A 72,089-nucleotide genomic window follows, 5' to 3' on the forward strand; every position below is an offset into this window, starting at 1 on the left:
TTTTTTATCCAATCAGCCACCCTGTGCCTTTCAATTGGAGCATTTAATCCATTGACATTTAAAGTAGCTATTAATAAGTATGTACTTACTGCCATTTTTTAACTTTTTTTTTCTCAGTGTTTTAGTAGCCCTTCTTTGTTCCTTTCCTCTTCTCTTGCTCTCTTCCCTCGTGGTTTGATGGCTTTCTTTCATATTATGTTTGCCTTCCTTTCTCTTAGTTTTTTGTGTGTTTATTATAGGTTTCTGGTTTGTTATTAACATGGGGTCCGTATACAGAATTGATGGTCTCTTTGGTTTGAACTCTGTCTGAAAGCTCTACTCTTTAACTCCCCTCCTCCCACATTTTATGTTTTTGATATCATATCTAACCTCTTTTTTGTGCGTTTGTATCCATTACCCTCTTATCATGGTAATAGATAATTTTTCCTATTTGTGGTCTTCTCTTTTCCCCTTAAATAAGTAGCATTTCTTGTAGTACTGGTTTCTTGGTGACAAACTCCTTTAAATTTTGCTTGTCTGGGAAACTTTTTATCTCTCCTTCCATTTTGAATGATAACCTTGCCAGGTAGAGTACTCTTGGTTGTAAGTTTTTTCCTTTTAGCACTTTAAATATATCATGCCACTCTCTTCTAGCCTGTAAGGTTTCTGCTGAGAAGTCAGCTGATAGCCTTATGGGCTTTCCTTTGTATGTAACTTGTCTTTCTCTTGTGGCTTTTAGGATTCTCTCTTTATCTTTAATTCTGGACATTTTAATTATGATGTGTCTTGGTGTGGACCTCTTTGGGTTCATCTTGTTTGGTGCTCTCTGTGCTTCCTGTACCTGGATGTCTGTTTCTTTTCTTAGGTTAAGGAAGTTTTCAGCAATTACTTCTTCAAATATATTCTCTGCCCCTTTGTCTTGCTCTTCTCCTTCTGGGACACCTGTAACACGGATATTAGTGCACTTGATGTTGTCCCAGAGGTCCCTTAGACTGTCCTCACTCTTTCTAATTCTTTTTTCTTTTATCTGTTCAGCTTGGGTGATTTCTTCTAGTCTTTCATCCAGCTCGCAGATCCGTTCTTCTGTATCCTCTACTCTGCTTTTGAGTCCCTCTAGTGAATTTTTCATTTCCAGTGTTGTAGTCTTCATTTCTGATTGGTTCTTTTTTATATCTTCCATTTCTTTGTTGACATTCTCACTGAGCTCATCCATTCTTCTTCCAAGATCAGTGAGCATCCTTAACATTCTTTGTTTGAACTCTCTGTCAGGTAGGTTGTTCATTTCTGTTTCACTTAGTTCCTTTTCTGGGGTTTTGTCCTGTTCCCTTATTTGGAATGTATTCCTTTGCCTCCTCATTTTGCCTCTTTCCCTGTGCTTGTGTCTATGTATTAGGTAGGTCAGCTACGTCTCCTGCTCTTGGATAGGTGACCTTATGTAAGTGCTGCCTTAGGAGGCCTGCTGTGTGCTTCCCTCAGTTCTGAATATTCCAGGAGTGACCCCTATGTGGGCTACGTATGTCCTTCTGTTGTGGCCTGTTTGCTCTCCCTGTAGGCGCCCAGGGAGGCTGAGTTATGCTCCTGGCCAGCTGTTGTAATGCTCAGCTGCTTGTAGTTGTTGTGGGCCCTTCAGTCTTTTTATCAGGTGTGGGGAGCCCCAGCACAGTTGGCTGCAAGTTCTAATACCACATTTGTGTTGCAGTATTTCTTTTAAGTGAGTAGGCCCCCAGCGTGGCAGGTTGTTAGTCTCAGGGGCTTACAATTGCTATAAGCCTCCAGTCTTTAGGTCTCTTGTCAGCTCTCTGAGGATTGGAGCTGGGTAGGGCTGGCCTCAGGCACGGTGCACCCAATTGTTTCAAGCTTTGTAAGGTGGGGCAAACCCCCTATGTGGGTCTTAGAGAAGCACAAGTCTTCTGTAGCTGACAAGACCCACTGCCCACAGGTCCACATACACAGTCAACACAGTCCTGCCCCGTGCACATGCCCCCACCTCCTGAAGTAGACCCAGTCTCTCCAAGGCGGGAGCCCCACACACTCCACCATCACACTCTCCACCCGCTCCTTGTGCATGCCCTGCCCCACTGAAGAGGGTGGCCCCACAACCTCCACCTGCTCCTTGTGCATGCCCTGCCCCACTGAAGTGGGCCCAGTCGCCAGGCTGCAGAGAATCCAGTCACCAATCTATGCAGGCACACAAGTTGCCTGAGGGCTTGTTGTTGGGTGAGGCCAGTCCCTAGGGTGGGCTGCCTTTCCTGGCTGAGCTGGATTAAATTGGTGCTCTAGTGGGTGGGGCAGACCCTGGGCTAGCAGGCCTCAGGGAGAACTCCAATGGCATCTGTGTCAGCATGCCCACACCAGGCCACAACAATGGCAGCCTGGAGAGGTCCCACCTCTCACCGAGATGCGCTCACAGCCTATCAGGTGAGTCTCTTTTCACCAAAGCACTGTGTACCTTTCTTTCTGTGATTTTTGGTCTCTTTCTGAAATGGGTGAATTTGTGCATGGGCCCTTTAAGAGCCGCTTTTAATTTCTTTGTGAACCAGCTTTTCTGGGGGTACTCCCCAATGTTTTAGTAGCAGGAGAGGTCAGGCATTATGCCACTCGTCTCAATTGTTCTGGGTCCACAAAATGCCCACAGAGGAGGCGCTCCCGGCTCAGGGCCCCACTCCTCTAGGGAGGGCTGCATACCTTTGGGCTGCTCCCGGGTAGCCATGCAGCTGGCGGCTTGTGAAGGCAGCATTTTTTCTCTCCAGAAGGGAATTTCTGCCTCTTCCACCTCAATTAGGATTGTCATTTGTTGCAGGAGTTCCTCTTACCCAGTTTTCAGTTCTCTCTTGGGGTAATTTTTCCACGAGTAGTTCTAAATTGGCTGTGTCCGTAGGAGGAGGTGAGTTCAGAGTCCGCCTACGCTGCCATCTTGACTTCTCTCCCAAAACTTTTTATTTTGAGGAGAGAAAATATGTTCTATAAATTTTTGTTTTTCCTGAGTTACCACTTATTTTTTCAAAAGTTGCTCAACATCTAGCACCCAGTTCTTGGCTTCTAAGTACCATTCTCCAATAAAAGGAACCAGAGCTACTTGGAGAAGTGGCAGATTCCATGGCTGGACAGGGAAAAATACAAGATGAACCTGGGCCATCTTCTGGTGTCAGAAGTAAGAAAGTGTTCAAAAAGTATAGAGGAGCCAGAAGGAGCTCCCAATGGCCAAGGAAGTAAGAATTTGAGCAACAAATAAAACATAGTATCGGATTATTACTTGTAGAATAAAATACATATTCATGAGTCCATACCTATGTAAAAACATATTTGAGCAAATAAATAGGGAAAGGGACAACTCTTTCTCATAGAAAAGAAAGTCCACTAATAAATGTAGAAGGAATGAGGGAAGTACAGAATCACCATAAGGCGAACATGACAGTAACAATTGTTGGAGGCAAAATCCACTAATATATGCTAAAAATTTTCGGGTAAAAATTTCAAGAGAAACAAGATATTACTATAGTTTCAAAGAATCTTCCCCCAAATATGGATCACGTATGAAGGGAAAATAGCAACTTTATAGTGGAGAAACCAGAAGACGCTATGCTATTCATGTGACCATAGTTAATATCACCAGCAATAAGATATCTCAAGACCACGCACCTCTGAGAAGGGCCCAGAATCACTTTGGTGTTATTTTTAGGAAAAATACATAACAAAAATCTGGTCATGAGAAAACGTCAGACAAACCTAAATTGAGAGACATTCCACGAAAGAACTGACTAGTTCTTATCCAAAGCGCCAAAGTTATGAAAGACAAGAAAAGAATGAAGAACTGTCACAGATTAGAGGAGACAAAGGAGATTACACAACTAAATGTAAGGTAAGATCCTGGGTTAAACTCTGGAATAGAAAAAGAATGTTAGGGGAGAAACTGGTAAAATTCTAATAAATATGTAGTTTAATAATGTTGTATCCTTGTTTATGTCTTGGGTTTTGATCACTGTACTATGATTATGTAAAAGTTGCCAACATCAGGGGAAGCTGAGCGAGAGGTATGTGAGAACTCTGCACAATTTGCAACTTTTGTATAAGTATAAAATTATTTCAAGACAAAAAGTTTAAAAGCACCTTTTAAAAAAAGGGAGCTCATCACGAACATTTATAGCTGATCTATATGAAGAGAATCTATAGTGATGAAAATCAATTTTATTAAGTACTATGGAGAGAATAGATAAATAATGAGCGTTTCAAAAAATGATTGAGCAATGCATTGAATAATGCACATTGTAGGTAGAAGTTGACAGCTGAGGTGCTTCTAGAATGATCTCAACAGAAGAATAAATTTTGACCATTTTACTGAAACAGTAGACATGAAACCATCGATGTGTATACAAAAATGAAATAATTACTAGAGATAATGTTTTATTGAATCTTATTTGCCAGGCACATTAAATCTCCTGGCAAGCTGATGAGTTAAATATCTGATCTGACCTCTTCAAGCAGTCAAACTGCATCTACAAGGTTACACAGCTAAGAGGCTGTGTTTTTAATGCAGGCTGATGAAGCTCCAAGTCAGTGCTACCATTGACCATTAGGCTACATGATATACCTTTAATCTCTGAGCTTTAAGTTTATTCTGTGGCGGAAATGCTAGGTTTGCATTTTACCACTTTCTACAACTACTAATGAAGAGTAGCAGGCACCCACGGCTGGAGAAAGGCCTCCAGTTTATGGTGGCAGAGTTTTTCTCTTTGAGAAGCAGGGAATGATCACAACCTTGAGTTCTTGGTCATTAGATGCTAATCCACTCAGCTAATCTGGTCAGAGGACTCAGATGTCACACTTGTGCTGTGACAGCAACTCAACCCGCCTGAGCAATGCGGCCTTCTCCAGAAGTCACCAACGCAATCTGATACTGGAGGGCGCCATGTTGAACTGCATTAGTACAAGCAGAGGCTTTAGTGGCCATTCAGCCAACTGTGTTTTGCCTTTCATAATTGGGTTATTTGGAGATTTGTTCTATGTATATAAAAACCTCGACAGCCCTAATTTCCAGGCCCTGGAATTTCTAAAATAGTATGTGAAGGTTTCCACAAATGCAGCCTTCGTGTTGTGCTTCAACACAAACACATTATTAATTAACAAGGAATTGAAGGAAAAGAAATATCTGGTTCTCATCACTATAGGAAACAGCATATAAAAATAGAAAAAAAAAAAGAGCAAAGTTTAATATGAAATAACTCTATCTTGTTCTGCTGCTATTAGCAATATTAGCTTTCTTTACATGTAAACTTTACTGAATAGACTATAGTTGTGTTGAATAATAGTATCTTTTTAAGTCTGAAATTCTGACATTTGTTTCAAATTCATAAAATGAAAAGTGAGAGGGAGTTTCCAGCCCGTTAAATCAGGGGGAAGGAAGAAATTAACATGAGTACTTAGCCAAAAGCCATCTGAACATTCCTAATCCACTGGACTAGAAAATCTTAAAAGAGCTAACTTCTAAGATAGGCAGTACCTAGTGGTGACGGCCAGCCTGGAGAAGTCATGAGAATATTAAGCCAAATGTTAATTCCCCAATATTCCCACTATTTAAATCTCTGATTGAAGGAGTGAAAGGGGTCATTTCTGACTATTGAGGGACTTTTTTTGTAGCAGTTTCTGCCAAGGTTTGAAATAACAGTCGCATGATTTCTGGTCAACATAATGAACTTGTGTGAACCTTAAGAAATGTTGCAAGTTCACTTCAGTTTGGTGATCTAACTAAAAGTGATTTTTAAATAAGAAAATATTTTAAATTAGTCTGTGGAAATACACTGTACATGTCATTTTTTTCCTTTGTTTATATAAAACGTATCATATACGAAGAACGGAGAGTCTGAGTTAATTGGACAATAGTATATTTTCTTCAGCTTTATCTGATCAGTTCTAAAGATCACCACCCCCGTGACTCCAGAATCTGGGATTCAATGCTAATTAGCTTAATGCCTATGGGCAAGTCATTTAACAACTTTGGCATCTGGTTTGTTACCTGCAAAATGAGACTTTGTGAGTAGATAAATTCCAATGCACAGTTCAGTTTTGAAAAAAGAAATGATTCTAAGTTTAAATTTCATATTTACAGAAAACAGATACTGTCATTATAGGGTTTATGGGAATGTATTCTCTTACAATGGTTTATAAATTTTGAACTAAAGCTTTTTCTTTTATTAGAAGTGGTTAAAAAAGAATTCTACAGGTAACTTGAGAGTGATGTCAATCAGTTTACCTACATCAATGATTGCTGAAAGAAAAATAAGTTTGAATATTGAGCTGAAAATTGGAAGCTCTAGGTCATATTGACTGCTTTATTTGTCTCTGGCTGCTCAGTTTGGTACCATTCTGCATGCATAAAAAGACCTTTTCCTAAAGGTCTTTGTTGGGTACGAAACACATGATTAATGAAGCTTTGTCATAAGACTAACAAGAAAACAACAGTGGAGGAAGTATTTTATCTATAATTAAATCACAATGGGCTATTCCTTAGATATGCCATCTAAAATTCTGTTTAGCTAATAACATGCCATCGAACTAGTCCACATATAAAACTCTTTGCCCTTCCTCCCAATCCAGCTCCATTTTTTTTACAACCCCCTATTCTAATTGACTGTGAAAACACAAACATGTGACTGGACATAAATCTCAAAATAAAAAGCAAAGCCATTAAAAGGAGAATGGAAGTTGATGGAGAGTGTGTTGGGTTTCCTCTTTGTAGTGGCTCCAGTGAGCTTTCCTTTTCCTCCTTTTTTTAGGGTTGGGGCTTGGGCCAGGATTCTGAAGTGATTTGCTAAATGTTGTTTCCCACATACTTTAGAGCAGGTTTAGATTTCGAGTTTGGTAAGGCATGCCCATGACCTGATTTATGTGTCTGAGGTTTCCTTGGCCCTGAGCAGTTTTCACAGTCAGACTCCTAAACAATGGAATCACAGAGAACCTCTTAGGCTCAATCAACACTCTTCATGTTCCTTCATACGAAACATGTAAGAAACTTCTTGATTTTTTTTAGCATCATATAGTTTGACAGAGAGCAGAACTTTACTTTCGCTGATCATAATTCTCTTACTTTTAAGTGGGAATGAAGGACTGATTCTACCATCTATGAACAGCAACATAGACCCCGCCAGGATGGGAGCCATATCAAGGTTCACTGTAGTCATTTTTGGTTCTGGAAATTCATTCTATCCGTGTGATGGCCTGTCCCGTTTAGATAGCTAAATGGACTCTCAAACTTGATCAATGTAAAACTAAATTTATGCTTTCCCTAAAAAACAACTCACGTCTTTTGACTCTCCTAACGACATTGATTCCATTAGTACTTTTTACTCAATCAGGTGGTTAAGCATGGAGTCATCTTTGTCATCCACCTTCCTCAACAGTTCATACCACTGTTCATCAGGCCCTGACGACTTTCCTCATGATGCCTTCAGTTCTTTTCCAGCAACCATGTGAATTCAAAACTGAATCACCACTGTGATCCTGGCACATCAACTTATTCAACTATCCATAAAATATGTCTAGTAAAATTTAGCAGAGCTAAGCAGAGGAAAGGTAAAGAATATGTTGTCTGGAGAGATATAAAGAGAAAGAGGGGAAAGATGGAGACAGAGATCAAAATAGAGATAGGGATAGGGATAGATTAGGGACGCAGGTATAGTCCAGATACACATCCAGGTAGAGGGTTTTTCAAGAACTTGGTACCTACAAAGTTGCAGCAGTATACCGGATAGAAGAGATCTTAATCTTCTTTAGAAGAAAGCATTAATAATTAAGGCTTGAAGGTTACTGAGCAAGGGATGATTTGAATAGGACCCCAAAGCCTTCTGGAAGGGAAGAGATGGGAACTCAACACCTCGTCCCAAGGAGAGTTTTTACGCAAGTTGTGATGGACAGAGAAGGCCCTCTTCGAGACTTAGTGGTAAAGAAGCAAGGACAATGAAGGGGAGCGTGTTCCTAAGATAAAATCCCTGTGAGAATCAAAAAGAGTCAGGGCAAGAGTGACGGCCCCTGAGCCTAGAATGGGGTAGTGACAGAAACTGTCTTTCTGGGTTTGTGGTGCAGCTCACTCTGGTCCCAACTTCGACTTCTGAGCTGCAGATTTTGAACCACAGAACGTGATTGTGCTCGCGAGCAACTCAAATCGCAGTGTGATAAAATGTGAACATTAGGAACCCCACTCTATTTAGCATGGAGGGACAAAACCAGCAAATTAACAACGGGAAAGAGGCATCCTCCTTCCCCCGCTGAGAACCCCCAGCCTCCACCCCCTGCTGAGAACCCCCAGCCTTCAGTAGCAGGGAGCTCCAAGGTCTGCCAGCACATTCAGTTCAGCGGCTGCATGAGCCTCCTTTGCCACAGTGTCCACATCAGACCTGTGAGGCCTGCCAGCAGTACCAGGAGCGACAGAATTGAGAGTAAACCCACTCAGCGGATAGATTCTTTCTTTCTTAATTTCATATGACAGTAGCAGTCAGAACTGATTGCTTGGGGACAGAGGAAGCCTTAGGATAGGAAGTTGACAGATTGCCTGTTAACAGAGTAGGAGATCAGAGAGAACCTCAACTTTGTATTTTAGGACCCTACCTGAGCAACTTTCACCCCCGAACTGTTAAAATGGGCCATTTTACTTGCAAAGAAAATACTAAAACTCAGCTGAGAAAACTGTCTCCTGAAACAATGGGCACATTGCAAACACCCTGATTTTTTAAAGCCGTAGGAGAGAAAATGTTTATCTGGTTGGAGGACCTGATTCTCTTCTTACATATGACAAACTCTAACAATGGATGATCTGAAAGTTTTTGTCTGAAAGGGAAGGACTTTAATTTGTGGCTCTGATTTTTTTTTAAAAATCACTACCTATAATAAAGACAACTTTCTTTTTTTACATCTGCCTGATAAGAAGAGTTAGCTGTTTTCATTGTCTTTCAAAGCTCTGAAGAGACAAGATATTCCCAGCAGTTTACCTGAACAAATGGCTTCTGTTTAGCATAAGGATTTCTTAAATATCACTTTTAAATCCTGCGTTAAAGAGAGCAAGTCAGCTTCATTCAAATTTTTCCTGAGCTGTATGGGGCTCAGTGGCTGCTGTTTAACCAAATTCAGAGGCTAGTGTAATTAGTCTGCGGGGACTGTGTGGTCATGCAGAGCAATGAACTTGGCTGGCAAAGTTGGCAGGCCAAGAATATTTTTCTTCTTTTTGTACTTTAAAAAATCTGTGTAAAAACTGTTTTGCTCATAATTCTCTCTTGTCCATTTATGGTAAACATTTATATGTTTTTAACTCTTTTAAAAAAAATTATAACTAATTTATTCTATAGATTAATCAAATATGAAATTGAAGCCAACGTAATATGTAGGAGGAACAGCAAGTCAAGCTTTGCAAAAGTCACGACAAAAGTGAATTAGAGATTAAAAAAATTATGATTTTTGGAAGGAGTGGAGTAGGAAACAAGAACATACACTTCTATGAAAGGCATTTCTTTTTCATTATTGTATATTTGATGTACGGTTCTTTCTTGATGTGAATACTGGCAATACCTATTATATCATGAAATTGAAGTTATCTCTTTTATAAAATAAAGTCACGAATTGTGACCCCAAAGTTTGATGTGTAGCAGGATATGTGACCAAATGCATTCAGAAATAACCAGTAAAGAGCTGGAAACCCCAAAGCACATGAGATGTGTTACATGGCACTCAGTCTGGGATTTGAAAGTTATTTTGTAATTATTTGTTGTTGGTCTCCTGAGTGTATGTTTCATGTATTTCTTCCTTTTTACCCAGAATGTAATTTTGCTTGGGTGGTGACCGTGTGAGAATAATGGCACTGTGGGAAGAGTGCTTTGCAGTTTTCATTGTAATTTGATCAATGTCAGTAAACAGTTTGTCTGAAAGCTATTCATATAAAAATAAACGACTATTTAGTAACTGTTCTTCCAATGCTCAGAGAAGTGAACAATTTACACACAAGGGAAAAAGTGTATTGAATACAAAAAAAGTGCATAGACTAATAGAAAATTTTCTCCTAAGAAATTGTCTTTCCGGGATCCCCCACCACCACCACCATTACATTAAAGCATCAGATAATTGACAGTGAATCAATTATCATCAATGATTTAAATAAAAATAAACGCCTGGGTTCATCATGTGGAAAAATGAGGTAAAAATTAAAGCAGGATTATGCTGGACTTTAAATGGGCAGGATGATCCAGGATGTGGTTACGCGTATCAGTCATTGATAAATAATCCTGGGGTGCTCACTCTGTGGTTGTACCCTAGATCGTGTTTGTTCCTGGATTCACGTTTATTGTTCTCAGTTCTTGATATTAGAAACTGGGGAATCATATTTGACTCTTGGTTTTTTGTCTCTCCACCTCATTCAATCATCAATTCTAAATTTGGTCCCAACTACTTCTCACTTGTGTTTCTTTTGTCCTGTATCTCCTAGTGCTATACTGGTTCAGGCCTCCTCATCCTTTACCTGAACTACTTCAATGGTCTTTTTACTTCTATTTCTATCTGGAATCTTGTCTCCCTCCAATTCATCTTCCAAACAGGCACCAAATAACAAATAGAATGCAATGCCACAATGGCCAAGTACCCTTGCTGAAGACAGAGTATTGACACATGGTCTACAAAACGCCTATGATCTGGCTCACATCTTTGTCTGTTGCTACTTTGTGACTCAACCATTGATCAATTTAAAAATATTCAGCACCTACATGCCAGGCATTGTGCCGTTCATTACGGTAGCGTAGTGCCCTCAACATAAGAGGAACTTAATAAATATTTTACCTCCTAAATATTTCTTAACAGACCGACTTCATTCCGTGTCCACTGACACCACTGAGCCCAAGTCAGGCTCTTGTCTGGATGCTGTAACAGCTTCCTAACTCTGCTTCCAATCCCCAACTCTGATCTAATCTCCACCTCCTGCGGCCAGAAGGATCTTTCAAAAATACAAATCTGACCACGTTATTTCCAAGTTTAAAATTTTGCAAAGGTTCCCTAATGAATCTAAGATCAAGGTAAAGCTCCTAACCTGCCACCTAAGGCCTTGCAGCCGGCCCCTTGCTCCCTCTCTACATTCCTGCCATAGAGGCTATTCCACTGCTCCGCTCCTCCCATCCTCCTTTCCTTTGTCAAATGATACTTATCCCTCAGGTCTCAATTTAAACCTCACTTTCTTAGTGTAGCAGTTCCTTACCCTCTCGACTAGGTTAAATTATTTTTCCCTGCATTACCGTGGCGTTGCTCCACGGCACTCATCACACTTGTAATTGCTTGTTTAATGCCCGTAACTTCCTCAGAGAAGCTCTCCCTCACGCCCCTGACAAGGAGAAGTATCAGAGTTAAACGTTCTCATAGGTCATCTTACTTAGCATGCATCATGGTTCAATAATTATTTGTTGAGTTGAATTGAAAATAGATCTCTAGTCCTCCAGGAACTTTGAGGTTTGGCTCTAGATGTACCTACATACTCCTAGATAACTCGTGCTCATTTTTTAAGTCTCAGCTCACCTGTCAGCAACTCCAGAAGCCCTTGCCAATCAAACTTTATAGCAGTCCCAGGCTAGACTAGATCCCTACTCTCAGTCCTCACATAATACCGTGCACATTTCTGTTATTGCACTTACCAGAATGCATTACAGTTATCTATTTATGGGTCTGTCTCATTAGATAGTAGTTTCTTTCAGATTAGGGATGATGCCTTATTCATGTTTTATATTCCAAGGGTACAGGGACCAACACACATAAGCACTTAATGAATATTTATTGAATGAATGGATGGGTAAACACTTGTAAAATAGATGACCTCTTGCTTCCAAGTAATATACCCTTTCAAATAGGAATGAGGGACATCTCAGTGTCAAACCTGCATGGACTGAAGAACTAGGGCCCTCTTGGGCACCCCCACACACTTACACCCTAGGCTTTGACATTGTATGAACACAACCCTGACTTGAACTGAAATTGTTTTCAAGACACTTATAAAAGCAGTGATCAAAAGGTAAATTAAACTGAGTTATAAAAAAAAGATAAAATTATACTTATTTTAATCCTAAATTTGTACACTGAGAATTATATCCTTTAGATATATACATAGGTGTATATATATATATATATATATATATACACACATATATATGTTTTTTGTTTTTTTTTTGTAGGGCAGCAGAATTTGCCAACTCAAGATGTGTCTCTTTGGCATGAGGATTATTTTGGGTTGGTTACTTTTAAGAAACTGTAGACGGGGAGAAGCTCTGAAGACCAAGTAGAAGTTACCTCTGTAAGAGACATTTATATTTGTAAGGGAAATCTCCATTTGTAAACGTGTCTCCCTCTCTGTACCAGGAAGGGGGGGATGACCTTATCTCTAGAAACTTATCAATGCAGAAGACAAGGACTTAAATCTGCATAATAACTTTACTTTTGTTTGCTGTACTTTTTCTGGTAATCTCTCATAACTGACTCCCCCCACCCCCAACATCCTCCTTTGTCTTTAGCTGAAGATGGTATTTAAGGTAGTGAACTCAGACATTCTGGTGAGTTACTCAGCTTTCCTGGGTTTCTCCCACATATACATGTTATAAAGCTCTGTTTGATTTTCTCCTTTTATTCTGTCTCATGTCAATTTAATTCATAGACCAGCCAGAAGGACCTAGAGGGTAGAGGAATTGTCTTCCTCGCCTAACGCTGTGGCAGGTAGAATAACGGTCCCCCAAAAATGTCCACATCCTAATTTCCTGTGAATATGTTACTTTATACAACAAAGGGGACTTTGGAAATATGATTAAGGTAAGAGTCTTGAGATGGGAAGATGATCCTGGGTTATCTGGGTGGGCCCAATGTAATCACAAGGATCCTTATGAAAGGGAGGCAAGAGTGTCAGAGTCGAAGAAAGCTTTGAAGTCAGAGAAAGGGACCAGGAGCCAAGGAAGGCAAGTGGCCTCTATAAGCTTGAAAAGACAAGGAAATAAATTCTCCCTGAGAGCCTCCAGAAAGAACACAGCCTTGCTGACACCTTGATTTTAGCCCAGTAGGACTTCTACACCTATAGAAGTGTAAATCTGCATTGTTAAAGCAGATAAATGTGGTAATTTTGTGGTAAGCAGGTAAATTTGTGGTAATTTGTTACAGCAGCAAAAAGAAATATATATGTATGCTATACGTATATTCTGTGTATTTGTATCTATATTGTGAGTATTTGCAAGCACTCCAGTACTATTGCCTTTATGTTGCTTAAGAGCCTAAAGGAAGAGACAGGCGATAACAAACAATACACAAATCATCACATATTTAGAACTGGGGTAGGTGCTAAGAAGAAGTACACCAACCTAGGCTCTAACACTCATGCTTCCCTTGTCAAGAGGATCAGGGACTATATTTACACACACACACACACACACACACACACACTGTTTTCCCAATGGCCCAAAGTTAAAGACACAGAGTTGGTCATCTGTTTGTATTTCAAGAGGATTTGATTTTGTATCATGTATATAAATTCAAAAAATAATTGTCTAGAAGAGAAGTGCATGAGAATTTTTGAAGATGCCACCTCATTTGTAACTACACTTACTTATGTCTGTCTTGTCAATGTAAAACTGGAGAGGACTCAAGCACATTTTCTAAAAAAAATTATTAATAGAGATTTCAAAAATAAATTTTCTGGATCTAGTAGAATATTACAAGATTTTAGCAATTTGGAGTATTTCAATATCTAATATGAAACATCCACCAAATCCCCATATATTGCCCTCCTGTGTCAGAATACTATTCTAATGAACACAATTAATCTCCTTTCCATTTACAATATTTTATTTTAAAAGAGTCAAAATATTTGCGATTATATCTTTTATGAGACTGGAAAATAGACTTCTTCATCACCTTCACTCATTGGTAACATAGTTTCAAAAACAGCAATAATTACATTTGTAAGTATTTCCCCATCATATCTACACTATCATGATTGTTTTTTATTGTCAGAAATAAGATCATCCCCCTCACTGACAACCAGTCATGTTCTTCCAGGAAAAGATTACCTCCAATTCTGCATAATTACATAGTGCATATTAAAGATAACAGATAATTAACTCAGGATATTTACATAATAGTTAGTTGGCATGCTCAAATAAAAATGGAAATATACTTAAAATCGCAACCAATCTGCACAACTTAATCATGGGTTGTGGGTTATTGTTGTTTTTACTGGCATAATTGATTCCTTCTTGTGTAACAAGAAATGTGCAGAAAATTTATGTGAACCATTTTTCATAACTTGCATCACACGTTATTTTTTAATGTGCTCTTTCAAGAGGAAAGTGGCGAAGGCCACAGAAGACAAATACTAGAAGTGGGTTTTTTTCATAGTTTGCTCAAATATAAAATTAGTATTTGAACTGTTAGTCTTTTAAAATATGTTAGTATTTTAGTTCAGAAAGTCTGAAGTTTACCTTATTTTTTCACCAAGGGTTTGTAATAAAAAGAGAGATAACTATCTCAATAATTTTTGTGGTTTTACAAGAATTGGATTTACATTCCCAAATTATTTTAAGGAAAAAACAGACTTTAAAGGATTTAATCCACAGAAATGAATGAAAGAACTGAAATTCAGCTTAAATAGTTGATTTAATTTGAGATATTTAGGTCTAATCTTCCATCTAGTGTAGACTTCTTATGGATAGGACCACATAAATAATTCTCAGATATTATACAATATTCATTTGTAATGATTATATTCAGTAGGACTATTAAGATTTAAGATATTCCCGTAGTATTCAAAATAAATTATAAAAAGCATGACATTCCATAGATGAAGAACATATCAGCATTCCCTAAAAGAGTTATATCCTATTAAACAGTTTCATTAAATGTTAATAGGTGATATGGAAAATATGTTCTATCGAATATGCCTGAGAAATTCTTGATATAACATATTGATTCGAATTTTTACTACAGGACTTATCAGAGCCTTAAAATGTTAATGAGTATAGTGAATTTCCAAAAAAAAGAAAAGATATAATTTGCAATGCTTTATCAGCTAGGAAAATCGGTCCTAGTTCTCTTCACTCTATAATTCTGACCTTCTGCATCAGGTGACGGGTTCTAGGTTGAAAGGTTGTTACTCCCAAGCCTGCCCAAATTCTCTAGGAAGATGTGTTAGCTTTGTCCTCTCTTCCTACCAGAAGCTCTAGGTGCAGAGACTATTCACTAGGTTGAATTGTGAATCTAAACTGAAATTAACTCTAGTGATTTATGGACCTACTCAGCATTCATTCATCCTCCTGTGGAATTAACCCCTGATATTTAGAGGTATCCTCCTGTTTTAATTGCCTATTATTCATCCCACTGGTGAGGGAGGATCCCCAGCCTCGAGTTACGAGGATGGCCAAACACAAGACACTGAAACTGACAGAGGAGCTGGACAACAGTTTCTTAGTCACATATACTCACAGCCAATGGGAGGAGGACACTGCAGGCCCTACAGGGGCCCGTGGAGGTGGCACTGGAAACAGAGTGAACAACCAGGGTCTGTGGGAGGCAGGCTTTGTAGCAGTAAGAGGGTAGAGAGCCCCCTCATTCTCGCAGGAGGATGTGATCAGCTTGTTTGAATAACTCCGCAGGCTGGTAGAGAACTGAAATCCACTACTCACGGATAAGCAGGAACTTCACCTGTGCCGTTGACAAGGAGGGTTATTTCGGGGACCTTATCTGCAGGGCAGAGTGGAGATGGGACCTTGTGGTTCAGCTATTCAAGGCTCGCCTGGTTTCCGATGTCAAGGCAGCACTTAACAGTGGGTATAATTTAGGGCTTGCGCCACATCCTCTTCCATCCACACTCAGCCCCTATGGTTTAGGGAAGGCTTCTCCGACTCCTAGCGCCAGATAAGAGTGTGCGACCCAGGTTTAAGTTGATCACAGCCCCCATCCACAGAGATTAATTCAAGAATGAGTTTATCACCAAATTCGGGCCAATGAAAGTCAACCTAAGGATTTTTTTGGGGGGTGGCGGTGAGGAAAACTGGCTCTGAGCTAACATCCATTGCCAATCCCCTTTTTTTGCTGAAGAAGTTTAGCTCTGAGCTAATATCTGTGCCCATCTTCCTCTATTTTGTATATGGGCTGACACCACAGCATGGCTTCATGAGTAGTGTGTAGGTCTGCGCCCGGGATCCGAACCTGGGAACTCCAGGCTGGGCCACTGAAGCGGAGCGTGCGAGCTTAATCACTACACCACCGGGTTGGCCCCAGCTAAGGATTTTTTAATAGGACCTTAGGGAAAGATATGTGCTATTTTTTAATGCAAATGTTAGCAGTAAGGGTGATGGAGCCTGGCGTTCCCAGGGACCATGACGCAAAGGCTGAGAATGAAGCCAACACAGACAGAGCAGGGTCTAGAAATGGAAATAGAATCATCTGCTGACCTCACCTGCTCTGTATCCAGTCATGCCTGACGCCTCTCCACCTCTGGACTTTCTAGGCATGTGCAACATTCCTTTTCCATTTTTGATTAAGCTGATTTGAGCTGAATTTTAATAGTTCTGATTGATATATGAACTAAATTGAATTAATGCCTGTCCAGCTATACTGAATGGTTTTGATAAGGACCACTTCACTGTTACCTCTGGCAATATTTTCGAACTCTGCAATCTCCTCATTAGTAACCTCAACTAAATTATGGCTCCCTTTCAAAGTCACCCTCATTGGATAGCTCTTCACCCAATGTTATTGTTACACAAGATTAATCAGCATTTCCACTACCGCACAACAAATGATCTTGATGGCCACGTGCACAAAAGTAAGAACACAATGAAAAAGAGGATAATTATTATCATGGCGCGAGTCTATTTTAGAAGACAGAAATTGACTTGATCAATTCAGAGTCAAGTAACATATCTCAATCTATTTATAATTTGAATAAATATTACAAAACCTTTTAAAGAACCCTCAACTCAATAATATGAAATTAGCAATTAATTTTTAAACTCTGAGCAAACAGTTGACACTTTTTGTTAATAAAGAAGTACACGTTGTAAAAGTGAAGAGCAAACAAATGTAATGACTACGGCTCAGCGAATAACTTTGAAAGATAAGTAAATCGAATGTTAGAACTTGTGCCTCTAACTTTTAATATTTTCTTAAAGAAAACATTAGGGGAAATATCAACAACATTTACACACTCTTTGATATTTTCATCCAGATGAATCCTGCAACTCCGAGCCACTCAGCAGTGATGTGAAGCAGTAGAGCTGCTCTTAACATTTACACTGGCTTGAGGAGAAATGCTGAAATACTCACAAGTACACTCATTAAGTGAAAGAAATGACAGGGCACACTGGCTGTCTCCAAATGTTGACAATGGACGCAGAGGTAAAGGAGGCAAATACTTTCAAAATGCTAAGTCGTGCAGGAAAAGACAATGAAGGCAGGTTTTAGCATTTCTTGATACATCCTAATTTACATTTGTTTGTCTATCACAAAGATATTTTATAAATATAAAAGGAAAAATCTGCTATCAGAAAGCGATGGAGATTAATTTGAATTTAGAGTCACATTATCCATTATCCGGGCGATGAGAAGCCTCAGGGCATGAATTAGTCTTTCCCGACCATTTGCCTCTGATGACTACAGGTGCAGAGGCAGTAAGGTAGGTAACATATTTATCCGCTAATTTAGCCGTTTACTTGATGGATGTGAGAGAATTTTGAAGGAAGGTTATAAAGGTACTCGCATATACTTTTTCAATGTACTGGAAGATTTGCAATAAATACAGCATATAAAACTTTTTAAATACATTCCAAGTATCACAAGCCTAATTCATGAATAGCACTATAAAAGTGTATCAAGCAGGAGAGAAGTGTAATTTCTGGAAAGTGCTATGTATAGGTGCAAGCAGTGTACTTAATGTAATCCCGAGAGCTATTGCGAAGGAGAGATGACCGTGAAATATTCAGAACGTGCTTCTGTTGGGCTTACATCTTCATTTCTTTCACTTCATGCATTTGAGCCCTAGAAGGTGCAGGTTAAACAGGCTGAGAGCGAAAAGCTGGGATGGTTGGAATTCCTTGCTGATACCCTGGAAAGTCCATTTACAATCAACCAATCTCTCAACAGTTTTTTCTTCCTCTACAGAATGAGAGTTTCATAAAACTCACAAGCCATTTTCTTCTTTTTCTTTGAGTAAACATGTTAGTCTATGATACAATATTCACTAGGCATGTTTTTAAAAATCTTCTGATTTCATGAACTTTTAAATCAGGATTTATAAGATAATACATAAGTAAAAATGCACCTCCAATAGGAAGGTTAACTGGAATGTTTCAAGGATAGAGCTGATGGGAAGGTACTGTTTACTGGTTGGATCACTATCTTTTATTAAAACATATATACTGTATAAAAGAGTTAGCATTTTAATAGTAACACTGCATTCCTTCAGTTGCTCTGAAAACCATTTAACTTAATATTTTTGTTATGGATAAGATTTGCACATTTAATTTTTTACGTCAGTATTTCTTTTGGTTTAACTATTGTATTTTTCTCAAGTAAGACTATTATCAACCTGAAATCAGAGCCAAGAGTCTTTCTGTACTTACATGTAGAACAGTACGACTATAGTACAAATGATGGCTTCCATTCAGCTTAATTATGTTCTAGCTGCAAATAAATGCATATGCTGTGTCTATGGATTTGCAAATACAAAGCAGGGGCTCCCTCTGCATAACCATCAGTGTATTGCTTTTGTCCTCTAGATTTTACAATACAGATAATAAAGCCAAATTCTTTTTAGAATGAAAAGTAGATAATTGGAACATGACGCTAATTACATGTAATACCATGATATTTCCTAACCACTCAATACATTTGAATAGCGGTATTGGCAGTGGTAAATGTATTTTTAATAAAACAATCCAGTTAGGCCACAATAAAAAAGTTATATGACAATATTAAATATTGGAATGGCAAATGAAAAAATACAGCAAAGTTACTAAGCTGAAGACACATTGAAAATATCGCCAGCTATGCAAACTTCCTGTTACAGTTTGGGTCATCAAAGAGAGAAAATGCAAAAAGATTCTGAATGTGTTCTAAGAATAACAAAGGTACATTAGTTATATCACGTACCTCGTGTCACCACCAAATGGGTGACTGTGGATAATCCCAATAGTGTAGCTCCCCACGTGCTCACTGTCAACTCCAGAGGCAGAGGTTTCATTTTCACTTCTCCAATCCATCTCTAGATTCTGTCTCAAGACTGCAGCACCTAATCCTTCTTGAGATTCTAGCCTGCCTCCTTGCCCTATGGATTTCAAACTCGAAACTGTGACCTCAACTCTCGCCTTAGTTTCCAGTCTGCTGGCCTTCCCTACAGTGTTCAGATTTGTGAGACCCCACAATCAAATAAGCCAATTCCTTAATCTCTCCTTCACTCTGCTACGGCCACCATAACAAAATACTATAGACTGGGAGGCTTAAATAACAAAAATTAATTTCTCACAGTTCTGGAGCCTGGGAAGTCCAAGATCAAAGGTCTAGTGAGGTTCATTTCCGGGTAAAGACTCTCTTCCTGGTTTACTCACTGTGCCCTCACATGTGGAGAGGAAGACAAAGCAAGCTGTCTGTGTCTCCTCTTATAAGGGCACCAATCCCATCGTGAGGGCCCTACCATCATGACCTCATCTAAACCTAATTACCTCCCAAAGGCCCATGTCCTAATGCCATCACAGTGGGGGTCAGGGCTACAACATATGAATTTGGGGGGGGCACAATTCAGTCCATAGTGTTCTCTCTCTTTCTCTCTCTCTCTCTGTCTCTCTATCTACAGATATATACCCTATTGGTTCTGTTTCTCTGGAGAACACTAATACATCTTATCATCCCTGAAATCTGAACTCCAAAATGGCTCTCTCTGACCAAATGATATTTCCAGATCACTCATTTTCTAACTGATTGCTGTTCTTCATCTACGTGAAACTTCCAGTCCCTGGGCCACTTTACTCTGGCAAACCATCAACTGCCTTCTAGCTTCAGTTTTAATTCTCAGCTGAGCACTCCATGCTGCCATGGTAATTGCCTCAGAAGTTATTTCATTTAACCTCATTCTTCGAATCACTAAGGTTATCAGTGGCTTTCATTTTGCCCAGCCAATCAATATTTTTCTGTCCTCAGGTTACTTAAGATCTTTGTGTTTTTGATCCTATTGCTTCCATTGATTACTCTGTGTCCCTAGATAATGTTTGCTGCCATGTAATGTAAGGACTACTTTTACTATAAGATGCATTCTACATGAAGGTCATGGATCTCTCCCTTTTATTTTACATGGCATTCCAGTGCTTAGCACAGTGTCTGGTCAGTAGAAGATGCCTAATAAAATCTCATTGTATGAATAAGCCCTGTGTTGAAGAAAAATGCTACAACAGTTGATGATGACATTCGAATGAGAGAGAAAAATGGGTTATTATCATTAAAGTAGAAAGTGGGGGAAATGTTGAGGCCAAGGCATTTAGTTAATGATAATACTTCCTTCTTTTATCCTTGATAACTGGCAGCAAATAGTTCATTTAGCCCACAGAAATGATGATGCAGAGATGCCCTACCTCCATTCTATCCTACAAAATAAGTGAAAGATACATGAACATTCCTGTAGATGGAATCTTTCAGTAAAAGTACCATCTCATGTTCTTTAAAATACATTCTGAACAAACATGATGTCTGGAGACACAGCCTGGGTTAGTGGAAAGCATACTCCACAGGGAACAGCAGACCTCAATGGTAGCTCTGATTCTGGCTAATTTGCTGTGTTTTCTAAGAGAAGTTAGTTAACTTCCTCAAAATTCAGTGTCATTACTTGTGAAGGGATTGGATTTGATTATTTCTAAGGTCTCTCTGAGCTGTAAATTTCTATTCTAGTCTAATGGGATTTAAATTTTTAATGCCCTTACTTCCTACACACTTTTTATATAGTATAAAAATTACCATGCAACACTTTTTCTTCCCTCAAAAAAGTTTCTTTGTCAGCATTTCAGGATGCTTAGACATAAACCTTTGTACACTTTAACATAAAAAAATGCTAATCTTTCAGTCCTTTTAATGTTTTTAGTCTTCATAAAGTCTATGTCATGTTATTCATTATTTTAGTGGGACTAGTAATGAATAATATAAACTAAATCTTTAGAGTGGGAATGTATTTTTCCTGTATTTTCCCTCTTAAATTGGATGTTATAGTACTTTGTGTCAGTTTATCATATCAAACTAAGACAATGCAAATGCAGGTGTATAATATTTACTAACACCTTGTATTTATAAGAGCACTTTAAACTTAGTTTGGGAATGATATCCATCCATTCTACTTTAATATTCTTAAACGAGGATTAGCATATTACTACCATTAATATATGGTACATTTCAGCTCTTCCTTTGAGATTTACCGAGTAGTATACTATAAAAAAATTCTCAATACAAAAAAGAATATTTCTAATCTTTAAACAACAGTTATTACAAGCAATATTTAATGTGACTATATTATACAAGGATGTTGAAATTAACTTTTTCAAAGTCAGCAACCAGGACAGAATATGAAATGTCACATAAAACTAATTAAATTTAATAATCCTGAGTTAACTCTCTTAGTCTCTTTTTCCCCATCTGTCAAATAAAGGGCTTAGATTAGATGATTTGAGATAGAATATTTTGTGACTCCATGAGGAAAGGAGGGTAATTAATGAATGGTAATGGGATTTAAGGTAAATCCTGAAACAGGTAGCATTGTCATAGGAGAAGAGAGAGATGGGACTCCCAGACAGAAAATACAGCTTAGATATTTCCTGACTCACCTCTTGTTTAAATGATAGAGAGAAAATGAAAATTAAAACTCTACCTGCACAGTCCTATATTTTAGCTACTAACCAAAGGTGGGTATTAAAATTTAATTTTGAATTAATTTAAATTAAATAAAATTAAAAATTCATTGTCTCAGTTGCACTAAACACACTTGAACTGCTTGGTAACCATGTGTGGCTACCACATTGGATACAGTATATTTCTATCATAACAGAAAGTTCTATTGGGCAGCAATGAGTCTAGATAATAATAACAAAATGAGGACAAGGAAACTAAATGCCTATTTGACTCTAATATGGTCTGTATCTCACTTAAGAGAAGATACAAATAACTTTAGACTTTATTTTAAAATATATAATTAAGTATGTTTGCTGAAAAAATAAGATCTATATTCTTCTCCATGCATGCAGAGAAAAATAAGGGAGTATAGAAAATTATCAACTCAATAGAAGTTACAGAAGAAGAATTATGGGGGAAAATGTGTATTTCTTAAGACTAGACTCAGCTACAAGAAACACATACACATGTTGATTTAAATAAGGAAGGGGTTTATTTTGTACTCACATTAATCACATAGTGTTGAGATAAGAAGTCCAGAGTGGTATGGTCACTCAGTTCAATACTATCCTGAGATACTATCCAATTCACCATTCAGCCATCCCTGGGGTAGGGTCCTTATCCTCATATTATAAGGAAGCATCCATATTCCAGGCACAATAATGCTGGAAGAGACAAAGAAGAAGAAAGGAATGGCATCTCCCATTGTCTCATAATGAAGACTCTGGAAGGCTGGTATTAAATTCTATTGGCTAAAATTTAGTCACATACTCACACTTAACTCCAGGATGGCTGGGACATGTAATATTTATTGCAGTAAGCCCTGTGCCCAGTTAAGAAGTCTGTTCATTCAGAAGAAAGGGAAAACATATATTGAGGAATACTGCTGTAGATAATAAACACAAGATAAAACATTTTTTAAAAAGCTAAGATATATCAGTAATTATAATAAATATTAAAGGATTAAACTTTTATACGAAAAGATAAAAATTGTGACTGTATTTTCTATTCCATCTAGAAACTGATAACTCCACCATCATAGTGGGAAATTTTAATACAACTGTAACAGAAACTGATTAAACCAAATAATTGAAGATTTAATGTTCAAAAATAAGTGTTCTAGTACATATGTAGATATCCTGCACATGAGACACATGAACTACGTGTTCTTTTTGTTATTATCTGCAAAAATAATTTTAAACTTACAGAAATAGCACAAAGAGTTCCATATACCCTTCACCCAGCTTCCTTTTATGTTAACACCTTACATAAATACAGTATAATTATTAAAACTAAGAAAGTAGCATTAGTACAATGCAATTAAAGACTTTATTTGGATTTCACCAGTTTTCACACTAACGTCTTTTTTCTGCCGCAGGATCCAATCCCGGATTCCACACTGCATTCAGTCATCGTGTCTCCTTAGTCTTCTCCAATCTGTGACAGTTTCTTGGAAAGTATTGGTCAGTTATTTTGCAGACTGTCTCTCAATTTGGGTTTGTCTGATGTTTTCTCATGATTAAATAGAGTTTATGCATTGTTGGCAAGCATACTAATTATGCTGTGTCCTTTTCAGTACATCCAGTCAGGGAGTACCTAATACCCATATGTCTTATTACTGGGGATGTTAACTCGATCACTTGCTTAAGCTGATGTCTGCCAGGTTTTTTCACTATAAAATTTTAATTTTCCCCTTTTTAACCAAATATCTTAAGGGAGATATTTTGAAACTAGGAAAATGTCCTGTTTCTCCTCAAATTTTTTGCCTAGTAATTTGAGCCTGCTCTTGCCTGCAATAATCTTGCCTGCAGTAATTATTACTGTGGAATTCTAATGGTGATCCACTATTTCCTTCTCTTATATATTTATTAATTGGAATTTTTCTGTAAGAGAGAGTCATTCCTTCTCCCCACCTATTTATTTATTTGTTTATATTAGTATGGACTCATGTATATTTCTTTATTCATAGGTTAAATACTATCATTATTTATTTTGTTTCTGAAATTGCTATACCTTTCGTCATTGGGACTTTCATGTTGTCTCCTTTGTCTTTTCAACAAGTCCTATCTTTTTTTTTGAGAACTTTCTTACTTTTTGACTCCAAACTATGCTCCAGGCTCATCTTTTATTACCCCTGCCCCAGCTGTGGAATCAATCACTTCTCCAAGAAACCCTGAGAATAGTTTTAAAAAAATTCTTTCTAAGGATACATGTAATATTTGATCTCATAATGTCACAAAAAAGCCTCAACAATTTTCAAAGAATCAATGTCAAAGAGAACATGTTCTCTGGTAACAATCAATAAAGCCAATATCAGGATTTTTGAAAAATAAAATAATATTGTTTCCAGCCATACTTATTACAGAAGAAGAGAGCAACTAAATTGTTATTAGGAATAAAAGGGAATATAACTACAGATACATTAGGAGTTTTTTTTAATTGTAACAGAATACTAGGAGCAACTTTATGGGAATAGATTTGAAAACATAAATAATAACAATAATTTTCTAGAAAATATATAAATGACCATTTTTTTCTATATGAAATTGAAAAAGTGAATGAACGATAATCATTAACAACACTGAAGGTAACCAAAATTTTGCCTTGTCCCCTATAAAAAACACAACCCCCCAAAAAAAAGATCTAGACAGTTCTACAGGAAACTTTTCCCAGGAAACTTTTGAACTTCTTCTTTCAAAAGACAAATAAGTTGTAATTATGCCTACTATTTCAGGGAATCCAAAAAAAATGAAAGATCCTCTATAAATACAATTAGGCAATATTAACTTGATGTTCAATGTAGACAAAGCCAATACAAAAATAGGGAGCATTTTGGACAAAGTCCATTCATGGACACAGATGGAGAAATTCTAAATAAAATATTATTAAATTTAATTCAGTACAGTATATTTTTTTAAATACATGATAACTAATAGACTATTTCCAAAAATTTCAAGGGTGTTTAAACATAAAAAAATAAGTTAATTGAATAAACCATATCAATTGATTAAAGGAGAGATCTATTTACCTCAACAAATAGTAAAAAGCATCCACTAAAATCAACACTCATTCATGTAAAAACAAACAAAAATTCAGCAAACTGGGAACAGAAGAGTAGTCTACCTAAGCTGATAAGGCATTATCTCAGGGCTGGCCCTATGGCGTAGTGGTTGAGTTTGGAGTGCTCTGCTTCAGCAGCCCTGGTTCGCAGGTTTGGATCCCGGGCATGGACCTGCACCACTCATCAGCCATGCTGTGGCAGCAACCCACATACAAAGTATAGGAAGATTGGCTTGGATGTTAGCTCAGGGAGAATCTTCCTCATGGGGAAAAAAAAAAAAGGCATTTTCTCAAAAATCCACAGTAAACGTCCTATTTTGTGGGCAAAAAAAATTTTAAATTCCAAGGGGGATAGGAACAAAGTGAAGATGTCCTCTACTGCCATTTCTACAATTAGATATGGAAAATAAACCATGTATATAAGACTTAAAAAGAAAGACAGAAATCAATCTTTAATTGCAGGCAATATTGTTTTTCACACAGAGAAATCAGGGGAACCTATATACTATTTGAATTAATAAGTTCATCAAACTTTATAGATAAAATATCAAATAACTCAATAATATCCTAATAATAAGCTATTAGAAATGAAATTGAAAGAAATAAGATTATATTAACTATTACAGTACATACATCTAGTATATAGCAGACACTATTAGACACTATTTCTAGGATCTTGTAGACGTGCACCAAATGCATATTTTGGTTAAAGACCAAGTGCCCTAATGTTAATATCAATATATGACCACAGTTGAGACAAAGCCAGATATGACTACCACAGATAAACTTCTAGAATACAAGAATAAATCTGAAACTTCATTAAAAAATATAAATTTTATTACAATTTTATTATTTTATAGGTTTGTTGTCAAAATTATTTTTTAAATTTCACAATGCAGAAAATATTATTTCTTCATAATTTCAGCTGCTAGGTTGTTTGTGCAGCCCCTGCACAGAACATCCGTGCCATTAAATGGACACTCATTTTCAATTATGGTTGCTTAAGGGCAAAAACTCCTTAAGGGAAGATAACTGTTTAAAAGTCAGAGTTCTTAGTTTCCTTCATTTAAGTCTTTGGTTACTGTACACTGAACAATTGCACAAAGATTAGAACTATCATATAATCTCTAATATTCTGCCTTGTATTATTTAAATTGTATAAACATTTGTTGGTTCAAAGAGTATTGAATATTTTTTCTTAAGTAGCTAACACATTTTCTGTTAATATTCTAATTTCATTCTCAAATTCAAATTTAATCCTCAAAGTTGTTGTCCTACATACTTAACTATTTGAAAGTTTATAATAGTTTTGTCACGATATTAACATTTTACAGTCATTATTAGTTCCTATGGCATTGTACTTTTGCAATAATCAACATTTTTATTTCAAAATAACAGATTTTTACCACAAAAACAACATAAGGAGAATTTTCACTCTAATATCTAGAATATTTACATATATTTGTAAATGAACATTCAGATACTCACAATAAATCCAAATAACATGTCTTGTTACTGATGTTGTAACTCTCTTTAAATATGAAAGAAACCTTTGAGATCACAGAATTATTGATCATACTCAAGTTCAGGGATGCCAGAAATTATATTGAAGTTGGCTTGCAGCCATTTCATCTTCTGAAGACCAAGGTTGAAGCCACACTGAATAGCTGGTTTTGGCCAAATATCAAAGCCAAACAAAATCTCCATGAAACTCTAATAACTAGCAATACATCTAACAGAAATTATAATAACATGTTGAATAATATAAATAAGGACTTGCGTAAATGGAAATAAATCATGCTTATGGTTGAAAAGTCATAATATCATAAAAAAAAATCTCTCCAAACTAATTATTAATTTCAACTCAATTCCAAGGAAAATTCCAGTGGGATTTTTCATAGAACTTGACAATCTTACTCTAAAATTCACATGGGAGAGCAATGAGACAAAAATAAGTTAGAAAGAAAGAAGAAAGAACCAGGTGGGGGTCTCCAACGCCATCTTGAGAAAGAGGAATTGTTTCCAGTTTGAACAACAGTGCCCCATGAATTTGCCATTGATTAATGGGTCTTGTCCTAACAGATACCAAGCCTTAGTATAAAGGTATAAATTAGACCAATGCAATAGAATTGAAAGGACAAAAACAGACCCATGAATATTTAGAAACTCGATACATAACAGAAGGGGCATTAAAAATAAGTAAAGAGTGTGTTTTTCAATAAACGTTACTGTGAGAACAGATTTTGTTATATACAATAAAAATAAAATTAGAGATACACTTTACAATCCATTCTAAGTGAATGAAAGACCTAATCTATGAAGAAAAAAAGAAAGAAAATATAGTAGAATATCTTTTTAGCTACAAGGTAGGGAAAGATTTCTTAAACATGATTTAGAAACTCAAAACATAAAAGAGAAGACTGATGAATTTGAATATATTAAATTTTTAGCTCTTCAACTAGAGACCATAAACAAGTGAAAAGACCAGCTGTCAATTGGGAGAGACTATTTGCAATTTACTTAACTGAAAAAGGAGTAGTTATAAGAATATATGAAGAGCTTCTACTAAGTAATAAAAAAATACACAAACAGCCAAAAAAGTGAGGAAAAGATACGCATAGGTAGCCCAGTGCCAAACCAGTGTCCAATAAATGTGTGAAAAGACACTCAAGCTCATTTCTGAGTAGGGAAATGAAAAACAAAACAATAATAAAATATTATTTCATATCCATCAGATTGACAAAATTGAAAATATTGTATATTAACCATTGATAAGGTTGTGGAAAAATGGGGAACTTTTATTATACATTGTCAAAAATGTAAAGTTATACAAATACCCTGAAGGGCAATATGGTACTATCCTGGTAAAGTTATAGAAAAGCACAACATTTGAAAAATTGGACACAAGCCTAACTACTTATTAAATAAATTGTAATATACTCCATCAATAGCATGATATAGAGTACTTAAAATGAATGAAACAGATAGATATGTATTAACATGGTGAAAACTCAAAAACAGAATACTGAAAAATAAAGGCAAGATAAATAAGGATGTTCACAGTTCAGACTATTTGCATAAAGACAGAAAGTATACGAAACATTACATGGATAAATCCTTATGCAGTAATAGCATAAATACATACCTGAAATTGACAAGCATTCTAATGAACAGTATATGAATGGAGGGAAGGGGGGCAACCTGGCATGGGTTGCCAATTGTTTCTGTGTTCTTTTATTTCTTAAAAAATCTAAATCTATCAAAATGTTAAAGATTTGAAAGCTTAGTGCATTTTCCTTTGTCACGATCATATTGTTTCCATACTTTTCTGTATGTTTGAAAAAATTCACTGATAAAAATGGAGGTGTTACCACATTCATTGAATAAAGAATGATAATAGAGCCAGAACTAGCATAACTATCATAATAAACACAGATGCAGGACAAAACACTTAGGTCAAAAAAATAAAATAAAAGGAATTACAGCAAGCACTGCACAACTTTCCTCCTATATATCTGTAAAATGCCACCTTTGATTAGTAAGGACAGATACATAGGAGTGAGGCAGATAAAGAAAGCCACTTCCATTGTGTGTTCAGGAAATAAAATTTCCCATCAAATAAAATCTTCTTATTCCAAACTAAAATAACATGGGCATAATATGGCTGATGACTTAATGAATCTGACAGCAAAGATGAGAAACAGATTCCTTTGAAATTTATAAATTACCAAATTTATGTATGATGATGTAAAGTTATGTTTAGGTAGGAAACATAGACTTTATTTTTAAAAGTGAAAATTGAAAGTTAAAAATGAGTTATTCTTTGAAGAGCATGATATTTTAAACAAATAATCTTGAATCATTTAAATAGCTGATCACAATGATTTTAATTTACCGAAGTCATTTATTTTACAGGTAACTGTGATTATTTTCCCTAGACTTCCAATTACACTTTCAACTAGATAAGTTCTGATATTAGCTAGTGCCAACATTTCAACTATTTATAAAATCTCATGTACCCTGGTGCCATTTAGCATAGTGAATAACCATTTGTAAACAAAATGGGGATACATTATGATAGCCAAAGGGCAGAGCTTTACCTGGACAGAGATTCATCATTTTTTAATGCATCACAGCTTGGTGCTTGTGCTATCATCAAGCACTCTGAAAGGTTCTTGCCAGAGATTGATGACCTAAACAATTACTGAAACTTAATAATATCATCTGCGACTGCAGGTCGATATTGCACACAACAGAAATATTACTTTCCTTCTTGTCCATGCTTATTGTTGACCAAGTATACCAATGCTTTGACCAGAGGAAATGTCAGAGAAAGCTGCAATCTTATATTATTCTATATTAGTAATTATATGGTATTTTTTTCTTTTTCTTTTTTCTTTTTTTTTTTTTGTTTATTTTATTGTAGTCACATTGGTTTATAACTTTTATAAATTTCAGGTGTACATCATTATACTTCTATTTCTGCATAGACCACATCATGTTCACCACTCAAATACCAACCACAATCCGTCACCAAACACACGTGCCAATCATCCCTTTCGCCCTCCTTCCTCCCCACTTCCCCTCTGGTAACAACCAGTCCAATCTCTGTCTCTATGTGATTGTTTGTTGTTGCTTTTATCTTCTACTTATGAGTGAGAAAATATGTTTTTTGACCTTCTCCCTCTGACTTATTTCACTTAGCATAATACCCTTAATATCCATCCATGATGTCACAAATGGCTGGATTTCATCACTTCTTGCGGCTGAGTAGTATTTCTTTATCCATTCATACCTTGATGGGCACTAAGGTTACTTCCAAGTCTTGGCTATTGTGAACAACGCTGCAATGAACACAGGGGTGCATGTTTCTTTATGAATTGGTGTTTTCACATTCTTTGGATAAATACCTAGCAGTGGAATAGCTGGATTGTGTGGTAGTTCTATCCTTAATTTTTTGAGGAATCTCCATACTGTTTTCCATAGTGGCTGCACCAGATTTGCATTTCCCTGATAGTTAATGACGTTGAACATCTTTTCATGTGCCTGTTGGCCATCTGCGGAGAATATCTGTTTTGGAGAAATGTCTGTTCAGGTCTTTTATGATATTTTGATATGGTATGAGCAAGTACCACATCAAAAATAATTCACTTGCATATTTACCCAGACGTAGGATGGTTGGATCGTATGGTAGTTCTACTATAATTTTTTGAGGAAACTCCATACTATTTTCCATAGGAGCTGCACCATTTTACATTCCCACCAACAGTGTACAAGGGTTCTAATTTCTCCACATCCTCAAATTAAAATCAGAATCTGGAAGAGATATCTGCGCTTTCATGTTCATTGCAACATTATCCACAATAGCCAAGATATAGAAACAATTTAAATGTCCATTGACAGATGAATGGATAAAGAAAATGTGGTATATACATACAACAGAATATTATTCAGTCTTTAAAAAGAAGGAAATCCTGCCATATGCAACAACATGGATGAATCTGGAAGACTTTATGCTAAGAGAAATAAGCCAGTCACAGAAGGACAAATACTGCATGATTCCAGTTATGGGATATACAAAATAGTCAAAAACTCATAGAAGCAGAGATTAGTATGGTGGCTGCCAGGGGCTGGTGGGAGGTGTAAATGGGGAGTGGCTCTTCAACAAGTATAAAGATTCATTTATATAAGATGAATAAGTTTTAGAGATCTACGGACAACATGGTGCCTATAGTTAACAATACTGTGTCATGCGCTAAAAATTTGTTAAGAAGATAGATCTCATGTTAAGTGGTCTTACCACAATTAAAAAAATTAATTCACTTGCGGATCAACTGTAAAACATTATGCAACAATATACAAATGGGTTTATCAAGATAGTATTTCATTTGCTATGTGACACCTGGGGAGCACCAAATGGAAAACCAGAAAGAAAGTAACATGATCCTGGTTATATATGGATTTAATGTCAAACATATCCCAAAAAGTTCATGATATATTGTATTTATGTCACCGGCAATATATGTTAATGAGATAAATGTGTCAAAGGTGATTTTCTGGTTTTATTCTTTTTTTTTCCAGAAAATGCTTTATTTCCTATTGTTGATTTGATAGTTTGATGAAAGTGTATTTTGCTGGAAGCTGCCTCTCTTTGGACTAAAAAAGATTTTTCTATGTATATAATTTAACCAATTTCAATAATTTCACCAAGAAGTGTTAGAAATGATGGCTTGATGACTGAGAACAAAGCATTGTAAGGTAAAGATACAGCTTCTGTAATATTCCAAAAGGAGCTGAGTTATAAATGTAAAAAGCATGGTTGATTCCCACTCATTTCATAACTTACTATACATATCCTTTTTTAGAGCTCTTTGCATGTATATAAAATTCGAGACTACAACTGAATAAAGCACAAATCAGTGAGTGATTTTCTAATTTAAATTTTGTTGTGAGCATTATCAACAAAGGCAGGCCATCAAAAAGGTTATGACTTTAGTGAATTAGTGGTAGAAGGACAACCAGGGTAAACTATTGTGCAGACGGGCCAATCATGAAAACACAGTTAAAGCAACAAGGCTTGCCAACTGCTGATGAGACTCAGGAGAAATTCCTTAACAGATGTTTCCCTGAGCAAATATATACTTTGCCTACTCTGATTATGATGGTCTAGAGAATTCGTGATTTGATTCAACATTCAGCTACTCTTCAGCAGACTCATAAAAATATGATTCTTACAAACAGTCTATTCTAAATTTTCCTTTCCTAAGAACCAATATATAACACATTTATGGTCCTCAGTCCCATATGGTGAAGCAGCAGTCCAACAGTACTGTTTATAACATTATAATTAAGGTTGTGTCAGCATTTTATTATGAAGGAAAGGAGGCAAAGCCTTGTTGTTTTGTTTTTTTCATTTTAGAAGCTTCCTTTAGTTGAGTGCCCACCAGCTGCGGTAATCTGCTCTGACCTCTCTTTTGCCTCCTACTAAGAATTTCTGATGGCTTGCTCTTGGCTGAATGATTTGTGTACAAACAGTTTAAAAGCTTTTTTGGAGAATCAGAAGATTGTTCCTGACAGAGAGTTCCATCCTTCAGGTTCATGTCTAATCATTATAATATTGTGAAGACTTCTTTCTGGAATGGGCATTAGCAGGAAAAATTTAGTGGTCTATAACAGCAGTAACACAGTCTATAGAGAGCAGCGAGGCTCACAGTTATTGAGTCCCATTGGCTGCCTATCACCGGCATCTCTGTGGTTTTACTATTTAATCATGTATTAAAGCCCTAATTAGGTGAATTATTTCTTTCTAAAAATCTTCCACTTTCCAGTTTTTTTATTGGGTGAGAAAAATCAAAATATGCATTTACTGGGGCCAGCCCAGTGGCGTAGTGGTTAAGTTTAGTGTGGTCCACTTTGGTGGCCCAGGTTTGTAGGTTCAGATCCCTGACGCAGTCCTGCACTACTCATCAAGCCATGCTGTGGCGGCATCCCACATACAAAATAGAGGAAGATGGGCACAGAGGTTAGCTCAGGGCCACTCTTTCTCCAGCAAAAAGAGGAAGATTGGCAACAAGTGTTAGCTAAGGGCCAATCTTCTGTACCAAAAAAAAGCACTTACTAGTTGCGTGACCTTGGGCAATTGATTTAATTACACCTCAACCTCCAATCCCTGAGTATTGAATGTAGATAATAAGAATATCTACTTCATTGAACTACATGAGGATCCAGTCGGATAGTCCATGCCGGTGTAAACACAGTGCCTGGCCCTTGATAACGATCCACATGGTCTCCACCCTAACCTAGCATGGCGCTGTCTATTTATTACCATAGGCTCCCTCATTCTGCAGTTGCCTGAACTAAGATGCAGGAATCTAACTTTCTACCCAAAGCCAATCCTTTTTAAACATTCTAAACTTTTTTTTTGTTCAAACACAAGCAACACATTAACCAAATCGATGACTGCTGTAAGATTAATAAATTATCCTTCAGGCTCCATGAAGGGGAAAGTCCATGTCTGTTTTACTAACATAGTGCCTCATGCCTGGTGTAGAAGTATGTGCTTCATAAAAGATTAGTCTTTAGAGCTATTAAAAAGTCATGCTATTATGTGCAGTTACACAACTACTTAAGTGGAAATAATTCATTTCTGAGGCTGTGAATTCAATTTCTGGTATGGCTGGTAAGTGAAAAAGACAAACTTGCTCTGGTATTATTTTATTTTAATAGCTTTGCTAGGAATCCAGTATTAGAACTAATATTAACTCATACTTTCAACAAGAGGCTTTAAGCTGAAACTGGAGGTCATGCCACGTTACTATGCACTAAGCAAGTCACCTGGACATAGTGAATGGCCAGGAACCAAAAACCCACAGAAATCCTGAGAAGATCCTGGAAGAGATCCCTCTTTAAGACTCCTTGCCATGGCCTGAAAGTATTAACTACTATTCAATGCCTCTTATTGATAAACCACAATTGTCCCCATCACTCTTATTTTATAATTGCAGAATTTCCAGGACTTCAGGAGCATCTCTTACTCAACTCCACTTAAAAGAATAATTGTATCTGTGCATAATTAAAAAGAAGAGGTATCTGGCTAATAATATTTCCCACTTATATTTTGACTATTTTGTATTTTCAGGTAACCTTAAAATATGAATGAACACTCTCCTGTACAATTTGGTGAGAGCCCAGTGATATTTGGCTGTATCAAAAATTTATCAATGGTAAATTAACCAGAGGACAGCCTTTCGCCATAACAATGGAACCACTAGCACATATTCTAGGCTGTATTCAGAGGTTTCTTTATATTTGCATTCTCGCATTTGACAAGTGACAGATTCCATAATATAGCCTTTAAAAAACTGACATTAATGCTTTATCACCACAATCTAAATATTTCCGCATGTCCTAATAGGCAAGAACATTCAAATCTTTGAAGGATTTCCCTGACTGTTATCAAGAGATAATTCACATGTGCCACCTTCCCTTCCCAATTGTAACATTCTCAGCGGTTGAAAGCTGCTAGAATCATTAACTGACTCTGCATTATGCCATTTCTCTTGCTGTCTAACCTGTCACCTCCGTGCGCTCCGCAGTCGAAACGCGTTTCATTATAGCTGGTTCCTCGCCTTCCACCTGCGGTCTGACAGGCTGCTATTTTGCCATCGCCCTCCAGGGAGCGCTGCTGGACCGTGAGCCTGCTCCGGATGCTTAGAGCTGAGCTCCTGCCAATCAGGAAGACAAATATTCTTTGTTAGAGCAACAGCGTCTACTTTTAACCACTGCTACAGACCATGGTTTTTACTTCTGATTCCAAAAGACACTTGTTTATATAAATGAGATACAAATATCGAGCACCGTAAAGTAGCTAAGTTCTTCTTCTACGGGGCGGTTTTGCAAAGAATCTGCACTACCAGTGCAAACTTGTTAAATCTTAGTAGTTCTTTGTTATACAGATTAGCATAAGCGTTCTTTTTACTGACTTTCACTAAAATGCTCGCATTTTTTTGCCTTTTAATTCATTATATTTAAAATATGAATGAAATAGTAAACCTGAACAGGTTTTGTTAATTCTATTATAGAATTATATATTAATAATTATAATAGTCTACATTATAATTATCTTCTTATGATTACATTATAATTTTATATTGCTGCAACGGTACTCCTTATGGCAATTATTGTCTAAGTGTCCAAATATACCAATGTTATTTAACATGTACATAACCCACAATGAGCATTATATAGCTTTGGAAAAGTTACTTTTAGTAACTTATCAACAATACTGTGAAACATCTAATAGTATCTCTGCCACATATCTTCTCCTTTATTTTAATTCATGGTAACATGTATAAATCTTCTAAATTTGCTTTTTATACATATGGTAATTATTTATGTAAAATAAATACTTAATTCGAAAATAGTTTTAAATATGGTTTCTGTAATCAAAAGCATTTTTCACACACTGTATCTGTGATACAAGTGAACTTGCTGAAATAATGAAGAAAAACATCTGCTAAAAGGAACATTCTGTCAAAAATGTGCTATTAATTGTCATGACTATTTTTCACTCTGAAAGTATGAAAAGCAGAATGAAAGATATTCATAAAACACAAATAGGATCATGTCGCATCCCTGCTAAAATCTTACAATGACTTCCCGCTGAAATAAAAATGGTGTACAAAAGTTTACGTGGTCTGCAAGGCGCAGCATGATCTGGAGCCTCCCTCTCCAGCTGCTTCTCCATACGTCCTACTTTCCTTGTCCTTGCCCTGCTCCCAGCTCCTAAACTCACATCACAAGGCCCTTCTCTCAGTTCTTTAAACAGCAAACATGGTGGCTGCCCTGCGTTGCCCCTCACACATAGTTCCCCTTAGCTAGAATGGCTCCCTGCTCTTATCTTGGCTCCCTACTTCTCTCCTTCCAGATATCAGCTCAAATGTCATCTTCTCAGAGTCCTACCCTGACTGCCCTCCACGAGACTCTCTCATGACACCCTCTGCTGTTCTTGACAGCACTTGTCACATTTGTAATTTTGATAGGCTCTGTGTGATTATGTGTCTTTCATTTCCACTAGAGTTGGAGTAGGAACCACAGCCTACTGGTGAACAACATGGCCTCTAAAAAATGGCCAATGAGGTTCACGATCTCAGCTCTGCCAATTACTAGCTTTGTGGCCTTCGTTTTCTCAAATGTAAAATGTGGTGAAGATTCAATAAATATATATATACAGCACTTATAAAAGGCCCGTAGTAATTACTATATAGATGCTTATAGGGTATTTTCCTCATTACTATATATCCAATAGCTACCACGTAATAAGCTCTCAAAAAGTATTCGCCGTCTGAATTTAGTGAATGAAAATCTTTTTGTTGCCCTCATAGGAAACTGTATATCAAATGAAAGAAGTCTTCCAGTTCACTGAGACGTGCATCTTAATTTTTTTTTCCTCCCCAAAGCCCCAGTACATAGTTGTATATCCTAGTTTAAGTCCCTCTAGTTCTTCTGTATGAGCCGCCACCAGAGTGTGACAACTGACAGACAGGTGGTATGGTTCCACAACTGGGAAGCAAACCCAGGCTGCCGTAGTGGTGAGAGCACCGAACTTTAACCACTAGGCCACCAGGGCTGGCTCTTAATTTTCTTGGGTGTTGTGGAATAAAAATGAGGATGAGAAATAAGAGAGGCAGGGGACACGGATGACAGCCCTTTGAAATCACTTTCCTTACTACTCTGCCAGTCTTTTCTCCTATGCTCCAGAGTTGAGCACAGATCTGGGCTGTATTAAGGTTATGACCCATGATAGCTATTTAATTCATTTATTCACCAAGTATCTTTTGAGCACCTACTATGTTCTAGGCATGATCGTAACTGCCAGGGGTGTAGACGAAAACAACACAAACGAAAATTCCTGGCTTTACGGAACACGCCCTCAGTCACAGTGGGAAACCTTTGGCTTAGCTCCGACTCTTTGTGGATTTCTGAAGGAAATGTGATGAAATATCCTGAACCTCCCCCCCCGAGGGTGAGAAAATTTCAGATCTATTTAGTCAAGGTTTCCTAGGCAACTCTGGAACTTCAGAGCTGATCTGGGGTCTGGAAGTACAGCAACAGAGAATCTAACTAAATGAATGAAGCATTCCCCAAAGCGTACACTGTAGTAATGGACGTCACTCAAAATGCACAATCCATGGACAAATGTGTATGAAGAACAATGGTTAAAAAGAAAAAAGCTTTTTTAATTGCTGTGACTATGGCTTTTCTTGCTTTGTTCTGTTTCATCTTATGTTGACTCTGGGACCTTCTCACTAATATATCTGGATTTTTTGGGTTTTTTTGTTGTTGAGGAAGATTAGCCCTGAGCTAACATCTGTGCCTATCTTCCTCTATTTTGTAAGCAGGTCGCCACCACAGCCTGGCTTAATGAGTGGTGTAGGTCTGCCCCTGGGATCCAAACCCGGGAAGCCCCGGCCGCCAAAGCAGGCCATGCTGAACTCAACCACTATGCCACCAGGCCAGTCTCTAATTTATCTGTTTAAATACCAGTTTAGACTTTTTCTACTGTATGCACTGGGCAATTACTAAACTCTTCTATGCATCAGTTTCCATAACTATAAAGTGGGCATAATAACAGTTATGGCCTCATAAAATTATTGAGGATTATGTGGGTCAATACATGTAATTTGTATAGTTTAGAACTTGACACATGATGAGTACTCAAGTAATGTTAACTTTGTTATTGTTATTCTTATTATATGCCTCCTGATGAACCAACAAAATCTTTATTCCGGGATTGATTTCTACAGATCACACTTGGGAGATACTGAATTTTATCAGGACATTAAACACGCTGAAAATGCCAATTAAGTTCATTCTGGCAACTTCAAAAGAAGCCCAGGGTCAATGGGCACAGTCAATCAACGTTTGTAAGAAAGGCAAGTAGATTGGAATCAGCCATCCCTGCTACAGGAAAGTGGTGAGGGCCACTACAGTGACAGGAAAATCCTGTCCCCACCCAGAGAACCTCAATGACGTTACAATAAAATGTAACTGCACATGTTCTATGCGGCAAATGGTGGCACGGGCTGGCTATATTTAAAATTAAGAGCTCTAATATTACCAATAAGACCTCTTAGGTTTCCTCCAAAAATTGTGAATATAAAAATGGGAAATGCAGATAGAATCTTATCCCAGTGAGTGCCATTTAACCAAAAGCTGTTTTCCATATATAACTGAAACATTTACAATGAATGCTCTGTATCCAAATATCGTATAAAGCAGTTATTCTCTTGCCTCCTTCCCAAGTCACTCATTTTAAATTCTTTACCCCAAAATTCCCATCCCATCAAAGCAAATCTCCAAATGAACCGCCAAATATCATAGTATAAAAACAATCTTGCACACAGAAAGATGTAAAGTTTTACGTCTTTCACCTTTTTTTTTTTTCTTTTGTTTTGTTTTTGTTTATTGCGGTAACACTGGGTTATAACATCGTATAAATTTCAGGTGTACATCATTATACTTCTATTGCTGCTTGGATTGGATCATGTTCTCATGTCCACCACCCAAATACTAGTTACAATCCAGCACCACACACATGTGCCTAATTATCCCTTTGGCCCTCCTCCCTGCCCCCTTCCCCTCTGGTAACCACCAACCCAATCTCTGTCTCTATGTGTTTGTTTGTTCTTATCTCCTCTACCAAATCATCATTCTAAGCTGATAGCCAGCACTGATGGGGAAAAAAAGTTAAAGAATTAAATGAATTTAACAATAGAGTCAGATGAGGAATCAAAAATCTAGAAACACAGATATTTGGGGAATCCAGACAAGAGAAGTAAGAATTTAAAAATGGTAAGGTGGGCGCTTGGTTATGTAGGTTTATAGGGTTTGCAAAGCTGGCACAGATCCATAGCCTTCACCCAATGTAACTGGTTTTCCAGCCTGGCTTTACCATATAATGTGGATTGTACAAGTCCCCTGGTAAACTTGAGCTTGGATTCCCCTGACACTGAGATACCACATATCTATCTTGGTAGTTCCTATGCAAAGATGAAGTACATCCTATGTGACTGAGGAAGGACAAAGAAGGACTGTGCCTGGGAATATTTGGTGTCTCTATGATTGATGATTGCCTGTGCTTTCTCTCTCCTGCTCTGCCACACCCTGTACGTTTATTAAAGCCGAACGTGGGTATATCCTCTGGGTACGTGTCGTCCTTTCAAATATGGACCCCAATGTCATCATTGCATAACTTAGCTGAAGCATTTCTTTTCATTGCTAATTTCAGGAGCCAAATATGATGTTTGGTTCTATTGGTCATCCAGCTCGATCATGCTAGAAATGCAATTTACGGTATGTACTCCCTAGATCTAAATTCTACTGCAACAGAAATCAGATAGCTCTTCTGGTTCATTAGAATGATATTTTGTATATGTTATATTCTGATTTTTGTGATCTTGCTGGAAATACTTATTTTCAGTAAATTAGAAAATGGTATGTGAAATAATGTTTAAAATTTTGTACCATATATCTATTAAGGTTATCTCCTCCAAAGATTAATCTACATCATGCAGAGAGATTTGGAGAATGGAGTGAATCTTCTAGACACTCGATCAGAAGTGAATTTCCCTGTGATACCATTGGCATTTGCAACCCAAAGCAGGCTGAATGTTTAAAAGCAGTCAGAGGAACATGGATGGACATTGAGGGTATTATGCAAAGTGAAATAAGTCAGAGGGAGAAGGTCAAATACCGTATGATCTCACTCATTAAGTAGTAGATAATAATAACCACAAACAAACACATAGAGACAGAGATTGGATTGGTGGTTACCAGAGAGGGAGGAGGGCGGGTGGAGGGTGAAAGGGATAATTTGGCACATGTGTGTGGTGATGGGTTGTAAATAGTATTTAGGTGGTGAACATGATGTAATTTATGTAGAAATAGAAGTATAATGATGTACACCTGAAATTTATACAATGTTATAAACCAATGTTACTGCAATAAACAAATAAATAAATAAATAAAAGCAGTCAGAGGGATTTTCCTTGGAAAGATGTTCTTAAGTGTCAATTACTCCTACACAAAAGGCTGGAAAATAATTGAAAACTTGACTCTGACAGGTAGCCACCTTATTTTCTTTATTACCCTTATAGAGGAGATTCTTCTCTCATCAAAGCTTGGGGAATAAATATTCTTAGGCAAGAATTACAAAGGTTAATGTATTAACTAGTAAAAGTTTGCAAGCATGAGTTACAATGTAAAATGCCATAAAATATTTTACCACAAAATTAAAACTTGCAAATAAGATATCAGAAAGATACTTTTTAAAAAGAGTTTCTTCTCTTATCTTAGTATTTTTTCCCTTTCATTGAATTCTTTTTCAAATAATGAGTAAACCCTTACTTAGAGGAGATAAACAAGCAAAAATAAAACAAACACAATGGGGCCGGCCCCGTGGCTTAGCGGTTAAGTGCGTGCATTCCACTACTGGCGGCCGGGGTTCGGATCCTGGGCGCGCACCAATGCGTCGCTTCTCCGGCCATGCTGAGGCCGAGTCCCACATACAGCAACTAGAAGGATGTGCAACTATGACATACAACTATCTACTGGGGCTTTGGGGGAAAAAAAATTTTTTAGAAAAACAAATCTTTAAAAAAAAAAGAACAAACACAATGGAAGTTATTTTATGAATGTGCACCTCTGCATCAGATAGCCCATTGCGAGCCAATTGAGCTCTCTCCTGTGGTTTCCATGTGGTCGATACCTTTCATGTTGTGTATGTGCATTTCTCTTTTAGTTGAATCTTCCATAATAAAATGAATCCCCCAAAGCTTCAAAGCCAATTAGCCTACAGTTATATTTTTCATTTTTTTCTATGAATTTCTACTTCAGTTAAAAACGCAGTTACTGATAAAAACAACATCAACAACATAAAAGATATGCTTATATTGGACCTATATCAACAAATATATCAAACTAACCATTCTATTAGTTAGCAGTCAAGAGTAAGTCACATGGCCAGCATACTCAGTTTGGCTCAATCACCTCAGCGAGAAGATAAGACTCTTCTTTACCCTAGGGTAGACTGAGTCTTCCATACCATATTGTTAAAAGATCAGCTTGGGTTTACTGTGCCTGAAATGCAAATATATTAGTGAGTCACATACAGTTATTGGCTAATTGATTTTAATATATCAAGGCTTTATTACAAAAGAAAAATGCATACCATTAAGTATTAAACTAAATATCAAAGTCACTTCAGCCACGCTGGATGCCATTTATTTCATGATTTAAGAATACTAAACACAAGAGGAAAATAGACTAATCATAGACTTCAGTCTGGGGGAGTCAGAATCATTCATTTTATGAGTTTCATAAAGTATGGTTTATAAGTACACACTATGAGAATTGAGTCAAGTATTTACTGCTTACAACTCTCATTAAAAATAGATAAATAGGCTTGATTGCACCTGAGTCTGTGTGTGGCAATTCTCACTGGCGGGCAACGTTAAATATTGTAGATAGCTTATTCAATCTAGATTCCACCCTATCTCTGAGATTTGGGAAAAATGAAAACAACATTAATCTATTGCAACTAGAGTTTTGGGTACAAAATATGTTCCTCAGATTAAATGTACTTGAGTGAGATTTGGAAAGGGGAAATGAGGCTGAAACTATGTTCTTGTTTGCTTTTGATGTTTCCCTGGCTAACAAGACATAGAAATTTGAAAATTTTCTGCCTCGTTAATTGTCCTTTTTCCTGCTTCTTTTGTTTTGATAGGGAGCTGTATCAGAGGCAGTAGTGACATTAACCTCTTGATACCAGGGCCCTGCTTCCTGCACCGTAGCCACTCTCAGTTCCCCTGGTTGTCTCAGTACATAGATCTCCTGTGGATCTGTTCTTGATTGCAGAGGTCATTTCTGATGGATCAACTAGAATCTGTCCTTCCAATCTACCTCAATGTAAGCCTATAATTCTCTGTGTCTAATCTTTTCTTCTTCAAAATATTTAGAGTAGATCCTGCTTTTACAATGAGTTCTGACTAATAGAATATCTAGTAATAGAAGTAGTTGTGAGCAAACATCCTCAGCGATGGGAATCTGGAAGTTATCGTGAGATTTGTTTGGGTGTGAGGCAAAGATAATTCCACTAAAACATGGAAAACACACAACCATAGCACGCAATTACTCATATGATCACATTCAGTCGCTTGACATAAAGTGCCCACTGAAGGGAAAGTTTGGGTAGACCAGATGACCACTGTGAGAGACTATTTACAGAGGGAATGAAGACTACAGAAGTCCAGCTATTGCTCATTACACCGGAGAGTTTAAAGAAGAAAATAAATAGGACAAGCTCTGGGTTTTAAATTCTCAGCTCAAGACATGGTTGGAAGATCAAGGAACATTTATTGTGATCTCTTGCTGCCACAAAACTAACAGAGCCAGAAATCAGACACACAGTCAGTTCCTATAATTTGCTCAATCACTACATAAATTGAATGCAAAGCCTAGCCATGCCTCCTACGTCAGAGCTTGAGCATTATTAAGAGAAAGTAGAATCCTACCTGAGGACATTTTGGCGGATTCAGATGAACCTGACCACTCTGTATCCCTGAAGACCAGTGAATATCCCTTTGCACGCAAAGACAGTTCTTCCTCCCCTCTCTGATGAAACAAGCCCTGACTTGTTTGGAGACCCTGTAATAGCTTCACCTGTCGGGGGATGACAATATCCCTCCCCCAACTCCGCCTCTACTGCACCTCAGACACTACACCTTGGCAAGAGCTGGATCCCAGGGAGACAAATACAGAGCTGAACATGGAAGGAGTTACACTACATATCAAAATAGAGCCATGATCTGGCTAATATATAGTAGCAGAAAGCTGAGGAATACGTGTAAGAATGGGTTCTAAGAGGGCTAGACAAGGGAAAAGGAAATATCACGATAGATCAGGCCCACTACATCAATATGGGTGTCCCTACCAGAGATTATATACTCAGTGTGCCAACTTGAGCTTCCCCAAGTGGTATTCAACGTTGGCCTGGTTAGTTGACTGGAATCTGGACTCAGTGGGTGGCCTGCACTGAATGAAGGTGAGACGCCTAAAATTATTCACATAATATGGAAGAAGGAATTTTAAAACTTAGAAAGATAAGAATGGAATGGATTTATTTGATGTGCCCTTAAGTCACTCAATCTATAAGAATTTCTCCTGAGGGAGCTTAGAGGATCCTCCCTTTACCTGGGCATCTAGAAATAAATTGGTAAACAAAATATTAAAGACAGAAATATGTTATAAACCACTGGGGGAGAAAAAAGGGAAACTACGAGTCCACACAAAAATAAATAAATAAATTATATATATATATATATATTCACCTTCATATATATGTATACTTATATTTTTTGGTATGGATTTATAGTTATATAGAAAATATATATAGTTATGTATATATATAACATGTACTTCTATATACAAAACACAGAAAGAAAGAGAGAGAGGACAGGGGCTCTTGCTTTAGAAGAATGCCAAGGGTTGACTGATAAATGCAGGGAGAGTACAGGAGTTGGAAAAACTTATTATTTTGCAATCATTGTAGTAAATATTGGTACAGGCAAGAATCATCAACTGATGCTAAAACTAGGGGGATAAATTTTGATAAGGAGCAAATATTTGTATGATCTTAAATTGTCCTTCTACAGATTGTTTATTAATTGCAAGGCAAAAACTAGTAATTACACAGTGGGGAAATCAGGCAAATCTTGACAGGGAAATCTTGACAGGGTGAGAAGGATGTGGACGGACACTGTGTGCCTCTTGATTTGACACCCTGAGGAGGATATGAAGTCACAGGGTCCTTTATGCAGTGTTCTGGCTGGGAACTCATAACCTAAACCTATTCGTGAGGAAACATCAGACAAAGTCAAAATGAAGAACATGTTGTCTTATTTTTCGAAAGGGAGGGATTTTATTCTGCATAAATGCTAATGTAATAAGAGACGAAGAAAAGCTTTAGAAGTATTCCAAATTAGATGAGTCTAAAAACAGATGACAACTAAGTGCAATACCTAACACCAGACTGCATTTTATACTGGAGGATGAACGTATTCTACAAGGGACGTTATTGGGTCAATTGACAAAATTGGAATATAGATGATAGATAGAATAAAAGTGTTGAATTAATGTTAAATTTACTGCAAATGATAACCACACAGTTGTTAGATGAAAATATATCTTTTTTCTTAGGAAATAAGTATTTAGCAGTAAAGGACCAAGAGGTATGCAACTTACTCCCAAATGTTGAAAGAGTCCAAATGGTAAAGTAAATGAAGCAAACTATTAACAATAAATGAACCTGGATAAAGGGCATATTGTTGCTCTTTGTAGATGCTTATTTTTGTACCTTTGCTCTAAGTTCGAAATCATTTCCAAATGAAAAAAATTTTTAAGTACATTTTTGTAAAAAGATATTTCTAGCACCTTGAAAGGTGCTATAGTGGCTGTCCTTAGTAGGCCAGGCAGGAGCATAGAAAATGCTGTGGTTGAAATAGGCTCGCTGATTTCAGTGAGGGTGATTGGATCCCAGAGTGGAAAAGGCTGAGTGGCAGCACTTAACCGCTAGAAACAAGGTGCTCATGATTACAAAAATAGGTAGCAGGGACAGAAAGATAATCAGGATAATTTGCCCAATAGGGATCTTTCGTAGTTGCTAATCAACCATGGTATCTCTTAGACTAAAATAGTTGGGCAGACTGCGAGGGTCCAATTTGATCTGAATAAACAAACAAATGAAACTCTAGTGTTGTAAGCAGAAGCCTGACTTTGACATCATAAAGGAGTAGAAGACCAGCTCATCTAACTCTTAGACATAGTTCACTTCTCAAGACCAAGAGTCCCTCATATAAAGAGTAAGACACATTCCCTTAAAGAAAGGAGCTTATGACATTGTGACATTGCTAAATCTTCTTTCTAGTCTTTCCCAAAAGGACATAGGGCCACCTACCATGGAATTGGAATAGGAAATTCCCAGACCTTTCAAGTCTGAGCTTGGACTAACACACGGGGTTTTAAGGACTCCAATATACTGCACCTCTATCTTCCCTACCTGAGTTCAGAATCATTTGAGATTTAGACAAAGGAGATTAAAATATATTTTTAATGCTGATAAATATCTTGGAGAATTTTTGTCAGATATGGTCACATAGGTTAGGTAATACATCAGTCACTGCAGGTCCCTAACTGTGATCCTAACCAGGTCCCTATTTTGGAGCACAACATTACCTCCACTCTAACACACACATTGTGAAATTAGGGTGACCTAATTAACGCCTCTTTGGAGGCTATTAGACTTCAGTTGTCTAAACGTTTGAGACTAAACTCAATTGACTATTTTATGACCTGCTTGGCTGTTTGACCCTTTATCTAGGAGTCACTGAGTGCATAAATTGTCAAGATGTGGCACTTTAACCATTTGAATAGTTCACTGAATTAAAAACAAGCTATAGAATTGATATTAAGGCAACAAATAAGCACTCCTTACTTATGGAAGTTTTCCAATTCGATTTCATTTTCAGATCAGGGAATATATGAGGAGCTATGAATCATGTCAAAGATATAAAGGGATTACTGATAATGCAAAATTATTTTCAACCTAACAGCTGTGCGGAAAAATTTTCATAATAATGATTGCATTTAATTACATAAAGAGAGTAAAGTCTCTATCATTTTATCTCAATAATGAAGCCTTGATTTTGAAGATAATCCTGGCCTTTCTCTGTCAAGGCCAGCAAGTGAGTAACAGTGAATTCAATTCCCAGTCTTAGCTATCCTTAGAGGATAAAACAAGAGTAATTTTTCACATACCCTATGAAGATGAAAAATATTACCTTAGGGCATATTTTCTTTAATGTGCTCTAAAATATAGATATTGATAGACAGATGTACAAAAAAGAAAAAGAATTAGCCCCTGAGTCATTCTAGAGTTAATCGTAACACCCTTCAACAAAAATTAAATAATATGGAAGAGAGTCTTTTTTAAAAAGACAGTAGTTTATTATATTTTCTAGTACCCATGCCTATTTGTATGAGATTTAGCAATGGCTCTGATGGCTTACATCTTCTCTCAGGCTTCGTTTCTAGGCAGATCTCTAGTTTCACGAAAATAATTAGGGACCCCAACTCTGCCACGTAAACTAGAGTCTTGAGGTTAATTAAAATGGAATAAATGCTGCACAAATGTGGACCACCAATGAAGCCTGCTGGACAGGTACACAGAATTCTGTCATCTACCGAGAATACAAGCGAAGAAAGCTAGCTTTGTAAATTACCTGGGGACCTTCATGTTTAGACTCTAATACCATCTTCAATTGATATTGACATCTGACACATTATGCCAATAGAATCTGTGGTTGTATATTACACTGATTTTATACACAGTATTCAGGCATTTCCAAAATATTTCTATGTATTCCTAATATGTTGTGAATACTTTTCTTATATGTTTTTGAAAGAGAAATTGATGGAAACATTTTTAAATAAGCTCATTAATTTCAGCGAAGATGTCAGATGTCAGCCAGCTAATTAATTGGCCACATCTGACAAAAATTCTATTTCAAAAATTAATTATTTCCAAAAATCATTCAAAAGTATGGTGGCAATACAAAAAAAGAAAGAAAAAGTTCAAATGGCCTAGTTCTAGTAGAAATTAGAATTCAGAGACTTGGGTTTAGAGCCAGAATCTGTCTTCAAGGGAGAATGACTTGAGCGAGTCTCTTAAACTTTCTGAGCCTCTGTATTTTAGACATTTAATGGATACAAAAAGCCATACCTTGACTTTATGGAGTTTTTATGAAGATAAAATAAGAAATATGAATGCACTGTATACTGTAAATCACTCTATACGTGTTAGAGTTTCATTATAGGAAATGTACCCCTTTTTTCCTTTAGATGAAGTTTTCTATTCTTAATTTGTTATATGAAAGCAGCTTGGTGGGGAGCAGGGAGTTGTCTCTTCACAAATTCAGGAAAAATGAACCCCTGCCAGGTAGTTAAAAGTTCGCAATAATGCCAGAAATAGAATAATGCATGAAATTTCATAGATTTCTAACCAATAATAGAAGGTACTACAAGTCAGAGGTTGATGAGTGGATGGAATGTCCATCCAAAGTGTTACTTGTACCATACATAGATAAGTAAGATACATACACAACTGAGAACAATATCATCTCAATCATAAAATGACTTGAAAGGTTTCGGAAAATATGCAATCAAACTAAATGAACGGTGGTTTGTGGCAGGGTTGCAATAGTTAACAAAGCTGATGTAGAGTCAATAGAAGTCTGGAGAGTATTATTCTGCACTTGTGAGCTCTGGGAAGTTTCCCATGTGGCAGTGAAAATGTAATTTACCAAGTTGAGATGTTAAAGAGATAGGAGAAAATAATATCACAATAACATTGCATTGTTATCCATTGTGAAACAAGCATTGAGGGAGGAACTTGGGGGTGCTTAATGAAATTCAAGAGCATGAACTTTAGAGCATGGATTTGTAACATCTTTATTGAGAGGTCAGAGGCATTTTCCCCCTTAATTCCCAGTCTAATATATTCTGAACAACATCTAGTTAAGTGTAGTACATGCATTCTGTGTTCATACAGAACATGCACATAAACACGTCGACACATACGCGCGCGTGCACACCCACACACACTTCTTAATCAGATAGGAAAATTCAATTGATTTTCCATGGTTGAATCCACTCTTCTCTCCAAGTGGTTACATTTATCCTACAAATTTAAGCCCAAAATGGCTATTTCCGAGATTATACAATATCAGGTTACATTAATCCCTCTCTGGAGAATACTATAATTTCACTCATGACTAAGTCATTTGAGAAAGCTCCTTATTCCAAAAAGAGTTTTAATATTTTAGTCTAGTTCATTATTAGAACAGACTTAAAACCTGAATAAATCAGTTAGGATACTTTGGCAGCAAGTATCAGAATACACAATTAACAATGGCTAAACCATAAAGCCATGAGGTTTTACCACTCAAGAGGAAGATTGGAGGTAGGTGGTTCTAAGGTCAGCATCCCAACAGTGATAGAATGTTAGGTCAGCATCACTATGAACTGTTTGGTCTTTCCTTCGTGGTCAAAAGACGACTGCCGAAGATCCAAACCATGTCAGCATATAACCAAGTCTCAAGGAAGAAAGAACGAAGTGGGAGCAAACATGTATATTCCTTTCTATACATCTGCTTTTAAAAGAAGAGTAAAATCCTTCCCAGTATCTGCCTGGACACTTTCCCTCCTGTTTCACCTTCCAGGACCAAGGCACAAGTCTACCCACAGACAAATCACTAGTCAAGACGAATGGGATAGCCAGGACTGACTTCAACCTACTGCATTTCACCCCTAGAAGTAGTTACAATGAAAACCAAGCAGCATAGGAGTTCTGTGAATAAGAGAGAAGGAGAATAACTTCGAATAGGCAATGACCAGGGTCTGCCGCTCTGGATAGCCTCACTCCACAAATTGGTCTCAGTTATGACTCAAGTAGTTATAAAAAATACATATATATTTAAGAACAAATGGGCCGTCCCCGTGGCATAGCGGTTAAGTGCGCACGCTCCGCTGCTCGCGGCCAGGGTTCGGATCCCGGGCAAGCGCCAAGGCACTGCTTGTCAAGCCATGCCGTGGCGGCATCCCATATAAAGTGGAGGAAGATGGACACAGATGTTAGCCCAGGGCCAGTCTTCCTCAGCAAAAAAAAAAAAAGAGAGAGAGAGAAGGATTGGCATGGATGTTAGCTCAAGGCTGATCTTCCTCACCAAAAAAAAAAAAGAATAAAAATGGGTCTGCAAACATTTTTCTGTAAAGGGCCAGACAGTAAATATTTTAGGATTTGCAGGCCATCTAATCGTTGTCCCAATTCTTCTTTGTTGTTTTTACCACCATTTAAAAATGTAAAAAACATTCTTAGCTTGCAGGCCATACAAAAACAGGGCATGGACCAGGTTTGACCCTAGTGTGGCAACCCCTGGATAGACACATGATATGTATGATTTAATTGCCCTTCATTCAGTTGGTTAACAAAACTTTATTGAGTGCTAAATACGGTCAGTCATCCGACTAAGTGTTGAGGATACAGCCATGAGTGATATAGAGCATGTTCCTAGAAAGGCTCATAATCTAGTAAGATGCTCAAGATAAATAAATTCCAAATTCAAGCCCAGCCTTCATTTGTCCATAGTGAATATCGTGAAAATTTTTTGCAAGTTTAGAATATAAATTTTACCCATATAGGTAAAAATAGTCACAAAGTTACTTATAAACTTATTAAACTGTGAAAATCATACAGTTTCTAAGGAATTACACATATAGGAAGCATTTATGTCCTACATACAAGGACTATATGAAAGATGCAAAGCAGGTAAAGGGTAGCAGAATAGGCTCCCCCAAAATATGCCACTTTGGTATATTGATTATTTTGAGCTGTAAGCACTTGAAAAACAGCAAATGCAGGGAGAGCATTTCTCTGAACTCCCCTTATCTGCCTCAAGACAGATCCTCAAAAAGGAACCAATTGTCGTAAATCTGCTTCCCAGTAGTTTCATCAACTACGGAAGATTGACTCTTGTCACAGGAGAGGAGACTAGAAGACGACACCACACTCAGACACACTTCATCTCAAACTGTCACACCTCCCATCTATTCTTCTAATGTCCCATTTGTCTTTTCTAAAAATCACTTCCTCTCCACCAAGAGGCCTACACCCCTCCTGTCCCTATTGAGATGATATTTAAGCCTGAATTCTAAGCCACTTTGGGGAGTTACTCATTGTTCCCTGGGCATCTCCCACGTATTCATGAGATACACATGTTAACCAAATGTCTGTTTGTTTTACTCTTGTTAATCTGTCTTTTATTACAGGGGTCTCAACTAAGAACTCAGAAAGGTAGAGGACAAATTACTTTTTCTCCCCTACATACCAAAACAGGATGCAAATATCCTAAAATATTAATGCAATTGCTCGTCCCCGTGCTAAATTCCTATTAGTTTCCTCTCTTAAAAAAATAAATAAATACACATAGACACACACACAAGTATGTATATGTACTAAGGCCTAATAGCAAAAGTTTAGAAAGCATAGAGTCAGTAATCTTAACAACAGTAGTCAAAAGCAAAAATTTCATATGCTGAATGTAACAGAACCTAAGATTGGCCATGGTAAGTAAATTTAATCCAATTCTTAATGTAAGAGATTAATATCTTATTACCCAGATCTCAGCATTTTTAAAGGGATTTCTTAAAAACACTGTGGAAAATACACATTCTCTAGAAAAAAAAGAAAACATTTAATCTGAATCAATCTCACGGGGTCAGTGTTTGAAGAGTATTTTAGCCTGATTTAAGTCTTTACCACGTCACCTAAAGTACCTGTTTGTCTTTAAGAGGCATCCTCGATTCACTGTCTGGGGCCATCAGAGGATCTCTCGGTTGCTTGTTCTATTCTTTCTTTTTCATGTTGACTAAAGAGGCATGCTAAGCAGCACTTCTAAGCAAAACAAAACAAAACAACAAAAAATATTCACCAAGGCATTTCTGAAAAAGAATAAAACTGTCCTCCAGAAAACTGAAATTGCATTTGGGAACGGCATGTTCTGCCTTTAAGTGTAGTCAACAAAATCGTCGCTCTCCTAGAAATGGTTTGTTTGTAATAAGTGAGCTTGCTGTCTGTAGACGAAGCCCCCAGAGAGTTTCCATCACCAACATTTTCCTTCCTAGGGAACTTAGAAATTAGAGCCTGCAGTACCATCCTTGCCTACGCAGCACAAAAATGTTCCTAACATCTTGGAGCTTGTGAACAGCTTTGGGAGAGAGTATCCCGTGAAACTCCTTGGGGAACACCCCAGAATGATTCTGGGGACCCTGATCCTCTGCATTTGCACATTAAAAGTTTGGTAAGTTTCTCCGTTGGCCTTCCTGGTGCTTTTGTGCTGAGGAAATTCAAGGCTGTTTGATGATTCTAGACATTGTAAAAGTGTCAGAGACAAAGGATGAAGTATTCATAATACAACCTTCTTAAAATTATGTGACTTGATAGGTCAGCTCTAAACACTGGTACAGCTTTAATGATTTGCCAGTAGAAGCAGCCTGGAGTCATTGAAAAGATAGTGGCTCTCAAGTCAGAAGATCTGGTTTAAGTCTTAGCGCTATCACTTATCATCTTTGTGACCTTGTAAAATATTCCTTAGTTACCCCGTCTGATCCTTTTTCTCCTCATCTGTCTAACGGGGATAATGTCACGAGCATCACATGTGATCATGTTTTCTTTCATTCTCTCATTCAGCAAGTATTTCTTTGAGTCAGGCATTATGTGTCAGGCTCCAAGCAAGGGGCTGGGAAGGCAATAAGAAGAAGACAGTCGTAGTCCTGCCTTGTGAAAGTGGACATGCTTAGGAAACTGTGCAGCAATCTACACATGCTGGTTACCATCGTAAGAAGAAGGATGCAATGTGCCGGAGGTGGAGAGTGATAACCAAGTCCATTTCTGGCAATAAATAACAAGAATCATTACTCAACATCGAGCTGATTGAAAGAAAGATGCACATACACACCAGATTAAGTTTTTCTCTATTATATGAGGTCCCTCAGATAAAGCAAATTTCTAGGAGGTGATAGGGAAATTAACTTGGTTCCCCCTACCAGAATCTGATCAGTGTAAAGCTACAGTGAAGACACTGGTCTTATTGGCGGTGAAATTTGAATATGGTTCAAAAAGCCCAATGCTGAATTTCAACTATGCATCAAGTTACATTACTGATGAGATACATAAAAAAACCTCAAGGAAACGGTTTAACAAAACTTAGTAATCATATGCCAAATATGTTTTTTTAAGTATTTCTATCAAAACATAAAAGGACACATGGGGGCCTGTGGCATAGTGGTTAAGTTCAAGTGCTCTGCTTCGGCAGCCCAGGGTTCATGGGTTCAGATCTTGGGTATGGACCTACACACTACTCATCAAGCCATGCTATGGCAGGCGTCCGACATATAAAATAGAGGAAGATGGGCACGGATGTTAGCTCAGGGTCAATCTTCCTCAGCAAAAAGAGGAGGATTAAGAACAGATGTTAGCTCAGAGCTAATCTTCCTCACCAAAGAAAAATAATACAAATAAAAATAAAAGGACACTGTTCATCTCCTAAAGCAATGTAGAGTCCAGATATTTTTAAGTCCTGATTTAAATCTTATAAACTATTTTTCAAAAAATAGAGATAAATAATACAGAGTCTATTACTAAAACTAAACTTCATGCTTTAAAAAGTATCACAGAATTTCAGAATTGAATTTGATCTTAAAGATAAATTTTAGATAAGGAAATGATAGGACAGAGAAGTAAAAATTTTACATACGTCACACAGCTTTTTAATGGCAAACTTGGGATCTCAACATGAACACATGTTAATCTATGTGTTCCTTCTATAAAAGGTTCCTTTTAGTTCATAAATTAATAATATAATACAATAAAGAATATGAAAATAGTGAGTGCAATGAAATAAATGACTGAAGAGCACTGTCATTAGTGAGGAATAATAATAAAACATTGCTTCGTTTATGTAACAATCTTCCTTCATTCATTACTTGACTCACCATGTTTTTTCTGAATAACTACTCAGTAGTCATCACTGTACATGCAGAAATAAATAAGACACACCCCTGACTTTTGAGGATCATCCAGTGTGGAAGGAGACAGGCACACAATCACGTCATATAAGAGGCACAAAGAAGGACTTTATTGTCTTTAAAGGCAGTTTCAAGGTCTGAGGAAGAGCAAAACTCATGAATCACGCTCGGCCCTCTGCTGGTAGATGCTCTGGAGAAAGGACGATCTGGGATGAGCTGGGGAACCACTGCACAGAACCGAAGAAGCTGGGTTAGTTTGGCATGGATTGGTAAGGAGAAGATTACTTGGGTCAATTCAAGGCTGGCAGCCTGGTTTTCCTTGTCTATAACGTGGTATTAATGCCTATCTCATAGGTGGTTATAAAGAATAAAAAAGAGAGTGTCATGATGGCAATTTTAATAAAACACTCATAGAAAGTCGAATACAGTAAAATCCCTCAACAACTAGAATTCAGATAGAAGGCCACTGGTGACCTGCCCACATGCTCCACAGCAGGCATACCAAGGTCATCTCATTAGCTTCACTATGATAAGAACAACTCCATTCCTCACCTCCCCACCTCATTTTACACGGTTGAATTTTTTTGTTTTTTTGTGAGGCAGATCAGCCCTGTGCTAACATCTGCCAATCCTCCTCTTTTTTTGCTGAAGAAGACTGGCCCTGGGCTAACATCCATGCCCATCTTCCTCCACTTTATACGGGACGCCGCCACAGCATGGCTTGCCAAGCAGTGTGTCAGTACACGCCCGGGATCCGAACCTGTGAACCCCGGGCCATCACAGCGGAGCATGCGCTCTTAAGCTCTTGCGCCACCCGGCCGGCCCCCGTGGTTGAATTTTTTGATCCATTTATAGCATTATGGTGGGTTTTCATTTTACTACTAAAAGGGATTTACTCAGTGTTTGTATTATTCCATCCACTCCCATCATTTAGTTCTTACAACTTGAGGAGGAGGAGAACTCTTATCCTCTCTTGGAGGGATTAGAGAGGGTGAGTAATTTGCCCAAAGTCACAAGGCTCAGAAGTGAGTGTGGCCAGAATTCCAACCTAGGGAGTCTGACTCCAGAGGCTCTATCAGTCTAATTCAGAGGCTGGCAAACCGAGGCCCACACACAAAATCCTGCCCACTGCCTGTTTCTGTACAAGCTGAGAACGGCTTTCACAGGTTTAAGTGGTTGGAAATACACCCTCCACTACTATTATCAAACACCGAACGGTTGGAAATTAGCTTTTAGTGCTGACTTGATAATGTTTCTTAACGAATTCAACATAAAATTACAAGATAAAAGAGTGCTTATATGCAAAACTTACATTGCAGTAAAGTCATTTCTATGACAACTAATGCTGTTTGAAACAAAGTAATGTAAAGCTCCTTTATACATAACATGTACTGTTAAAAGTTAAAACAAAAAACAAGATCTCCATTCCTGCACAAAAGTGCGGTACATAATATTTTCCAAGTTCAAACCATATAGTTCCAGCAGCATTTTTCAAAATGCAAGGGAAAAAAAAAACCCTCCATATTTCAAAATTCAATTAACTGTGCAATTGAGGAGCTTCCACCTAATCTTCCTTTGGAAGTTACTAATATGCAACATAATAACATGCTAAAGTCAGATATGAAGAGAAAAATATAACAGAATTCTACATGCTTTCCAATCGATAAATATGCTCAATTAAAATCACATACTTCTATATTGACATCAATGTTTGGCAACACTATCTGTGTGAAAAAATATTTTCAAAGACAAAATACTTAAAATCTCATTATGGATCAGCATTAACAGATGAATTTGCAATTTATTTTGATGATAGTGAAAACTAAGTTTGAACCTTAATTAAACAAAATATTGTCTCCCTCAAAAAGAATTCCATTCTTCTCATTAGTAGACCTGTATTTTTAAAAATGAACTTAATTATCATCATTATATTTTGAATTTCATCAATAAAATATTTGTGGAAATTTGTTTTCTCTCGTATAAATACCTCTATAATATCCTCAATTTTGCCTCATGGCCTGCAAAGACTAAAGTATTTACTATCTGACCTTTTACAGAAAAAGATTGCCAACCCCTATTCAAATTCAAACAATCATTGGTTTCACATCGTTTTTCTTCCGAAGTTGTCTGCTAAATATCTTCACCTAGAGAGCAATTCCCAGTCTCATTTCAGTTGTCTTCAAAAGCTTTAGGTAAAAATTGCAAGGTACAAAACAATTTGTTTTTGTAGACTTTCTATCTCTTTCTAAAACCCCTTACCTGTTGCTGACCAATCTCCTCCTCCCCTGCCCCATGCCACCTCTACAGATACAGGTAGTATTTTCATGCTACTCACTCATTAATCATTGTCCTCCTCCATATCAAAGCCTTTCCTTGGACTCCAGATTTTCCATTCTCTTTTCCAGATGCAGTCACAAATCTTATTTTTGAGTGCTTAGCTGTCCTCAAGTCTACACCATTCTGTGTGGGCAGGGTTTTAGATCCCCAGGGAGTGAGGGTCCTGGCTCCCCCTAACTGTTCTACTCTCTAGAGGAAGCTCTCAGGCTGCGTGAGTGAACCTGAGATATTTTCTTGAAGACCTGAGAAACAACTATTCATGAGCAAGTGAGCCATGAACAACTAGCTCCCAAGGTTTGAGAAGGGGATGCCTTGGATGGAGGCAACATATAAGGAAAGATTGTAGATTATAAAAAGGATCAACAAAATAACATTCCAACACCTATGGCCAAGGCAAACTGTTCAAAGGCAGTGATGGGGTCCCCAGGAGAGTAGAGGGTTCTGATGCTAATTCTCTCAGAATGACTTCTGAAATGCTTTCCACTCAGGCTCACTTCAGAGGGTCTTTATCCCTTCCAGTCACCTGGTGTCATGATTTGGAGAACAATAGGAAGAAATTTGTGGGAGAAGGGAGAACCAGCAACATTCCAATTAAAGGAATTTATACAAGTTTGAAAATAATCTAATCTTTCTAGAGTTATTTTCTTTTTAAAAGGGAAATATTTGTGCACAAATGGATGTGATTCGTAGCCGATGTGAGGGATCTAATTCTGAATGGGGGCTCTACTCTTTTGAGTATTTCTTGCTTAGTCGAAGTGTGGGGAGCCTTTCACATAGCCACTATTTGACACGTAAAATCTTTGTCTACCAGAAGACTTGCTCTTTTTTTTAGAAGATACTAAAAGGGGACTTAAAGAATGAAAATGTGAAAGCAGTGGGAAATTTAATTGCCATTAAATGTTTAAATTCAGTAGAATGAAAAGAAGTAACTAGATGCTCATATTAATGGAGAAATTGTACAAAAATAAATGAGCTTAAGTCCCAGGAGAAATTGACATAACATAGAAAAACAAATCTTCCAAATGTAAGGGCAAGGATTTCCAAAACTGTGAAGTAATACAGATTGCTTGTCTTTGCTTTCCTGTTTTGATTAAAAAACTGTCTTCTCTGCAACCTGCCATTAGTGTATTAATTATATACATGTTGACTGATAATTAAGATCACGTGATATAATGTCATTTCCAATTACATGCTTTATTAATTACATTCCCATGATGAGAAACAATGGTAAATAAAACAGGTCTGCTTTACCCCAGAATATCTTAAACACTCATGCTCAACTCACATATTAATACCCAACTACGCCCCTTTTTTGTTCCTCTTTTGACTCAATCAGTCTCTTCACCCAGGGGGGCCCCCAATGCTGCCTTCTTCCAGGCCTAACCCAGACCTGCACATCTGGATCCTTGTCTTACCTATCATTTTGACATGGGCAGGCTGAACATCTTAGGCCACCTTATTCAGCAGCTACTCAGTCCTTTATTGTGGATAATTCTAATGCTTGCTAATTTTCTTTCAAATAGGTAAAAATTGTATCATGATTCTGTGATTAAAAAATATGCAAAGAACCTGATGTTTAATTTCCATTTATGGACAGCTGTTGCTATTTTGCTACTCATGGACATTTAGTCCTATGTTTTCTTTTTTTTCCATGCAAGCCAGTTTTCCTTGACTTGGTCTCTTTATTTCAAAAGTAGGTTTAGATCTTCTTTTATGTTTTATTTTAGTCTCTATCAGATTGTGTTACATAACTGGTTTTTTTTTTTTTCAAATAACCATACAATTTTAGGAAAATGCATGTGCCAAAATATTCCATCATTAAATAATCGTCCTTGCCAAAGTCAATGTCTGAACATCAAGACAGTATGAGGCTAATGAAAAATGCTTTGAAAAGCTAGAAACATGGGGTGTATCTCATGTTACCAGGTAAGAAATGTGGGTTAAAGGCCAGAGAGAGATAGATAAGAAACAGGAGATATTAATGCTACATCTTTGTGCTTAGTTTCTAATCTAAACACTTTCACTTACTAAGAATAGTTAAAGAGCAGCCCCTTTAAGCTAAATTCTGTAAAGAAGGAAACATACAGAAAAGATCTTCAAAATTCCTTTTTAAAGTTATAATAAAGTTTAAAGTCATCACAGATGGAATTATTAGAAATAAGGAAAATGGCGGCACCTATGAAATGGAAGGCACGGTTAGATTCAATAGCAATGACAACCTGCAAATGTTCAGGCTCTCACTGAATCATTATTTGAGTGGGAGCATCAAGCTTTAACAAGCATAGACTTTTAGAAAATCACCACGCTACAGAAAAGCCATCTGCAATTGTAAAATATAGAGGGGCGATGGAGGATTCTAAAACATACTCAGGAAATAAATGTGCAGTTAGTACCACTCAGAAATAATGCAAGAGGAGAATGAGGCTGACGTGAATGAGTAGGAAAATTATGAAAGTCCTTGAACGAAGGTAAGAAAGCATGTGTCGAATATAGCATCGCACTAGAAATTGCTACTAGAACAAAGAATAGTAAAGAGCAAGGATAAACTATTAGAAAAACCATCATTATGATGGAGGACTCACTTATAAAGTAAGCAAGCAGAAGAAAGATGTAAATATATACGGGGAAATAAACCACATTAAACAAGAATGTAGTGCAATTTTAGTTCCACTACATTATAAGAACATAGTACATAAGATATCTTGAAGAAAATAATATACCTTATTCCTGAATGGTTAGACTTCTTAAGTACTTCACTTACCTTGTGAAAACACCTATTCTTCCTCATGCACAGTAACCACTGATGTCAATAAGAGGGGTGGTTAAACTGAATTCACTCACGAGCGTTGGGTTTTGTGACCTCTTGGTGAAATATTATGACACTCCTTAAAGGACAATATACTGTAGTTGAAAGATAGTTAAATCTGGATCCAGGTTCAAGTTCAGTTTTGACCCTTTACCAGCTTATGTGACTTTGGACAATGAATCTAAACTCTTTCAGCATCAGCTGCTTCCTCTACAAAATGTGTGGACTAATTATTCCTTCAGAGGGATAACTTAAGAATGAAATATCAAGCACTTAGTACGTTCCCGGACTGATCAATATCAACTCTCTTTTTTCCTCCAAACCTTGAAGGTTCTGGCAAACTCTGAAGTCCAAGATGTCATTGCTGAGCTCCTTAAGGAAGAAAGGAGTACCTACTGATGGGCGTGGGGAGGAAATCCATTCATGACGACAAAACTTGGCTCAAAAGTGGGAGTGTCACTTTTTCATCAGATTCCTTCAGGGAATGTCAGCGGACAGCAGTGGACAGCTTTGCTTGGAATCAGAGATCAGCTCAGTGTGAACAAAACATGGAACAATTCGGAAGCAGAAATAGGACAGCAAACGTTATGCACAGCACAGTGCCACGGCCCCTGTGGGCACTCAAAATATAATCCGTGGTGATTATGACAATGATGAACAGGAGGAGGCTCTGCAATCAGAGTCAAGAGCCATTAGCGAACAGCGTGCGCTTATGAGGGGGCAGCTGCTGCCGCCGTGGCCTTGACTGAGTCCGTTTTCACCCGCTGGGTTACGGGGCAGTGATGTAAGAAGTGTGGGGCTTTGAGAAGACAGGAAATAGTCTATTTTGTGACCCAAATAAACTGCTGACAATCCGTCATGAAACCATTTTCCATTTCTGCCCTGAAACCTTATTTACATTTTTTTTTTCTTGAAGGTTCTCTCTTAGGGACGCAAAATTCTCCCAGGAAAAAACGTTTTCTGCAAGTTATTTGTCTCCGAAAGCCATCAACTTGAGGATATAGCTTCGAAGTTGCTTTAACCGTCTGAGGTAAGGCCAAGAAAGTCTCTACTTTCAAATGAGATATTGATCAGGAGAAAGAGGGAGAAAGCCTAAATAAATGAATAAATAAATAGAACAAAAAGAATTGAGAAATGCTTCTCTGTTTTTTTCTAATTTTTCTGCAATTGGCATGTGACAGAAACTGCTTGTCACCTGCCACTATCTATCCTCCCCTTCCTCCTCGCTAACAGAACTCCAACTTTGTTGGAGATGATCATCGGTGTTCCCAGCAATATGTAAATATCTTCACCTCTCTAAATAACTTTGCAGCTAGGAAAAGCCATGTCACCCAGTTCTGGCCAGTAAGATATAGGCAGACATATCTGGGGAAAGCATCCCTTCTGAACACAAGACAAAGCCATATGGTAAAGGCTTCTGGACCTTTCCCTTGCTTCTTGCCTGAAATAGGAATGTGATCCCTGGAGAGGCAGCAGCCATCTTGCAAATATGAGCGCAAAGGCCACACACACTAGGGAGGCAAAGCAGGGAAACTGGAGTTTGAATCTTTGATGACCTTGCAGAGCATCGGCTCCAGCAGCCCCGGACTACCTATCTCCACACCATCTTGTACGTGAGAAAAATAATCCCTTTCTGTGTTTAAGCCACTGTTTTTCAGGTTTTCTATCGCTCAAGCCGAACATGATATTATGTAGAGCATGTGTTACTGGCAGAATTGTTTTTAAGTTTAAAACATACAAGGCTTGGAAACCTAACTGGACTGAGTATGTTCTAATGGGAGCTTTTCTTTGTCAAGATTCTGGTAGAAGGAGACTGAGGAAAATGATGAAGAGAAGCTCATGGACCTCAGGAATCAGCCGTTATCCATCCCACAGGTGACTCTGAGTCCAAGATCCACCTAAAGGATGTAGTGCTGCCTTCTCATGCAAGTTGCCTTAAACATCCTTGTCTTTTAAAGCCAAAAAGAGTCTGCCTGATTAAACTAGGGGAGGACGATCTGAGACGTCAGAGAGAGAAAGTGAAGAGGCATTAGTTTCAGGTGCCAGGCAGAGGGTGAAGACTCAGTTCCTCCCCGGGGTGGGAGTACTGAGACCCGATGTTCCAAGAGACTGTATTATCTGAAATTCCAATCCTATTTGACCAAGGCTCCATGCTGCCTCATCTCCTCATCTCGCCTTGACTTTGTTCCTGGAAGAGTCGGCATCCACTGCTGGCCCTCACTGCTAGCCTGGACCCTGCCAGTTTCTTGACCTGTCTAAATGTCTGCCTGCTCAACCCCTTCAACCTGGCTGTGCACCATGGCTTGTTTTTCTGTCCAGACCCCCATTAAGTAGGTCCACTGTTCTCTTATCCGTATCCTTAATTTCTCTCTATCTTATTTGGCTGAATGAGAAGAAAGCACGGGGCGGTGGGGGGGGGAGGCAACACAAATCTCTTAGCTGAAAAATATGGGAAAAGGGCAAATTAAGAGCTTTTTTAAATTAGGCAGACTTTCTGCAAATTCTGTAAAATAATCACAAGTCTTAATGCTGAAGAACCCAAAACAGCATTTCCAAAGTGTATTTCTTAGAATGCTTTTCAATGGTCAAACAGATTTGGGAAAGAGTGTTCCATGCTTCCCCCTTGGAGGTCCACAACGAACAGTGAAGACCCTTAGAAGTCCATACAAAAGAAACCACCTTTACCTTCTTTTATTTAATCCAATGCTTCCCCAAACTCCATTTGTCTTGAAATACTTTTTTCAAATAGCCCATGGAACAGAATTTGGGAAATGCTAACCTGGAGGATGAAGTCAAATTTTTAAAATAAAAAGGGGGAGAATGTCTGTTGATTTCATGCAGGAGCCAAGACGACTTACCTCTACAGGATATTCAATAAATGTCAACTATGGGATCAAAGTAGTTCAAAACTAGTAAGAAAGATCCTGAATTAGACAATAAGCATTTGTTTCCTTGAACTTTACTCTAAAACTTAGTTTCAACACAAAGAATGTATTTGATGCCATATAATTCTAGGTAGTTCAATATCACTTTTTATTTTCAAAGTTTAGAAAATCTCATGGTTAAAAATCTGAATTTTAGAAGAAACACAGACAGTGACTAGTAGTTTGGTACATATGACCAATGTTCCTCTGTCAACTTGTGATACTTTAAGTAGTGAAAGTAGATAGAAAGAAAATGTTAGCTTTTTTTTTTTTTTTTGCTGAGGAAGATTGTCCCTGAGCTAACATCTGTGTCAGTCTTCCCCTATTTTGTATGTAGGTCACTGCCACAGCACGGCCACCGATGAGTGGTGTAGGTCCAAGCCTGGGAACTGAGCCTGGGCTGCTGAAACAGAGTGCACCGAACTTAACCACTAGGCCATGGAGCCAACTCCCAAAAATCTTAGCTTTTTAAGAACTAGGGATAGTTCTTAATATATATATATACCCCCATACATATGTATATATAGTTATGTATTCACATATCTAGATTTTTGATAGGCACTTGCATATAAATATCAACACCTAGGTAATATTTATTTGATTTGTTCTCACCATCAAGAGATATTTAAAATGGATATGAAAAGAATACTATTTTATGAGCAGTACAAATCTGAAACCTTAAATATAAATGTCAGGAAGTTATATAGCCCTAGGTAATGTATGAATCATAGGGTAGGGAGACTGATATTTTCAAGCTAAAAGTAGACCAAAGGAGTTCACCATGTCTTGAACTTCGTGCTCTTAATTCCATCACATAAAATAATTTAGGGCTACATTTTTCAAACCTGTTTAATTCGTGGGCATAGACACTTAAAATCATAGAGTTGGAAGGGACCTAAGAATTCACCTTATCCAAATCCTCTGAGTTTATGGATAATGAAGTTGAGATCCCAAAACACAGGTATTTGCCCTGTGCCAGGAATATGTCAATAGCTGAGCTAAAACCATAAGCATTTTTCCTGATTTTCAATCAGGGCTCTGTGTCAGCAGACAGACACAAGTCAGTGGATTCAACAGACTCAGTATCCCTCTCCCACAATGCAGTTCACTGCATGTGTAGGCATCCTTTGGCCCTTTGTGTCACTTCTGTGGGACTTGAGAACAAGGGGAACAGACAGCAACATGATGATGCTCAGGTTGCTTGTTGTCTGTGAGTAATAAAGTCATTTGTCTCTGATCCACAAGTCTCATGTCTTCTGCCAGAAACTATGAAACAGTAATAGGTTAATTTATTACCTTGTAAGTAGAATAAAATCAAATGCAAAGCCTGATATAAGCCTCATAGAAAAGCTGGGAATTGTTACCTCCTCTTCTATTTTATGTGAAACTCGTAGAATTTGCACTCTTTCTTTCTTTCTTAAATGTTTGATAGAATTCACCAATAAAGCCACTTGAGACTCAAATTTTACTTGTGGGGAGGTTTTGATGATAAATTCAACTCCATTATTACAGGGCTACTCAGATTTTCTATTATGTCAGTTTTGTTAACTTGTGTTTCTCAAGAAATTTGTCCACTTCATCGAAATTGTCATTTACATTTAATAAAGTTGTTCATAATATTCTCTTATTATCCCTTTAATATCCACAATACACGAAAAAAAATAAAACTCTCATTTATTCCTGAAAGTAGTAGTTTTGGTTTTCAACTTTTTTGGTCCTTATCAATCTAGCTATAGTTTGATCGATTTTATTAATCTTTTCAGAGAACTTACTTCTGATTTTATTGATTTTTCTCCATTGTTTGTTTTATATTTCTTGATTTCTACTCCTATATTTATTATTTTTGTCCTTTTATATAGCTTGTCTTTTTTAGCTTCTTAGGGTGAAAATTTAGAGTGATCTTAAATCTTGTTTCTTTCCTAATTTAAGAATTTTCCTTTAAGTACTACTGCTTTAGCAACATTCCACAAATTTTCATAGGCTATATTTTCATTATAATTTTACTCAAATTAAGTTTTCCTTTTCTTTGTGATTTTTTTCCTTGACCTCTTTGATATTTAGAAGAGAGTTCTTTAATTTTCAAATGTCTGGGCTTGTCTAGATATCTTATGCTATTGATTTCTAATTTAAGTGTCATTATCAGTTAGCATGCTTTAAAACATCAAGCCTTTTAAATTTATTGAATATGTTTTATTTCCCAACATGTGGTTTATCTTGGAGATTTCACTATATGCACTTGATAAGGGATGTTAAAATTTCCATTGGATTTGTCTATTACTCCTATTAGTTCTACCAGCGTTTGCTTTGGGTTTTTTGGAATCAACATAGTTTACCTTTTAGATTTCATCTCCGAGGACCACCATATGAAGGATGATGTCAGATTTGCTTTTGATTTCGTATCCAGTGTTGCCAGTCTACCATCCCTTCATAGCCTTTCTGCGCGTTTGAATAATTGGGTGGTGGTGGTGGTTGTTTTGGAGCACTGTGGATGAATGAACTCTTGAGCAGCACGCTCTCGGGATGCCATTATTCCCTGAGAACATCAACTCTGTGCACTAATGCTGTGTCGAACAAAATCTACTTCTAATCGAGCAAAATCAGGACAAGAAGTCGTGGTGTACAAAATAACAATCAGAACGTCACAGGCATTGCCAAATCAGAATGGACAGTGGTAAATATCTTGAAGCAACTTGTGGCAGAACATGCTGCTTGTCTACACAATGTCCATTCTCTCCTTTGTTTTTACCAAAAGAACCCTCATTTCATTTTTATTGGCAATACAGCCAAAAAAAAAAACCCACCATTTTTCAGACTCTATTACAGCAAAGGCTGACAATATGACACGATTTGGTGAATGAGATTAGCTGAAACCTACCCAGAATTCCTACATAGTTTTGCTTTCCTGACATATGTGCCAGCCCTTCCTCTTCATAGCTTTCTTATTCTTCCTGCCAAGAATACAGAAGGGAAGGAGAGGTAGAAAATACTATCTTGCAACCATGAAGTAACCATGAGGATGAAGGAACAAAAAGACAAAATAAGTCCAGGATGTCAAAGATATCATGATGCCACTCCACCAACCCCACCTTCCTATGTCCAGGAGACATAATATATGAGAAGAAAAAACCTCTATTTGTTTAAGTCACCATAATTGTGTTTCTGTTATATGCAGCTGAATGTAATCCCTAACTAATACCGAAAGAGAAAGTTCTAAGAAATTTATGACTGTATCAGAAGCCAAATTCAAACTTCTGCCTGAGAAACTTCACATTTTCTACTCTTCTAAAGTAGTTTCTATAAAGAGTAAACTTTAAAACTTTCTATATTATCATGCAAAGAACTCAGTGTGGACTTTCCCCCATTATGCATCATTTTGGTAATCAAAAGTCCTCCAAGCAGTGTTTTTCTCTCTTTGAAATATCCCTACTTTTTCTAAAATGAAACATTATGCCCAGACTATACCGAGGAAGATTGTTGATCGCCCTTCTGTAAAACAATTCAACTTCCTACACAGTTTGAAAGACATTACAAGGTGAAATTTGTACAAAATCATTTTCCTATCTGGAATCTCTGCAAATGTGTTTCTGTAACTGCCTTGGCCTTTTCTATCTGAGTTGATGTTATGCTTAACTCTTTTCTTCTGGGGAGTTTGAATTTCCAATGTGCAGTGCTAATCCTGTTCACCTTAGCACTCACCTCAAAAGCAAATTCTAACATGCGTGTGCTGAAGAGTTAATCAAAACCATTTATAATCAGGCTGTCACATAAATGTCTACTGAAGCAAACTTCCACATCTAAAATAGACAGTAATTCCAGTCAGCGTTTAAGATATGGTTCTGGATGCCCTAGTTGAGAGTTAACACATGAATAGAATGCAGTGTTTCTCAGCTTTGCTAATCTAAATTAGAATATCTTGTAAAGGTGAGTGCTTATCCCTGAAAGATTATAAAACATGTACATGGGCACGCACCTGTGAGTGTGCGAGTCCATCAACACACATGTGCGCACACACAGACACATACCTCCCTTAGCATTTTCCAATTGCTTCACAAATGAAAACAGTGGAACAGAAAAAAACCAGGCGTCAGGATTTAGCACGTAAGCAAAAAGTCCAGAATTTTAAATGTGTAATAGCTTTGAGTCTGATAAACTTTTCAAGTCCAAGAAATTAATAATGGAAAATAGAGCCTATTGTGGCTTAACCACTAGTTCCCATTGGGTCTAAGCCCATGATCATTAGATCAGAAATGCCAAAGAATCCTTCTTGAGGCTTAACAGATAAACTCTGAACCCTGTCTGCATAAAATGAACATCAAACTTGTTCTTGTTGTTTTTTTTCATGGGTTTCAAGACATCTACAAATTATGTAAGACTGAATTTTTTGGTTGACTTCGGTAGCTGATTAAAATTATATGCTGAAAGTTTGGGCAAGAAGTGATCTTATATTTGGCTGCTGAAATGGACCCTTCTTTTCTGTTAGGAATATATATCCATTTTACTACATTATGACCATTATGTTCTCTTAAGACATCAAATACACAAGATTGGACTCAATGACCTTCTGAGATTTCTACTTGTTCTATTACGTAGGCAGAGATGGATGCACATAGCTGACAAGTTATCTCCCCGCTGTATAAATGTGATTGAGAAGGCTAGGCCATGCCCAACTCTCTTAAACAAGCTCACTATATTTATATCTGACCTTTAGTTAATGATATAACCTGCTTCTATATGGTCTGTCAAGCTCAGGATTGAGTATTTTTGCTTAAACTTTGCACATCTTTGATTGCTTCATGCTAGCCAGGTCCATCTGTTGCTGTCATTTCACACTCATCAACTTCAGTGTTACCTTACTTCAGATCACACCCCAACACAAGCCAGCCCAGCTTGGAATGTCCGCAAAGTAGATAAGATGGTAGAATGACATAATTCAAGCATTTCTGTTTTAAACTCCAGGTCGATTCTTAGGCTCAAGACCCTTCCCGTGGGCTCTTTTTCTTCTTTGTAGCGGTCAGAAGGAAGTGGCTTAGTCTCTGCTCTTCTTGTCAGCTGCCACCTCCCACTCTGTCCTTTGCTTCCACTTCTCCAAATGCCTTGCTGTCCCTAAAAACAAGCACATAGGCTGTTAATGTCTTCAGAGTTTTGCAGTTACTCATTATGTGAAGCCGGCAATCATTAAAAATAACAACAATGAATCTGCAAGTGAAAAGATTTCAAATCTATTATAGTCTTGGTCTTTGGTCTAAAACGACTAAGTCTCTGCCTGAGATACCAGCTGAAACCTAGGAAGATTTCTGTTCTCAGCTTTTATGTCTTAAGAGGAGCTTTTCACTAAACCCTTCCCCCACATTCTGACCCAATCAAGGCAGATAATAGTTGCCTCTTTGCCTCAAGTGGAAATTCTACATTTTTGGAGAACGGTTACCTTGATGCACCTTCTCACTGGGACGAATGTGGTTCCCACTGGAAATCTAATGTTTATAGTAATTGCCTTCTGAGACTTGATTCTTTTTTGTCTTTCAGTTTGCCCAATAAAACATAATTTATGTTGACATAGTTATTTTAATTCTTCGCATTAATAATCTTACAGGAATTGTGGGGGAAACTCTTCAAAAATGGTTGGCAACCAAGATGGCAATGCCACATGAAGCAAATATACAAAAGTGCTAATGTTCTTAATCCTTTCCAAAATTGCCAAATAATACGAATTTCAAAATTCTGCTGTGAAGCTTTAAAGCTCAATCATCTTACGATGAATTGCAGAAAATATTTAACTGATTAAATCAGCTTTCTCTAGAAAATGCTGTAACACAGCTTTGGTATCCCTCCTTTTCTTCCTTGCTAACTAACTACCTCAGAGTTAGATGAAATAGGGTCCTTTAGAGGTTGATAAGTAAAACTTCAAAAGGTAGATAATTTTATCTTATAAAAGCTTTTCCAGAAAAAGACAAAAACTTCACATTTTATGAGCTTAATATCTTGATATTAAAATTGAATAAGGACATGGGCCGGCCCTGTGGCTTAGCGGTTAAGTGCGTGCACTCCGCTGCTGGCGGCCTGGGTTCGGATCCTGGGCACGCACCAATGCGTCGCTTCTCCGGCCATGCTGACGCCGCCTCCCACATACAGCAACTAGAAGGAGGTGCAGCTATGACATACAACTATCTACTGGGGCTTTGGGGGAAAATAAGTAAATAAATAAAATTATAAAAAAAAGAATTGAATAAGGACAATATAAAAGAAAAAGGAATATAACTAGTCTTAGTCTACTTCTGAACACAAATGAGAAAATACTAAATAAAATATTAGCCAAATTCAAAATCCATTAAGAATAATACAGTATGAATTGGCAGGGATTATCTCAGGAAGGCTACAATGGTTTACTGATCAAAACTCTATCAATGTAATTCATCATAATAGTAGACAAAAAAAGAAAAATAAATTATTATCTCAGTCGATATAGAAAAAGCGTTTAATAAACTTCTTAAAAGATAAAACAAAAGAAACACTAAGAAAACCAGGAGGAAATATGATGTCTTTAACTTAATAAAAGTATTTACTTAAAAGGCTCAGCTAGATAGTGCATATTGAAGAAATTTTGAACTCAACAAGGCAAGGACATCTTTTATCATTGCTACTATTCAATGTAGAACTGAAGGTCCTAGCCAACACAATAAGACAAGAAAAATAATTAGCAATGATAAGAATTGGAACAGAAAAGATAAAATTGTCATTATTTGTAAATGATAAGATTATCTAATAGAAAACCCAAGAGAATGAACAAATTAGTGTATCTAAGTGAAATTACCAGGTACAATATAGACTTTAAAGATTAATAGCATTTTTCTACCCCTAGTTTCAACATATTCGTTCCTCTAAAAGTTGATATATAAAACTTTAAAACATATGTAATCCTTATCTTTAAAAAGAAAGCAAACTCATTTAATGAGCCTAATATGACCCTAATAGTTATTTATAAACTGCAATTATGTACTTTACATATATCATAGTGCAGAGACTAAGAGCAAGATTGCTTTGGGTTCAAATCTTGGTTCTGTCACTTACTACTTATGTGAACTTAGGCAAGTTACATAACCACTCTCTGCCTCATTTTTCTTGTCTGTAAAATGAGAATAATAATAATGATGATGATGATGATTACCACTTAGGATATTGTGAAGATTAAGTAATTAATACTTGGAAAACATTTGAATAATATCTACCACAAAGTTGATGTCTCATAAGAATTAGCTATTCTTATTATTATAGAACTAATGTATTAATGCATCAGGTACTATTTGTCTAGAAAGAAAAATGTTAAAATAAAATTAAAAATAAGCATATATAGAAGTACTAATATTTTCTTCTCTTCCCCAATTGGGTGTACACATTTCATATTGGAGGCTGGCACCCTACCCAGTAAAAACCAACTAAAAATATAATAGAAGACAATACGCCCATCAAAATATTAACCCAAACTATGAAATAACCAGGAATTAAACCAATGAAGGAAGCACAATATCTTCATGGAGAAATTTACAAAATTTCTAAAGGTAATCAGATGAGACCTTAATAAAAGAAGGCATATTAACATTGTAAAGCTGTTAATGGTTTCCCAAGTTTATCTATAAATTCAATGGATTTATAATCAATACCTCAGCAGAATTTGGGAGAGAACATGAAATTCTGATTCTAAATATAACTAGAGAGTGTAAACCTTCACACAAAGCTAATATAATTTTGAGAAGGAAGACTACAAGTGGGAACACACAAGATATTAAAATGCATTATAATATCACATTAATAAAAATAGTATAGAATTGGTGCAGGAACAGGTAGATCAATGAAACAGAATAGAGAGACCAAATAGGTTTATATATAAAGGATGACTTTGCATATAATATATAACAATGACAGCATCATAGATAAATGCCCTAAATGTAAACATAAATGTTTTAGTCAAATTTCCCCAGGTTAGGCTGCATAAAAAGCCATCCCAAAGTCTCAGTGGCTTCCAACAACAAACATTTTATTTCTCACTCACAGATTTATGATCAGATAAGAGAACTCACATTCAATTGACCAAAGGTAGTCCAATGGCTAGCCCTGACTATGGTGTGGTGACATCTATTCCTCTATAGGAACACATGGCAAGGATGGGGTTAATAATACTGCTGTGAGGAAGTGTATGCATAATTGGGACTAACAATCAGTCTATCATAATGAAACTATAGATAAAGTTAATAGAAAAAAATGTAGGGAGATATTTTACGACATTGAGATGACCTTGGATTTGGGGGAGGAGTACAAATCATAATGTAAAATACTGATAAATTTGAATAAATCAAAAGTAAAACTTTCTATTCAAGATGGAAAAAGTTAGCTGATGTATGATGATTGGGAGAAGAAATTAGCATTATATAGAGATTATTTTCTGGAATATAACAAGAATTCATACAAATCACTGGATTATAAACTTCAAGAGAACAGGAATTTTTTTGTTTGTTTTCTGCCTTAATGACTGCGATATCTCCAGTGTTCAGATAAAGTGCCTGCCAATATTCACACTTCCTTACTGTTTATTCTGTCTCAAGATTTGTTTTCCATCTATCCCGTCCTCCAAAACAGATATATTAATTTCCTATTGCTGCTGTAACAAATCACCACACATTTAGTGACTTAAAACAACACAAATTTATTCTCTAACTGTTCTGAAGTTCAAGAGCCCAAAATCAGCCTTATGGGCCTGAAGTCAAGGTGTTAGCAGGACCGGCTCTAGGGGAGAATCCATTTCCTTGTCCCTTCTAGTTTCTGGAGGCCGCCTACATTCCTTGGCTCATGGCTCCTTCTTCAAAGGCATCAATGTAGCATCATCCCATCTCCTTCATTGACTCTGCATCTCTCCTCACATTACCTTGTCTGTCTCTGGCCCTCCTGCCTCCCTCTTATCAGGACCATTGTGATTATTTCAGCCACCCAGATAATGCAGGTATAATCTCCTCATCTCACAATCCTTAATTTAATCACCCACAAAGTGTCTTTCCATATAAGGTAACATATCCACAAGTTCCAGGGATTAGAACGTGAACATGTTGGGGGGCCACTAGTCAGCCTATTCACACCAGGGTTTCTCAATATTTGCACTATTGATACCTTTGGCTGGGCAATTCTTTGTTGTGGTGGCTTGTCCTACACATCGTAAGCTATTTAGTAGCATCCCTGCCTTCTGCCCATTAGATGGCAGTAGCTCCCCCTTCCCCCTAGTTGTGACCAAACGTCACTGGAAGGGCAAAATTGTCCTGGTTGAAAACCACTGCTTCATGCTGTTCTGGGGATCATTTAATAAAGCAAATCTAATCATATCAGAGGCTGGCCCCATGGCGTAGTGGTTAAGCTTGGCACTCTCTGCTTCCGAGGCCCAGGTTCATGGGTTCAGATCTCAGGTGCGGACCTACACCATCCATCAACTAGGCTGTGACAGCGACCCACATACAAAATAGAGGAAGACTGGCACAGATGTTAGCTCAGGGCCAATCTTCCTCAGCCAAAAAAAAAAAAAAAATATATATATATATATATATATATATATATAAAATCATGTCACTCTCCTGCATAGACTTCTTTATTTGTTCCCCCATTACTTTCAACACAATATCCATACTTCTTAGCGTATCATCTTAGATTTTTCATAAGCTGGCTTTGCTGACTTCTCTTGGCCCCATCTGCCCTCACTTCCTATCCCCTTTCGCTCCATATTTTCTTGCAGTTGCCCAGAATATGAAGTTCTCTCACACCTCCTGGGAAGAACCCCTCACAAAGAGATTATGTTGGCTCTTTTGTAAGTGTTTAATAACTACTTAGTTATTATTGTCTCCAAAATTAAGTTCATGCTCAGAAACTACCTTTATGTACTTAATATGATTAAATTAAAAAATAAATTAGCAGGGCCAACCCTGTGGCCTAGGGGTTAAGTTCAGCACACTCTGCTTTGGTGGTTCAGGTTCAGTTCCTGAGTGTGGACCTACACCACTTGTTGACGGCCATTCTGTGGTGGTGACCCACATACAAAATAGAGGAAGACTGGCACAGATGTTAGCTCAGGGTGAATCTTCCTCAGCAAAAAATAAATTAGCAAAATCCCTTCCACAGAGAAATTGGCAAAACATAAGCTAGAATTAAAGCATTATAATCCTAGATTTCCCCACACTATGAAAAGGCTGGGTATATCAGAGCAGTTTTGCATATCAGCTGGGGGGCCATGGCTGATTCTGCAATTTAGATTGTGACTTTGTAGGCAGAAAACCATCACCTGGCACTTCCAGCCTTCACAATGAAACTAAATCCATTGCTTTCCAAAGTCTCAACATTTGGTACAGGCTTCAAACAATAAAAGTGTCAAAATGGTTTCTGTTACTGTGCATTTTATTATTCTTCTGGTAGTCTAATGTTAAAAGTTTCTCTTAATGCGTAGAAACTGGAGACTCTTTAGTAAATACCAGCGAAAACACCTGCACGTAATGTTCACTAATGACTGTTTCTTCTATCCAGAGCTCAAATTAAGAGGATGTTGAGAGAGGATGGATGCTATTTCTCTACTTTTTAAGTACATTCACATAATTTATGTAAAAAACAGAAATTAAAGAAATTTCTCCCATGCCACATTTTTATCACTCCAGCTAAAAATCTGCCCACAGACCTTGTAAGCAAAAGGGTAGAAACAAAGCTTCATTATCCAAAATATGTCAAAACTTAATAGGCCAAAGGAAGCTTTGGAGACTGTCTTTAATTCCCATATAAGGCTGACTAAAAGGTTGCTTTTCCTCTAAATCACCATTTCTTGAGCTGTTACTAAAAACATTTGGTTGGGGGCCAGTGTAATACAACTGGTGTTGCTGAAAATATTTGGCAAAGACCATGGCTTGCCTGGTTGAATCTCAACTCTGTGACCTTGAGCAAGTTACCTAACCTCTCTGTGCCCCAGTTCCTTCCTTTGTAAAATGAAGACAAGAATAGTACTAACCTCAGGGGATTATTGTGAAGATTAAAAGAGTCTGTATTTGCAAAGCACTTTGAACATTGCCTGGCACACAGAAGCACTAAATAAGTATCTGGGATTATTATTAGCAAAAACAGAAATTTTGAAATAAGGACTCGTCAAAGTATTACAAACTCAGGCTTGTGTAAGGAACTCTATCCAGGGGCCAGCCCAGTGGTGTAGTGGTCAATTTTGCATGCTCTGCTTCGGCAGCCCAGGGTTCCCAGGTTTGGATCCCAGGTACTGACCTACATACCACTTATCAAGCCATGCTATGGCAGACATCCCACATATAAAATAGAGGAAGATGGGCACATGTGTTAGCTCAGGGACAATCTTCCTCAGCAAAAGAGGAGGATTGGCAACGGATGTTAGCTCAGGCCCGATCTTCCTCACACACATAACAGAAACTCTATCCACCTACTATTAGCAACTGCGATCTATCCATTTCTTAAGGAATAAGCAAATAAGGGATCTAGATTGCAGAGCAGATTCCTCTCCACAGTTTGAATGCAGTTCTGGATTTCAGTTTTAGTAAGTATCATGAATTTGTGGGCTTGGGGGACCCCACACCTGCTCAAAAGTTTCATTGGCTACCTATTATTCTAGGAAAATGAATTCTACTCTTCCTTATCCTCGGTTCTCCACAATATGGTCCCTAGGAATCTCTCCCATGTTAGCTACCACTAATCTCCTACCTGGCACAAATACATCACATATTTTCCTGTATTCATCTTGCTTAGAATTCCCTTAATTGACCTTTCTACTGGCCTAGGCCCCCCACTTCTTAAAGGATCTGCTCAGTTCCTATCTTTTCTGTGAGCATGTCTTAGAATAT

At 37.4% G+C, this 72,089-nt stretch overlaps 1 long non-coding RNA gene across 2 annotated transcripts; it reads right to left on the reverse strand.

The window, feature by feature from the left end:
- Nucleotides 1-22,365: 22,365 nt before the first annotated feature.
- On the reverse strand, nucleotides 22,366-42,087 carry LOC147913316 (uncharacterized). 2 transcript variants are annotated; one of them, XR_015548791.1, is made up of 5 exons: nucleotides 42,024-42,087; nucleotides 40,437-40,590; nucleotides 34,023-34,175; nucleotides 22,667-22,733; nucleotides 22,366-22,556 (listed from the first exon to the last, which is right to left on the reverse strand). It is a non-coding gene; the product is annotated as an uncharacterized LOC147913316 (long non-coding RNA). The 2 variants fall into 2 exon arrangements; XR_015548792.1 differs by having other exon boundaries at nucleotides 22,667-22,777.
- Between the last annotated feature and the right edge of the window lie 30,002 nt (nucleotides 42,088-72,089).

The sequence above is a fragment of the Ceratotherium simum genome, chromosome 28 (genome assembly GCF_057802395.1).
Source record: "Ceratotherium simum simum isolate JZ-2026a chromosome 28, ASM5780239v1, whole genome shotgun sequence".
Lineage (NCBI taxonomy): Eukaryota > Metazoa > Chordata > Mammalia > Perissodactyla > Rhinocerotidae > Ceratotherium > Ceratotherium simum.